The sequence below is a fragment of the Equus przewalskii genome, chromosome 12 (genome assembly GCF_037783145.1).
Source record: "Equus przewalskii isolate Varuska chromosome 12, EquPr2, whole genome shotgun sequence".
NCBI lineage: Eukaryota > Metazoa > Chordata > Mammalia > Perissodactyla > Equidae > Equus > Equus przewalskii.
Window position 1 is genome coordinate 7,483,436 of NC_091842.1, and position 72,089 is coordinate 7,555,524.

The following is a 72,089-nucleotide window of genomic DNA, read 5'->3' on the forward strand; positions in this document are numbered from 1 at the left end:
AACCAGAAAACAAGCAATAAAATGGCAGCATTAGGCCCTCACATTTCAATAATCACTCTAAATGGAAATGGATTGAACTCTCCAATCAAAAAGACATAGAGTTGCAGGATGGATTAAAGAACAAGACCCAACAATGTGCTGCCTGCAGGAAACACACCTCAGCCCCAAAGACAAACACAGACTCAGAGTGAAGGGATGGAAGATGATACTCCAAGCTAATAATGAACATAAGAAAGTACGTGCCGCCATACTTATATCAGACAAAGTAGAATTCAAAGCAAAACAGATAAAGAGGGGCAGTTTATAATGATAAAAGGGACACTCCACCAAGAAGACATAACACTTGTAAATATATACACACCCAACACAGGAGCACCAAAGTATGTAAAGCAACTATATATATATATATATATATATATATATATATATGTACACACACACACACACACACACACACACACACAATGGAATACTACTCAGCCATAAAAAAGGATAAAATTGTCCCATTCACCACAACATGGATGGTCCTTGAGAGTATTATGTTAAGTGAAATAAGCCAGATAGTGAAAGACGAACTCTGCATGACTCCACTCATAGGTGGAAGTTAAACATGTAGACAAAGAGAACTGATTGGTGGTTACCAGGGGAAAGGGGGTTGGGGGATGGGCACAAAGGGTGAAGTGGTGCACCTACAACATGACTGACAATAGTGTACAACTGAAATTTCACAAGATTGTAAACTATCATAATCTTAATAAAAAGTAAAAAAACAAAAAATAAAAATAATACAAGTAAGACAATGATGAGAGAGAGGGAGAGCCATATAAGCCAGAAGGTAACTCTGTTGCCCTTCCTGTTCTGCAAATACTCACAAACTTAAAGAAGAGTCTTCAAAGAACTACTTTCCTGAACCATCCAAGAATAAATTGCAGACCCAATATTTCATAAACCCCTGTGTTTCCTATAAATGAGGACACCCTCCTACATTACCTGGATAAGACCTCAAAATTCAGGAAGGTAACACAGCTACATTACTGCCACCTAACCCTCAGATGACACTGAGTCCCCTCAATTTTCCCAACAATGTCCTTTGGAGCAGAAGGACCCAAACCACGTGTTGTGTTTAGATGTCACCTCTCTTTAGTCTCCTTCAGTCTGGAAGACTTCCTCAGGATTGAGCTTTAATGACCTTGACGTTTTTGAAGATTGCATGCCATTTACAGACTAAGAGTTGAATATTCCTCAGTTTAGATCTGTCTGATTTTTTAGTAATTCTTTCAGGTTTACCTACTAGGCGGGACCATCACAGAGGTGACACCGAGTTCTTCTCACTGCATCCCTTCAGGGATGCTGGATCAGCTCATCCAAATCCTGGTGATATTCTTTATAATCATTTGATTAAAGGGGTGTCCAGCAGGGTTCCCCACTGTAAAGCTACTCTTCCCCTTGTAGTTAATGGTAATTTTGAACAACAAAACTTTTAAACTGTGTAGATATCCTCATCAAATTGCAATTTATCCATTGACTTATATCTATCTGTATGAATTCATGTTCTCCTATTTTATTAAATGGGTTATAATATCCTACTATTGTTCTTTATTATGATGCTCAAATTGTCCCTCATTTGGTCAGTGGAAGCCCCTCAGGATGACTTCTGTGTCCTTTGACATGTCCCCATTGATGTTTAGCATCCTCTTGCTTTCTAGCACAATAAGACGTTCCAGGTTCATCTTCTACTTTCCAAGTCCCAGCCCTGGAATCAGACATTTCTCTGAGGAGCCCTGGTTCTTGTCAGTAGAAAATGATGATTATAAGTCATGATCTGTGCACCATGTGTGCTCATTGATATTAGGGTGCTGCTGATTAAAAACCTTTTCAGTGAAGGGAAGTAAACATGTGTTTTTACATCTACACACACACACACACTTTTCTGCCTATCAAAATCTCTGTCTATCTATCTGCCTATCTAACTATATAAAATACATAAATTTATACCAATACATTTAATTCAAATCTTACCCCACAAGGTTCATTGGTTTTCTCTCTTTCTGAATCAGTGACTCCCTTCTCCAACAGTGAGAAACCTGGCTTCTGTCACCCTTAATATATTTACTTATTTGATCAATTCCCCTTTATGTGGCAAATCCCCACTCCATCCCTTTCTACTCACAGATACTCTCTTCACCCTACTTGACTTCTCCACACCCAATTTAGGCTCTAGGTGCTATTGTCATGCCACTCCTCCATGTGGATCCCCGCTCATCGCTTGGTCTCCCAAACCCATGACAGGCAGCTTCTTCATGTGGACACCCTCCCCAATCTACCACATCTCTGACTTGTAGACACTGTGACTGCCTTCTCTGCCCCCACACATCACTGTGTGAACACCCACCTTGCTTTGCCCAACATCCTGGCTTTAGGACTGAATTATCCAAGAAGGAAAAAGGAGGGAAGTGAAGAAGAGGAAAGGGAAGTGGAGAGAAGGGGCAGAAAATGAAAAGGAAGAACGTGTGCATCTTCTGACAGCAACTGAATCTGGTGAATAATTTTAGCCTTTCTCTCCAATCAATTGATCTATCAATCACTTTTTACTTGATTTCCATTGTGTTAACACAGTTGGGAGTTGAAAATAGAGTAGAAAGAATTATAAGAAAACATGTTTTGTGCCTTTCAGAAATATCAGGGAGATAAGATGAAAACATTGAATCAAAGCTAATAATATAATACTAAATGCTCAGCTGAGTGGTACAAAAATATTTGTTCCCCAAAAGGAACAAGTAAAATATGAATATACTTTTTAAGCAACACTCAAACTCACAGTGGATTAACTTTCAGCTATCTTAATATATCTACTGGGAGCTCTGAAATATTCCAACCCAACCTGTGATTGTGATGGTGAAAAACTTTTAAGTCACTGGCTCTCACTGATTCACTTCTATAGATTCCCCCTAACGTACATGAAGCCATCAAATAATACTTTTGTGAAGAGATGTTTAATGACATGCTCAGTATAATAGTTTATAGAGGATACAAAACGAACACATAAATGTCTCTACTGCAGTTAGCACAATAATTCTCATTTTCATTAAAGTTTGTTAAAATAGTTGAGAAACTTTTATTCCTGATCAGTGCTCAGGGAAAGTATGTGGTACTAACTAGGGCTGGGTGTAGATCATCCTGTGAGAACCAGATAAGGTGAGTTCACATATATGGCAATTACTCAGCCTCTTCATTTATATCACACAACAAATAACACTCTACTTAGACACCGAGGAAGCTCAATGAGTGTAAGGATACCCAGGCATCCATCAAGGGCAGTAGTAAGCCCATCTTTATACTGGGGTTTATTCACAAAGTAAATTGAGGTCTCTGGTGTTCTGGGACACAGCTTCCTTGAAGAACAAAATGGAAGTCCTTAGGAAAATCAGGGGCCACTCACGGTTCTGTCTCTGAATTCAACCTTTAGAACAATGGGTTTTTGTGGTTCCATTAGCCCTTGATTGCATAATTTCAGGGGGATCTGCAACAGTTAAACAAGCATATGAGAACCTATTATTGAAGCTCCATCAATGACAGAAGCAAAGCAGACAAGATACATTAAGGGCAATAATGATTTACATACATACAAAAAGGAGTGTAGCATTATATAACTTTGATTCTTTTTCTTTTTTTAATACCAATTCAATGTCTTTAATAAATATAGGGAGAGTCAAGTTATCTATTCTTTTCTTTGCGAGCATTTTAACCCCCTGCATCTTTCAAGGAATTACTCTCTTTTATTTTGTTCTTAATTATATAAGCATAAAGTTGTTTCCAGTATTCCCTTATTTTACTTTTTAAATAAAAAATGACAGTATGTTGTATATTTCCAGTAAATATTTGAGACAAAATTGACATATCACAGTGTGTAAGTTTAAGCTGTACAGCATAATAATTTGACTTATATATATCATAAAATTATCATAATAAGTTTAGTTAACATTCCTCCCACATATAGATTAAAAAAAATAAAGAGAAAAAATATTTCTCCATCATGATGAGAACCCTTAGGGTATACTCTCTTAACAAAATTCATATACACCATACAGCAGTGTTACTCACAGTTAGCATGCTAGATATTACATCCCCAGTAGTTATTTGTCTTACACCTGGAAGTTTGACCTTCTTGACCATCTTTATCTATTTTCCCTTCCCTCTTCTGATTCCTTGTATTTATTCTATAAGCTGTGTCAACACTGGATAGTGAAAGCATTCGTTCACCCATTAATTGAATACAATATCTATTGAGCACTTATTCTCCACCAGGAAGGAGACAAAGTCACGTTGGGTTGTCTTCCTTGTAGATTTAAATTTTTGGTAAAACATATGAGGTTTTAAAATTTAAACCAAGTTTTTAGACATTATGGCAAACTATTTCAAACAGCTATATATAGTTAATTTTGTCTGTTGAAAATTGCAAGATAATCCTGAGTGGGTATTATACATTTTAATTGTATGAATCATCCTTGACTTCTAGTGTTCAGTCACGACTCCCAGTGGAAGCCATCCAGTTTCACGAAGGGAAGAGGTTTTTGTGAAGCATTATGTTTGTTTTATACCATATCCTTGCTCCTACATGTAGTTCATATGGTGACCTTCTGAAGACATGTAGTGATTTGACTGATATTTTTAGCCCCATTCTCCCTAGCCACTCATTCTGTGTTGAGGGAGTGAGCAGCAGATTAACCTTCTAGACTCAGTTGACTGATGGACAAGCAAGTTGTGATGGAAGGTGAGAGGCGCCAGCCGGTGGATGACTGGGAGCTTTCAGGGAGAGTCTGTGGATCCCAGGAGTGCCAGAGACCTGCTTTCTCTCAGGGTTGAGTCCCCTGTTTGTACACTAACGGAACTCCCACACAACTTCCCCAAAGCCACAAATAAGATAAAAGCCATCGCTGTCCTCTTCTCCCCTGTGCAGAGCCTGCTAAAGGGGAGTAGCTGCATATTAAATGCATGAGTTCTAGAAATAAGTCTATTATGGGGCCTGGCTTAATATGAATCAATGGCTACTCTTCTTTAGGTTCTTCAGAGGAGAGAGTCCAGGTCTTCCTATAAATGCAAAATCTTATTTCATAATTTCAAGTGACATGCATATATATATGTATATATACATCCCCTGCAGACACACACACACACACATGCACACACACACGATATTAATATACACAAATGTCATTTGCTAAATTATTAAAGTTAAATTTTTTACAATTTGTATCCACAAGCTCTAAATCAAATGCAAATCACTCCATACGCACTTATTGGATGACTGAAAGACACTATTGAGAGTTTAGGAAAGGAATAAATGAGGTGCTAGCATTAAAGACAATCGTAGATACAAAGAAAATGTAGAGAACCAAACTGGATGGTATAACAAGAAAGTATTATTAGGTGGTCTGACAAATTATACCAGCCTACAGTAACCAATAAGAGAGCAGAGGAGAGAATGGTTTCTAGACTATGTGGGGAAGGCTCCATGGAGGGGCTTGGGGACAGAATGAAGGACTTGAAGGATGAGAACAGGAAGAGGATAGCGGAAAGAATATTCATAGATGAATTATTAGGATGTAAAGGGAGCTAAGCTTGACTAAGCAAGTGAAATCAAACAAGCAGGATGGCCCTAGACTGTGGAGTGCTTCACATCTGGCAGAAATGCTTGAATCAGTGATTCTCAAACTTGGCTGCACATGAGAATAAAAGCGGTGCAGTTTTAAAGCTATACTCTCGGTAAATTATTTTGGAATCTCTAAGAAGTCCCAGGCATGAGGATTTTTTAAAGCTTCTTGGTGTTTTTATTATACTGAGAATGGTTGAGAACCACTGTCCTGAAGCTCAGTAATTTCTGGTGAAGAAGAGCATCCTTCAAATGTCATGACGTGGTAGTCACTGAACTTCACAACTGTGCACACTTGACCTTCCTTCGAGGACTTAAAACCAAACTTAAAACTTTGCTCAACTTCACAGGACTGGGCATAACTACCACACACTAACTGCATTGACTCTAGATGACCCTTACACTTGGGTCTTTATAAAGCCACAGACTTAGCAGTCCAGACCAAAGGACCCTTAAAGCTCACAATTGCCTCTAAATACATTCTCTGGGCTTTAGAACAAACTATACTTTTTTTTTTTTTTTGAGGAAGATTAGCCCTGAGCTAAGTATTGTCAGTCCTCCTCTTTTTGCTGAGGAAGCCTGGCCCTGAGCTAACATCCGTGCCCATCTTCCTCTACTTTATATGTGGGATGCCTCCCACAGCATGGTGTGCCAAGCGGTGCCATGTCTGCACCTGGGATCCGAACCGGCGAACCCCGGGCCACTGAGAAGCGGAATGTGCGCACTTAACCGCTGCACCACTGGGCTGGCCCCCAAACTATTATTTTATAAAATATATTTTATTCTATATTCTATGTATATAGATGCCTCAGATTTAAAAAAAAAAAACTCCCAATAAAATATTATTTATGCAAAAAGTTAACTGTCTGACCTGTGTTTCTTCACAAGGTTTGAAGGAGAAGTTCTGCAGCAACTTGACAACAGCAAGTTTCATGTTCATGATAGCGAATCTCATGGCAATGCAGTTTCTGGGTCCAGTTCCAAAGGGCAAGTATACATAAGGATTTATTCTGTCCTTGTTCTTCTTACTGAACCTGGATCCACAGCAGTAGATGAAAACAAGTTAATGAAACATAAATCCACAAGAGTTACAGTTTTGGGGTTCTCATTGAGACTCCTCAACCGGTAGTACATAGTCATTGAAATCCTGAAATGAGTATTTAGCTGTGAGAATTGTCAGCTACAGATACTTTCCATTATCCTTATCTTCAGGAGCTTTCAGTCTTGTTGGAGACGAGATAGATCTGATTTAAAGAATATATATCTTTAAGCAGGAAAACTGTATTTAGGGTGGTGAGCTGTTCACACTCTGCAAGGCAAGTAAGAAACGAGAGTGATTGAAGGAAAAGTAGGTTCCTGATGACACTCATACTTACGTTGGTCATGTGCTCATGGAGGAAGGAAGCAGGAGAAAGACCTGCCATTATTTAAATTCTTATTTTGCTTTCTTTTCCCTTCCATTCCCTTTCCTTTGCTCCCCAATCATCTTCTCTCTCTCTCTCCTTCCCTCACACAGAATACCTTATGCAAGATAATTTACATGGGCATATGATGCTACTCCACCATAATCAGGGATTTCCTTGTCTATCTGTTCCTCTAGGCTAAACATTCCTTGAAGATTTGACGTATATTTTATTCACATTTGATTTCTCAATATTTGATTACATAAAAGAAAAAAAACGTAGATTTCAGGAAAGTGATAATATTGCGATTAAGCGTTTTGTTGGGTCCTTATATTTTGGAGAACGTTCTGGAGATTTCCAAATGATGTGCCTTAACATAGTATATGAATCAAGAGGAGAGAAGAAGTGTGTGAGATTGGGACAGATGATATGGACTGATGGTTGTTGGACAAGTGATGGACAGGTAGAGACGCATGAAAAGTATTTCATAGACATGTGTCTGTGGAATATGCTTGCGTATATGGAGATACATAGACACTTGCATATATATCAAACATTGTCCATAATATGCATTTTTTAACATTTGTATTTCTCACTACCTGGTTCACTCCCTGATACATGGTAAGAACCTACTCTCTGTTTGATGACTGAGTGAATCAAAGAGAAATTCGGTGAATGGTCTCTTGTTTTATGTTTATGAAGCTACAGGAGAGGGAACTGCTGAGCTTGGAGGAACCACAGAGGTCCTCTGGTCCACAAACAGAAGACTGGGTCAACTCTGACCTCTTCTTTCAACAAGTACTATTTGTAAATGTTATGTCAGCACTAGGAACACCATGGCTGACAAGAAAAGGCCCTACCATCAGAGAGCTTATAGTCAGGGGCTAGTAAAAGTCTAGATCCCAGCTACTGTTCGAAAAATGTTATTGCAAATTATGCTCACCAATATAATAAACGAGAAAGCATCAACTCTTTCCAGAGTTCAAGTTGGACAGAAAGCCAGACTTTTACTCTGAAATCCCAGAAAAGCCTACTCGAGACCCTCCAAAGACATGTCTCAAATATCTAGAGAGCAGATGACTTCGCTTTGGAAAGGTCATCCAATACTGAGTGTACAAGGGAGCTGGCACAGGATTGCAGCCACAGAGAGCGCTGGAGGACCTGTGTTCACTTCCAACCTCAATGAGGCTGCTTAAAACATCAGAGTGGAGGACCTTTCAGGTCATAACCTGCACTCTCACAATAATGCTAGAGGAAACAACAATTTTGAAAACAATGGAATGTGGGAACATTGGTGGTAAATTCAGAGAGGTGAAGAGAACAGCACAAGACAACGTAAAGGAAACAAAAGCCTATATCCCTAAAAAAAATAGTAGCTCAGTAAATTATGGCTAATGCAACAGTCACACACACACACACACACACACACATATAGTATCTTAGGTTGTTGTTTATAGTTTACTGTCAAAAAACTGACGCAGTTCAAAATGAAACAAAATATAATACCACTATTGTTTTTAAAAATATATGTATGCATAAAAAAATGTCCATAAAGATGTACATTACTTTGTCAATGAGGCCCATCTTAAGGTATTTGGGCTGTGGAGAAATATACTTTTCTTTTTTAGAGTATACAGTTCATAAAATTTTAGCAAGAAACAGCGATCATTCTTTTACTAAGAAAAACTTCTCAAAATAAAAAGATGTGTAAACGATTGTACAATCACACGTTTGCCATCTATAATAAGAGACATCAGAATATGCTACAACCAGTCTGATTCAGGGTGGGTTCTCTTTCCCAGGAGCCCTGTACCTTTCAGGATGGAACTCCTCAGGCTCTGGCCAGAACTCCGGGTCTCGGTGAAGGAGAAAGTTTGGCACCATCACCACTGTCCCTTTGGGAATGAACACCCCATTGATCTTCACATTTTTCTTACAGACTCTCTCAAGTCTAACAGCAATTGGGAATAATCTGAGATTTTCATTCAACACCATGTCAAGATAATCCATCTGTAACAGGGCATCATAGGTGGGAGGTGCCTGGAAAGAAACAGATTTTGAAAAATTGAGATTTGGGATCAACTTTCCACTCAGTCCCTGCAGTACTATTGAAGTGTTAGGAGTACAAAAGAATAATTTATTTTGTTAAAAGAACTTAGCATTTTTAGACGTTTTAATGCCTTCCATGACCTTTGACATGGTGAAAGGTACATTGAGATGTGTGGAGTAGTTATGACTATGGGAGACTGTTGGGACTACCCCTTAAACAGATCCTGAAACCTCTCTCATTACCATGTAGTGTTTTTTCTTTCTCATGTAGATAACTCTGACTTGTAAACTATGACCATTACTCTTAAATGAAACATGCTGAAGCCATCTGTACCAAGGAAAGAGAATGTGCAAAGGAGCAAAGCCATATCGGAAAAGAAGAAGTGAAACTGTCACTCTTTGCAGAAGACATGATTTTATGTATATAAAACCCTAAATAATCCACTAAAACACTTTTGGAAATAATAAATGAATACAGTCAAGTCGCAGGACACAAAATCAACATACAAAAATTGGTTGCGTTTCCATACACTAACAATGAAGTAGCAGCAAGAGAAATTAAGAATAGAATCCCATTTACAATTGTAACGAGAAGAATAAAATATTTAGGAATAAACTTAACCAAAGAGGTGAAAGATCTGTACACTGAAAACTCTAATACATTGTTGACAGAAATCGAAGAAGACACAAAGAAATGGAAAGATATTCCGTGCTCTTGGATTGGAAGAATTAACAGAGTTAAAATGTCTATACTTCCTAAAGCAAGCTATAGATTCAATGCAATCCCTATCAAAGTTCTAAAAATAGTTTTCACAAAAATAGAACAAAGAATCTTAAAATTTATATGGGACAACAAAAGACCTCAAATAGCCAAAGGATTCCAGAGAAAAAAGAACAAAGCTGGAGGTACCACACTCCTTGATTTCAAAATATACTACAAAGCTATAGTAACCAAAACAGCATGGTACTGGCACAAAAACAGAAACACAGATCAATGGAACAGAATTGAGAGCGCAGAAATAAACCCACACATTTATGGACAGCTAATATTGGACTAAGGGAGCCAAGAGCATGTGATGGAGAAAGGAGAGTCTCTTCAATAAATGGTGTTGGGAAAACTGGACAGCCACATGCAAAAGAATGAAAGTAGACCATTATCTTACACCATGCACAAAACTCAATTCAAAATGGGTTAAAAACTTGAATGTAAAACCCGAAACCATGAAACTTCTAGAAGAAAACATATGCAGTATGCTCTTTGACATCGGTCTGAGCAGCATATTTTCAAGTACCATGTCTGACCAGGCAAGGGAAAGAAAAGAAAAAGTGAACAAATGGCACCACATCAAACTGAAAAGCATCTTCTCAACAAAGGAAACTATCAACAAAACGAAAAGACAGCCTAACAATTGGAAGAAGATATTTGTAAACCATATATCAGATAAGGGGTTAATATCCAAAATATACAAAGAACTCATACATCTCAAAAATAAAAAAACAACAGCCCAATTAAAAAATGAGCAAAAAAGCTGAACAGAGATTTCTCCAACAGGCATATGAAAAGATGTTCAACATCATTAGCTATCAGGGAAATGCAAATCAAATCTACAATAAGGTGTCACCTCACCCTGGTCAGAATGGCTATGATTAACAAGACAGGAAACAACAAATGTTGGAGAGGATGTGGAGAGTAGGGAACCCTTGTTCACTGCTGGTGGGAGTGCAAACTGGTGCAGCCAATATGGAAAGTGGTATGGAGTATCCTCAGAAAATTAAGAATAGATCTAACATATGATCCAGCTATTCCACTGCTGGGTATTTATCCAAAGAACCTGAAAACCCAAATGCATAAAGATGCATGCACCTCTATTTTCATTGCAGCATTATTCACAATAGACAAGACTTAGAAGCAACTTAGGTGGCCCTCAAGGGACGAATGGATAAAGAAGATGTGGTATATATACATAATGGAATACTACAAAGCCATAAGAAATGCTGAAATCCAGCCATTTGAGACAACATGGATGAACATTGAGGGTATTATGCTAAGTGAAATAAGTCAGAGGGAGAAAGTCAAATACTGATGATCTCACTCATAAGTAGAAGATAAAAACAACAAACACATAGCAGAGGAGATTGGATTGGTGGTTACCATAGGGGAAAGGAGCAGGGGGAGGGCAAAAGGGGTGATTAGGCTCACATGTGTAGGGATGGACCATAATTAGTTTTTGGGTGGTGAACATGATGTAATCTACACGGAATTCAAAATATATTACGATGTACATCTGAAAGCTATATAATGTTATAATCCAATGTTACTGCAATGCAAAATAATTAATTAACTAATTAATTAATTTTTAAAAAGAGCAAACCCCCTATTTGGCATAAACTTGTTTATATGAAAAATTCTGCTTGCTAACCCTTTTGATTCCATGTATAAAATTTGCACAAAAACATTATATTATAGAACAACTATATGAATAATTTGGGGAGAAACTAGTTTCATACTAATCCAAATATGGAAAAAAAAAAAAGGTAAATTTGGATGCTACAAGGGCACACAATTTCAGTTCTAGGGAGAGTTATGAAGATGATCGGAACTCCACTCTCTTGCTGGAGCAGTCTCCTAGTTGTTACTTCAGGATTTGTCTCTAAGCTCTGAGAATCTAAAGAAGTCACTCCAGCCCCAGAGGCCAGTTCTCTACACACCAGGAAAAATTCCACCTTCGGCAGAAATTGGAAAACAGTGTGAACAATATGTATATGGCTATCACTTGGTGTTATATTGAAGAAGCAACACTGTAGGGGTTAAGAATTTGGTTCAGGAGCCAGACACCCAGCTATATGACTAGTCACATGGCTAGTGTATGTAAGTTACTACATTTTGCTGTAGCTCAGTTTTCTGTTATGTTACATGGAGATCATTAGAGTTGATACTTCACAGGGTTGTGTGGCAAATATGTTCACTGCTCACTCAACAGCCATGTACTCTCCTACATTTCCAAGCCCACTTGAATTTAGGGAAAACCAGCTTTCCCAATGGATTGTGAACGAAGGTCATGTATATCAGTTTGGGGACAAAATATTTAAAAAGCCAGTGACCAACACTCTAGTTCTTTATTCCTCAGACAACAGGAAAGCTTCGTGTTCCAGATAACTCATCTGCAAGAAGGTGGAGCCTCATAGGCTGCAACCCCAAGTAATCTTTTGGAGCAAAGACTATCAATCCCATCCTCCACTAACATCCATGTTGGAGATGTGAATGTGAGTTAGAAGTAAACCTATCCTCTTTAAGCCACTGAGATTTGAGGGCTAATCTGTTACTGAGGGATCACATAGCCAATCCTGATTTATAAAGAATTCTATGAAAAGTAAATTCATTGATAAATAGAAAGCATTTAGAACAGACCTATAAAGTAAGGCACAAATGTTAGCTACCAATGGTGGTGTTGTCATTGTAATTACTTTTTATAAAAGTGGAATAACACAATGCTTCAGGTATCTGTCTCTTAGTGATCTTTGCATTTTATTGCAATCAAAATAATCCCAGTATGGCTGTACCAGAGAAGACAGATAATCTCTGATTTAGGTAGACACTAAACTCTCTTCTTATCTTATATCTTAAGGACCTATGACTCAGAAGGTCATAGGACTTGCCCAAACTACTGTTAGAAACAAAGTCATTCATCCATTTCTTGCCATATGCTCTTCTCCTAGCCTGCAAAATTTACCCAGAGTGGTAGATTGCAGTAATGATTCTAATTTTCCACCCCTTCCTGCTTCCATGCCCTTTGCCGTTTAACTTTGTAGTGCCCTCCCATTCTGACTGTAGGGTTCACCATGTAGCTTGTTTCAACCAATGGAATTTTGGCTATGTGTGATGATAGCAGAATTTTGAAAGGCAACATATTATGGGCTTATTGCTCTAGCCTTCTGTCATAGCCCTGAGAAGAGCAAACCCAGGCTAGATTTCTGGACAATGAGAGAAGTGTGAAGCATATGTGGAGCAGAGTCAGCCCATTCAGCTCCAAGGCCAGCCTAGATCAGCCAACAGTAAGACCAAAGCAAGTCCAGCCAATATCAAGAGAGATAACTACCCAGACAGTAGAGCAATAAATTCTTATTGCTAGATGCCACTGAGGTTTTGTAAATTTCATGTGGCAATATTGTGGTAAAAAATAACAGATATGCCAGTACCAGCACTTTTCCAAAGATATTATATTTATATGAGCAGCATAAACTGCCTTTGTTTTTGTCTTTTTAGATCTATCTTAAATAGAGTAGATCAAAGAATTGAAGCTTATGCTTTTTGCAAAAATTCTCGTAGGCAGTGGTGAGGAAATATTCTTGCAAAGACTTCTTCTACCTCCCACTCCAGGTATCATCCACTCACCTTATTGGGGAAAGCCAAATCAATCTCCTCCTGCAGTTTCTCCTGGACTTCAGGGTGAGTGGCCAAGGCATACGTAAGGAAGGAAAGAGAACTGCTAGTAGTCTCATAGCCAGCAAAAATAAAGCTAATAGATTGGACCACCAGCTCCAGATCAGACAGAGCTAAAAGGAGAGGAAAGACATTTTAAGTAAAGCAGGTAAATGTAAAACAGCAAAGTTCAGAGGATGAAAAATCCAAATGAAATTCCCAAATATAGGGAAAAAAATGGAAGGGCAATTCAGTCAAACTGGGGTGGTTTGTACTCTGATTACTTTTCAGAGCCAGGTAAAGGCAAAGGTTGTCTTAATCCAGTTTTTCCAAAGGTCTATACTATTCTTGGCTAAAGTTCCTGGTTATGCCACCCTCCACATCAACATAGTTCACTAATTTCAAGAGATAGCATTTTTGTCTAATATATACAATGTTTTCAGAATGTAACTTGAAGAATACTAAAAGTACGTTAGCTGTACGTAATGGTGGGTAGCATTTTCCCCCACAAAAAGCTAAAATTATCCTAGATAAAAAGCTTAAATTTTTTGGAAGAGTTTTCAATATAAAGGTTTATGTAGGGAAATTTAAAAAGATGTTCCATGTAAAAGTGCCATCAAGAACTTCGAATACTATTGGACTGCAGATAATCCCTTGCTACTCAAAGTGTGGTCCACGGACCAGCAGCATTAGGAGCATCTGAGAGCTCATTATAAATGCAGAATCTCAAGCCCCACCATGGAACTATCTAATCACCTCAGAACATTCATGAGATATAGTGGTTTTTGTGCACAACCTAGCTTGAGACGCATGTATTGTACCTTGAGACGCATCAGGTAATGGAAGACCTGGGGCACAAGTCTTCAAATGAATGATCTCAGATATGTGCAGAAACTACAGAGACAGACAAAATGCTAGAAGAGTGGTGATTGGCCCTAGTCTACCTAACGGCATTAAAATAGGAGAATAAAGAATGTGTCAATAGAGGGCATTGGTCAGCAAGAAATAAAGGAAAATAGGATCCAGTGATTGGAACAGCAGTGCTCATTCAATCATGTCTGAATGTCATTGTTTTCAGCACATGCCTCCTCTCTTTGCTCTACTTTATGCTGAGCAACCTACTCTTGTGATTATAAGTTGGCATCTCATTTGATTTTCTCTTCAAAGAAACTGAGCATGCTCAGGCTATAATCTATAGGACTGAGACTAGATTAGGACATTTAGATTCTTAGAATACTGAAATAAATATGGCATCTGCCTCAATCATGTAATACACAACTAAAACCCACACAAAATGAGTGCAAGAAGGGTCTAGGGAGTTTTGATTTCACAATGATGATTTCTGTGATTGCTGTTGTGGGTAAATTCAACTATAAATTATTTTCCATTGTTAGCATGATTCCCAAGATACTCAAAACTTAGAGCTATGTTGTCAGATATGGTAGCCATTAGCAACATGTGACTATTTAATTAATGAAAATTAAATACAATGTAAGATTTAGTTTTTCAATGGTGCTGGCCACATGCCAAGTGTTTCATAGCTATGTGTGCCTAGTGGTTACTTTATTAAACACGACATGTGTAAAGTATTTCTTTCATCAGAAAATACTGTATCAGACCACACAGATAGAGAGATACATAGATAGATAGATGATTGACAGATAGATAGATAGATAGAAGTGTAGACATAGATATAGATATATTTAGAGTTGTATGCTGAAGTCAACTCATTCTTACTCACTAGAATCAAGTGTTAAATACTCAGGAATTACATAAGATGGTTGTTAAACCATTGATATCTTCAAATTAATCTTGGTGGGAGTATTTATGCCTTGGAAATAAACTATAAATCAGTGTCTTTTGTTGTTATTGTTAGAGAGAGAGGACATGTTCACATCACTGATTTGGGTAGATACAGAAATATTTGTGTTTATCTGTCCTGTGTAAATGTATTTTATATTTTTATATTTATTCTTTGAGAAAATCTGGAAGCAAAGGCACTCTAGTAGAAATGAGCACTCAGATCTCCGATTTTTCTTTCTAAATACCATTTATCACTAAAAGGAACCAGAGCTCCCTGGAGATATGGCTGATTCTAGGGCTGGTCAGGAGAAATAGAAGGGAAACTTGGAATGTTTCACATAAGAAAGCAAGAAAGTGTTAAGAAAATGATAAGTGAAAAGCATTCAGGACACTTTGTATACAAAATGGTGGATATGTATCATTACATACTTATCAAAACCCAAAGAATGTATCACAACAAGAGTGAACTCTAATGTACACTGTGGACTTTGGCTGATAATGTGTCAGTACAGGCTCATTAATTGTGACAAGTGTACCACTCTGGCAGGGATTTTGACAGTGGGGAAGGCTGTGTATAGGTAGGGGCATAGGAGTATATGGACATCTCTGTAATGTCTGCTCAATGTTGCAGTGAACATAAAATGGTCTAAAAAATAAAATCCATTACCATAATAAAATTTTAAAAAGGAAAGAAAAAAGGACACAGGAGCCCACTTGAACAGGCTTTCAGTGAACAAACCAGAGAGACTGTGAGCATCAAAATAAAGAATGATGTAAGAGAGTGAATTAGTAATCTGTGAGATCATATTGCTATACATACATAAACTAATAAAAGGATGGTAAAACTAGCAGGTGGAATTTGAATAAAACAAGATTGTTTACCTAATCTCAAAGGCTTCCCCCATGCAAGTTACCTAATAATCACAAGAGAAAAATAAAACACAAGTAGGTTAAGCTGGTGAACACAACTTTAACCAAGTGTCCGAGTGAAGGTCACTAACACTGGGCAATGTGTCTCCTGATGTGATGAAGCCTTGATGCAATTTTCCAGGTGGAGGTTCTGATTTGGTAGGTCTGGATGAGGTCTGAGAATCGATATTGTAAACAAGCTCCCCAGAGTTTCTGAGGTGGGCGATCCACAGACCATTGACTGACTTCCGGGCAGTAAATACTTGTTTATGGTTGTCATTCAGGCCTTGAACAATGTTGTGCATTCATGCTTCTAAAAAGTATTTCTGGATACAATTTACATCTGAACATTCAGCTTTCTTCAATTTGGCAGAAATTCTTATTTGCCTGGGAAAATTCCTGCATGTGTTCAGAACCACCCCTTCCCTCTGAGCCTCCCTATCTGTGGTCCTCTGAAGAACTACTTGGTTACCTTTATATCTGCTCATTTCTTTGGAATTCTGGGAGTTAATCATCAATTGAAGAAAATCCACTTGTTGCTGGAAATAGAAAGAGACATTTCAATGACAGAAAGTCAAGTGTGAAGTCAGAAATAAATCAGGAATGCAGTATTTAACATCTTTCCTGAGAATATGACCTCTTTAAGTCTAGGAGTCTGGCTAGTGTTGTCTGAGTCATCAGTGAAAAGAACACATTTAACTACGAATCTTGGAGAGCAGGATGATTTCCTGAGAAAAATCCAGCCATCATGTCCATCTGCTTTTTGATCCTCATTCTCTCTGATCCTTGGCTTCTCTGCTTTTGGACACAGCTCCTGGCCAAGGACTAGCCTGTTGCTTCTCTTTCATGATTGCCTACTCAGGAGGAAGTTTTTGATTTCAATCCATTTCTTTCTACAGGCTTAATTCTTAATGAATCGCCACATAGATTAATCTCCTGACATTTTTGGAGTTCTTCAGCAGCTTTTGCATAAGCATTTTCAAATGTCCCACCTTCCCCAAACGCTCCATATTCTTCAGTGACATCCTAGGGTACACAGCCCTGTCCCCCTGCCCTATAGACATTTGTGTGCTGGCTTCCAGACCTCAGAAGGTCTTCATGCAGGCAGAGCTTGGCTAGCCAGCTTGCAGCCTCAATACCCAAGAAGACTCCTGCCCACTCCAGACTATCAGAGGGCTCAAATTTAACATAGACTATGTTAAAGCTACCCAACCAGGCAGCTTGATGGGGCCTACTACTGAGGAATGTGTAAAATAAGGGGCTTGGAATTGAAATGATTCTTTACTACTCTAAGATCTGGGGAAATTATAATGCCAGTAAAATAATTTGACAGAGTAATTTTTATCCTTTGATAATTTTTTGAAGAAAATAGGTAAATTTTCGTCTCAACAGTAGTAAAGCAGTGACATACTAATTGTCATGCCTATGATTAAACTTAAACATTCCTCTTTGACTTATTTTGTTATCTCCTTGCTCTATCTCTACTTTCTTCATTCTACCCAAAATGTTAGAAGTCTCCTGCTCTAAACCCTAGACTTCTCTACCACCTGAAAAAGAAAAACACAGTGAAGCATATAAATCGTATGTATACACCACAATAAATTATCAAAAGTGAACACCTTCATGTAACCATCACCAAATTTTACCTTTTGTTTATCTTTGAGGCGACTTTCTTTTATTGTTTTTATAGATTTTGTGAAAAATTTAATAGCACTTACTGGAAACACAAGTATATTCAATACCTCCAAAACTGGGCTAAGGAATGGCAAGAGTGCTGTTAGGAAAAAGAAAAAGGAAAGAACAATGAACATACTAACTTTCCTGGAGCAAATATAATTTGCTCTACTAATCAAAAAAGTAAAAGACATGGGAGGGGTTCCCATTCAGGAGCCAATCCCTCTGTGATCTTTGCTCAGACTTCCAAGCCACTGGCTGTGCAAGGGTGAGTCCACACATAGGGGGCATCACTGTAGCAGTTAGATCTGTGGTCCTTTCCACATGTTTGAGGTGACCAAAAACAGGATTAAATTACTTGACTTTTTAGGTTTTAGTCTATTGAACTAGTGTCACTTTCAATGAACTAGACCATAGTTTGCTTTAATTATCCATGCTGCTCAAGAAATAGTAGCTGAGACAAATAATACAGTATATGCCCTTTGATCACAATGGAATAAAATTAGAAATCAAAGAGACTGAAAATTGGGAAACTCAAAAATACTTGGATACTGAAAAATACACTCTTAAATAACCAATGGGTCCAAGAAGAAATAAAAAGAGCAATTGAAAATTACATTGTGATGAAAAAAAATGAAGACACAATATACAAAAAATAATTGGATATAGCAAAAGCAGTGTTTAGAGAGAAATTTATGGCCATAAGTATCTACATATAAAATGGACAAAAATATCAAATCAAAAACCTAGGTTTCTACTTTAACACTGAACAAGAAAGCAAACTAAAGTTAAGGAAAGTAGAAGAAAGGAAAGAATAAAGATGAGGGTAGAAATTAATGAAACAGTGAATAAAAATAGAGAAAAATAAATAAAATTAAAATCTGATTATTTGAACAAGCTAAAGCTAGATTGACCAAGACAAAAAAGGGAGAAGGTTCAAATTGCAGGCTGTAGAAATGGAAGAGGAGACACTACTACTGAAATTAAAGAAAAAGATAAATAAAAAGGATTATAAATGCATACTATGAAGAATTGTATTCCAACAAATTAGAGAACTTAGATTAAATGGACAAATTCCTATAAAGACCCAAACTATAGAAACTGGTCCAAAAAGAAATAGACAATCTGAATAGACCTATAATAAATAAAAAGCCTGAATTTGTAATTTAGAAACTACCCAAACAGAAAAGCTTAAGTCCAGATTGTTTCAATGATAAATTCTACCAAATATTTAAAGAAGAATGGACTCATGTTTTTCACAAACTCTTCCAAAAAATAGAAGGTGAGGGAACACTTTCAAAGTCATTCTACAAGGCCAGTATTGTCATGATACTAAAATCAGAGAAATATGTCACAGGAAAAGAAAACTACAAGCCATCAATATCTTATGAACATGGATGCATAAGTCCTCAACAAAACACTAATGGCACCTAGGAACACATAAAGTAAGTACAATTGACCTTTGGTACGCACAGGTTATACATCTGCAGATTCAACTAACACAGATGGAACTGCTTACAATGGTTGCATCTGTACTAAACTTGTACAGACTTTTTTCTCCTGTCATTATCCCCTGAGCAATGCAGTATCACAGCTATTTACATAGCATTTATATGGTAGTAGGTATTTTAAGTAATATAGATATGATTTGAAGTATATGGGAGGATGTGTGTAGATTATGTACACATAAGATGCCTTTTTTATATGAGGGTCTTGATAATCTGCGATTTGGTAACTATGATGGTCCTGGAACAAATTCCCTATGAATATTGAGGGATGACAGCATACACCCTAAGCAAGTGGTGTTTATTCCAGGAATGCAAAACTGTACAATACACCATATCAATAGAATTAAAAACTAACCCACATGATTATCTTAATAGATGCACAAAAAGCATTTGAAAACATTCGACATTCTTTTGTGATGAAAATACATATCAAAACAGGAATAGAAGGGAATTTCCCCAACCCGATAGAAGGTGTCTGCCAAAAGCTAATAATTAACAGCGTACTTATTATTGAAAATTGGATACTTTCTCCTAAGATTGAGAACAAGACAAAGATGACTCTCATCACTTTCATTCAACATTGTATTGGAGGTTTTAGCCAAACGAGTCAGACAAGAAAAGGGAATAAAAGTTATCCATTTAGGAAATGAAGGAGTAAAACTACCTCTATTATCAGATAACATGAGCTAGTACATACAATATCCTAAGTAGCCCATTAAAGATCTGTTAGTAGTAGTACACCATTTAAGCAACATTACAGGATACAGGATCAATGTACAAAAATCAATTGTAGTTCTATACACTGCAATAAACAATCCATAAGTAGAATTAAGAAAAGAACTCCATTTACAATAACATCGAAAATAGAGAACACTTAGGAATAAGTTCAACAAAAGAAGTGCAAAATTTATACTCTGAAAACTACAAAACACTGTTGAAATTATTTAAAGATCTAAGATTTACTTTTCCATTTAAGAAAAACCTCTATGTTCATGGATCACAAAACTTAATACTGTTAAGATGGTAATAACCCCCAAATTTATTTACAGATTTCACACGTTCCCTATCATAATCCTAGCTGGCTTTTTTGTAGATATTGACAATAAAATTTAAAAATTGATATCAAACTGCAAGGGATCCAGAAAAGTTAAAAACATCTTGATAAAAAGTAGGAGCTCTCATACTTCTCAATTACAAAACTTATCACAAAGCTATAAGAATCAAGACAATGTGGTACTGGCATAAGACTAGACATACAGGTCAATGGAATCAAATTTAGAGTCTAGAAACAAACACATGTGTCTATGGTAAACTGAATTTTAAGAAAAATTTAAGGATCATTTAATGGGGAAAAATAGTCTTTTCAACAAATAGTGCTGGGGCAATTGGATAACCATATGCCAAGAAGTGAAATTGGATTCTTACATCACACCATATAAAAAAATGCACTCAAAATGGATCAGAGACCTAAACAAAAGAGCAAAAACTATATAACTCTTAGAAGAAAACCAAAGGGTAAATCTTCATGATCTTAGACTTGGCAATGGATTCTTAGATATGACACCAAAAAGCAAAAGCAATAAGAGAAAAACACATAACTTGCACATAATCAAAATTAAAAGTTTTGTGCTTCAAAAGACACTAGCATGAGAGTAAAAAGAAACTTCCAGAAGGAGAGAAAAAAATTGCAAATCAAATATCTGATAAGGGATTCTTCTGCAGAATATATTAAAAAAAAAACTCTTACAACTCAACAACAAAAAGACAAACAATCCAACTATAAATAGGCAAAAGATTGAAGACATTTATCTAAAGATATAAAAAGGGCCAACAAGTGGGCCCAGCCTGGTGGCAGAGTGGTTAAGTTTGTACGTTCCACTTCAGTGGCCCAGAGTTTGCTGGTTCAGATGCCTGGTATGGACATGACACTGCTTGTCAAGCCATGCTGTGGCAGGAACCCCACATATAAAGTAGAGGAAGATGGGCACAGATGTTACCTCAGGGCCAGTCTTCGTCAGCAAAAAGAAGAGGATTGGCGGCAGATGTTAGCTCAGGGTTAATCTTCCTCAAAAATACCAAATGGCCAAGGAGCATATAAAAAGTTGTTGAACATCATTAGCCATTAGGAAAATGCAAATCAAAACCACAACAAGGTATAACATTTGACACTCACTAGGATGACCATAATTAAGAAAATAGATAAGTGTTGACCAAGTGTTGGCAAAGATGTGGAGAAACTGGAACCTTCACCCATTGCTGGTGGGAATGTAAAATGGTGTGGCTATAGTGGAAAACAGTTTGGCAGTTCCTTAATAAGTTAAACACAGAGTTACTACATAACTCAGCAATTCCACCTCTGAGTACATACCCAAAATATTTGAAAACACATATTCAATGGATAAACAAAAGGTAGTATATCCATGCAATGAAATATTATCTGACCATAAAAAGAAATGAAGTACTGATACATGCTACTGCAATAATGAACCTTGAAAACATATGTTAAATGAAAGAAGCCAACTATAAAATACCACGTATTATATGATTCTATTTATATGAACTGTCCAGAATAGGCAAATATGTAAGCGACCAAAAGTAGATTAGTGGTTGCATAGGAGTAAGGGGAGAGGGAGGTGATTGTTAACAGCACAGGGTATTTGTGTTGAGAAAAATGTTCTACAATTGACTATCGTGGCGCTTGCACATATCTTTGAGTGCACTAAAATTTTTTCTTCAGTTTTCTTGAGATATATTTGACATATAACACTGTATAAGTTTAAGGTGTACAGAATAATAACTTGAAATACATATGTTGAAAAATGATTACAACAATAACTTTAGTTAACATCATCACCTAATATATTTACATTATTTTTCCTTTGTTATAAGAACTTTTAGGATTCTCTTTTAAAAATTTACAATTATACCATACAGAAGTGTTAGCTATAGTTATCATGTTGTATTTTATCTCACAACTGAAAATTTGTACCTTTTGACTGCTTTCTTCCAGTTACCCCATCCCTCAACTCCCACCTCTGCAAATCAGAAATTTGAACTTGTTTCTATGAGATTTTTTTATCTTAAATTCCACACATAAGTGGAATACAGTTTTGATCTTTCTCTGTCTGACATTTCACTCATAATGCCCTCCAGGTATATCTATGTTGTAGCAAATGGCAGGATTTCTCTCTTTTTTACAACTGAATGCTATTCCACTATATATTTATACCTTGTTTTCTTTATCCATTCATCTGTTGATGGACATATAATTTGTAAAAAACATTGAAGTGTACATTTTAAATGGGTGAATTATGTGGTATATGAATTAACCATTAATAAAACTGTGAAAGAAAAAAAGAAGGAATGCAAGAAAGAAATGAAGGAAGGAAGGATCAAAAGAAAGAAGGAATAAAGGCAAGAAGGAAGGAAGCAAGGAAAAAAAGGAAAGTAGCAGTCCACATACATAATAAGATAGTGAGTGGATCGAAGAAATGAAATTTTAAGATGTTCTTGCAGTTTTCCACAAAGGGATGTTGTGGGTTGTTGAGGGAATCAATGTTCACTCCAAATGATATGCCAGTAATCACATCCATGCTGTAGGCCCCAAAGAACCTGTGTGGAGAAAGAAGCATAGAAAATTAAAATCAGCACCTCTTTAATATTTAATCCAACATATGATGCGAGAAGTGGATATAAATTCATATGTCCAGGCAAGAAAGAAAAAGAGTTACACACTTCAGAACGTTTGGCTGGATGATCTGAAGAGTCTGTGCTACCACCACACTCATTCATGAGGTGTTTATCAGGTTCCAATCATTCAGCTGGCCCCCTGTGATCGGGACACTAGTGCAAGTTAGACCAACTTCTGAGCTCAGGAGTTCAGACATAGCTGGATAGGTGCCCATAAACTGACAAATTACAGTAGAGTGCTTTGAGTATGGGCAAAAGTAGGTATATACACACTCTGAGCAGGACAGAGGGTAGAATAATTAACTCTTCCTAGAGAAGTCAAGAAAGGTGACATTAATCTGGGGCTTGACTCACCAGAGTGTCTATGCTCAGACCCGATTCCTCTTTAGCACATTACAGAACAGCAGCATCCTGTTCTGAGTTGCCAGGAACATCATCCCTCCTTCTCTACACCCCTGATAAGACTCTTGAAGGATTCGCTCTACCTTAACACCAGTGATCTCAGGTTGCCCCAATTGCAGACTCATTTCTGTAAAATGTAAGAACTGAGGATGCTCCTAGTTTATAGAATATAACGTATCACTTCACAATTGATTTGGCAGATCCCATGGTTAAGTGATCATATGTCCCCAGTCTTCTCACTGCAATCTCAGATTACAACTGTTTCTGCATAATTAAAAAAAATCCCAGTATAGACAATAAATGATATGGTAACGCTACCCATACTCTGTACAGGACTTTCTCTCTTTTGAAACTGAAGGAAGAAGAAGTGGCAGTAAGATTTATTATTTAGTGCTTTCCTGGGATCCTCAGTAAACCTGTGAAGAGGTTTAACTTGTTCCAAGTCCCACATTGGAACTTTCCTGCCCATCGATATGCACCAAGTGCCTGTCCTTCCCACCATTCCTTACCCTCTACACATAAAACATTGGTGTGATTATGTTTCTTCTTTCTAAACTTTATATTTTTGTCTTCCAGAATATCCAAGGGGATAATTAAGCAGATAAAGTAATCCTGGCTCATGTACACAGGTGAGAAGACCCTTTCTATCCTGGCTGCCCTGCCTTCTTGAGTGAGCCACCTATTCTTGGGTAGCTCATTGACGTTTTAACATTACACACTTACTTCTGTTCGGTCACTAAATTACCTCAAAAGTGGGAATTTGGGCTGAATGGCAGGCTGCTGGAGGGTCTCGTGACAGAGCTCAGAATCCCAGCAGGTGCACTCCTACTTACTCTTTTAAGGTGATGGGCATGCCTTTCTCTGCTTCCTTCCTCAGGTTCCTCACCAACACATCTCCATACTGACTAATGGTGGGGAACATCTAGACAGAAAAGACAGCATCACCTGAGGTTAAATGTGGATACTCAAGTCCTAAAAAGAAGTGGCTTTCACGAGCATGGAGCAGTAAGTGACACTGTGTCATGAATCTTAGAATGTCTCTTCCGAGACATAATAATAAAAGACCATTTTTAGGAAGCTCAAATTTATCAGACTACTCGTCAAAAAGAGGCTCATAAGTAAGGTATTATTTCCTATCTGTCCTCCTATTAATTCCTTAAGATTCTAATTAAAAGTACTCTTATTTTCTTACCTCCTTGAGCTTTCCACTGGTGAAAGTTGGAGACAGCAACGTTCGCATTCTTTTCCATTGTTCATCCTCAGATAAGGTGATGCTACTTTTCAAAATTCCCACTGGACCAACAGGCTAGAGTTGAAAGTAAAAACATTCGTCCTCAAATAAGTTTTGGTTGTCTCAACAGTTGTAGAAAATCTGTTAAACGGGTGTCTATTACTCAACAATTTTAGTGACTATCTACTTAGTATCAGACCCTATACTAGATATTCAATAAATATTTATCCCAAATGCCTAAGTTCCTATGAGGATGGAGGAGACATCCAGACACTGATGTGGTTTCGAATCTCTATATTCCAGTCTCTTTTTAAATGCAAGTGACCCATGTGGTAGGGAAAATGTTTTTCCAGGGCCGTAAACAAGAATTAGAGCTACTACATCCTCCAGGACTGTGCAGGGATCAAAGGAATTGGTGACAGATAGTCTTGTCAAAATGTGTGTGGCCTCAGACCAATGCTGTCTTTACCTACCTAGTTCTGAAGAACTAATGAACAGCATGGTGACTATAGTTTTTAACTCTGTATTACATAATTGAAATTTTCCACAAGAGTTCATCTTAAGTGTTCTTACCACAAACACAAAAAAGTAACTATGAGAAGTGATGGATATATTAATTTGTTTGTAGTAATCATTTCACAATGCATACATATTTCAAAACATCACGTATTATGCCTTAAAAATATACTATTTGTTGGAAGTAAATAAATAAAAATTTTAAAATGGTGAGAGATTGAATGTTTCCTCCTAAGATTAGAAAGAGGGCAAAAATTCCGCTTTTGCCACTCTTATTTAAAATCATTGTGGAAGTCCTAGTCATTGTAGTAAGTGAAGAAAAAGAAATAAAAGGCATAGACAGCGGAAAGGGAAAAATATGTGTCCACATTTTGAGGTGGCATAATTGTCAATGTAGAATATCTCAAGGAATGTAAAAAGAAAACCTCTAGAAATAATAAATGAGCTCAACAAGGCTGTGGAATACAGGATCAACACACAAAAATGAACCACAAATCTATATGATAATTAAAATGTGAAAACACAATACCTTTTACAATCACTCCAAAGAAAATGAAATACTTCAGGTGTAAATTTAACAAAACATATACAGGATTTCTCTGCCAAGAACTACAAAATGTTGGTGAAATTAATCAAAGAAATCCTAAATATATGGAGACATACTGTGTTTATAGATTGAAAGCCTTCACCTAGTAAAAATATAGATTTTTTTTCTCCAAATCGATCCATAGGTTTAAATAAATTGTTATCAAAATCTAAACTTTTTTTTGGTAAATATAGATAAGCTTATTGTAAATTAGTATGGAATGACAGAGGACTTAGAATAGCTAAAAAAATTCTGAAGAAAAAGTGGAAGGAATCATTCTAAACATTAAGACTCACTATGTAGCTACAGTAATCAAGATTGTGTGGTACTGGTGTAAAGATAGAAACATAGATCAAGGAACAGAATAGAGAATAAGAAATAGACAAACACAAATAGGCCAAACTGATCTTTTTTCTATTTTATTTTTACTGAGGTTATGATAGTTTACAACCTTGTGAAATTTCTGTCGTACATTATTCTTTGTCAGTCCTATTATAGGTGCACCACTTCACCCTTTGTCCCCACTCCCATGACCCGTTTTGCCTGGTAACAACTAATCTGTTCTCTTTGCCCACATGTTCGTTATCTTCCACATATGAGTGGAGTCATACAGAGATTGCCTTTCTCTATCCCGCTTATTTCACTTAACATAATACCCTCAAGGTCCATCCATGTTGTTGTGAATGGGATGATTTCATATTTTTTATGGCTGAATGGTATTCCGTTGTATATGTATACCACATCTTCTTCATCCAATCATCAGTCGATGGGCACTTGGGTTGCTTCCATGTCTTGGCTACTATGAGTAATGCTGCAATGAACATCGGGGTGCATGGTTCTCTTTGAATTGCTGATTTCAAGTTCTTTGGATAGATACCCAGTAGTGGGATGGCTGGGTCATATGGTATTTCTATTTTTAATTTTATGAGAAATCTCCATACTGTTTTCCATAGTGGCTGCACCAGTTTGCATTCCCACCAGCAGTGTATGAGTGTTCCTTTTTCTCCACAACCTCTGCAACATTTGTTATTTTTTGTTTTGGTCATTTCAGCCATTATAATGGGTGTGAGGTCATATCTTAATACACTTTTGGTTTGCATTTCCTTGATGATCAGTGATGATTAGTGTCTTTTCATGTGCCTATTGGCCATCCACATATATTCTTTGGAGAAATGTCTGTTCACTTCCTCTGCCCGTTTTTTTGATTGGGTTGTTTGAATTTTTGTTGTTGAGTTGTGTGAATTCTTTATATATTATGGAGATTAACCCCTTGTCCGATATATGATTTGCAAATATGTTTTCGCAGTTGATGAGTTGTGTTTTTGTTTCAATTCTGTTTTCCTTTGCCGTGTAGAAGCTCTTTAGTCTGATGAAGTCCCATTTGTTTACTCTTTCTATTGTTTCCTTTATCTGAGAAGATACTGTGTCTGAAAAGACCCTTGTAAGACTGAAGTCAAAGAGTGTACTTAGGACAAACTGATTTTTGATAATGGTTCAAAAGCTATTCAGTGGTGGAAAGACAGTCTTTTCACAAATTGTGCTGGTGCAATTAGACATGTATAGGCGGAAAAAAAAACTGGACTTTGACCTAAACCTCACATATTATACAAAAATTAACACAAGACGGATCAAAGAATTAAATGTAAAACATAAAATAGGCGAAAGTCTTTGGGACTGAAGGCTAGGTGAAGAATGTTGAGACTTGACAACAAACGCATAGCCCATAAAAGGAAAAACTGATAAACTGCCTTCATCAAAATAAAATAAGGGTTGCTCTGTAAAGTTCCTGATAAGAAGAAAAGACAAGCTAAGTATTGTGACTTTAAAAGAATAGTAAGGGGGAGTCTTATGGTGATGGAACAATTAGGTATGTTGAGTGTGGTAGTCTTTACATATCTACATATATAATAAATTTTCATAGAGCAACATACACAGATGAGTGCACATAAAAATGATGAAATCTGATAAAAGTCTGTGGATAGTACCAATGTCAACTTCCTGCTTTCATATTATACTATAGTTATGCATGTTATTACCACTGGGGTAAACAGGATGAAGGGTAAATGTCATGGAACTGCCCTGTACTTCTTTTGGGGACAACTCCCTGTGAATCCATAATCAATTCAAAAAAAAAAACAATTAATAAATAAATTAACTTTTAAAATAAGTATAAAATGGATGCCTACCCGCCGGTTTGTGAAGAGGGAATAACATTCTTTCACTAATACTGTTTTGATCATCTCTGGATCCGTGATGGCCAACACAGGCTGTCGACCATCGTAAAACCTGTGTTGGGGAAACAGAGCTGATTAAATTTAACACGCTGGTTCCTGCAGCTGAGCTAGGCCTGGAAGTTCAGACTTTCATCCTGAAGTTACATAACCCAAATTCCTAGAGATCATGATTAGAAAAACATTAGAACACTTAAGTGTAGGTAGTGTGTGCATGGGTGTTTTCTATACCACTCTTCATAGATTTCTGTATGTTTGAAGTATTTTATCATCAAAAAGGAATTTAGGTCAGTAAAAATTGAAGGCAAATAAATTATCCAAGAATAAAAAAATAATTAATTAAAGAAAATCCATCCACACAGTCATTCAAAATTATAAGTTTGAGGATACATGAAATACATAAAAAATGCACATGTATGTTAGATGAAAATTGTAGACATACTGATCACATATATGTAAAAATGTTTCTTCAAATGAAAAAGACTTGGAATACTCAAAAAGTGATAGTAGGAGTATGAATTACTTCTTTGCTCTATTTTCTAAAATTTGCTTACCATTTTACAATTTTTTAAAGGAAATATTATTTTTACCTTCAAGGGAGGACCTTGGTAGTATCATGGTTACAAAAATTTGAAAGAAAAGGACAAAGAGAATTTAAAAAAAACCAAAAAGCATGTATAATTCATTTTAAGCATATTTTCTTTTCGTTACTTTATGTTTATCCTAATATGTGGTTTTCAAGTCAGCCTTGGGCTCCATGTAGGTGACATCCCTTAGAAGCAGGGCAAGCCCACTTTGACACATGTACCACACAAACCTGACTTTTTATATGTGATCCATCCCAATTTGGCCAGACCCCCTGACTGTCAGAATACCCATCATGGGAATGGGCCGCCAGCAAGAGGTTTACTATAAGTTTAATTACAGTGTCCTCTGGCATTTATCTTTCCACTATAAATCATTCACATTTTCTGGAACAAAATGGAAGATTGTGCACAAGTCTCGCCTATTCTTTCTTTGACTTCACAGAAGAATTTCAAATGGTTTTGTGATCACATGTAAAAATGGATGAGAAACACTGCATTTAATGCTGCCCATTTCTGAAACATAGTCTTTAACTTTCAGAAGGTTTAAGTGGACACTGAGTATATCTAGTGTTGAAGCAGGGATATAAGTTATTGACTTGAAACTTAGGTCTCCTCTTCCATCAGATTGGTCATATTTCCTGGATGATTTCTCTCTCCCCATTGTATTTTTTCATAAACACCTGGGTGAAGGGCCAGTGGTGAAGTTTTGACAATAATACTGAAAAATTGCTCCCAGCACCTCCTATACCATTTTCCTCTTTGGATTGCTGTGACCCGTCCCTTTATATTCATGATCCCATAACAGCTTTAGTATTCCTTTAACAATGAGTTAGAATTCAGATTCTTGCACCTCACCCCAGATTCTCCAGACTCCATACTGCAGGGGGATGGGCCCCCAAATCTCCATTTTTAACAAGCTCTCCCAGGTGGTTCATATCTACACCCAAGCATGACAAGCATTTCCTAAACAGAGAGAGGTCCACAAGGGAAAAACCACTCCATCCAGAGCTCACAAGTACTAAGAAGTGGAAGGGGAGTTGGAGCTGAGCCAGTGGAGATCGAGCACTGTGTGTTCTTTCCACTCAATCAAGTTGCCTTTCTGGGCCATGCAAAATCAGCAAGGCCCATGGTTTCTGAGGACTTGATGAGAGAAGATGAAGAGATATGAAGAGGCAAAGTCTTCTCCCAATTGCTTTTAGCATACAAACATGACATGTTATGTCTCGCAGAGCTCTCACCAAACCTCCAGCAGCTCTGAAAGGAAACAGTTGCTAAAATAGGCCAAGGACACTCTACAAAATCATCAAATCCATCAGCCCCCTGGGAAACATTACAGTTTAGAACCCTTGTGCATCTGTTCAAGGTGAATAGTCTGGAGTAGATACAGAAGTACTTGTATACATGTCTATTGAAAAGTAAATCTTTGCTAAATTTAAAACAAACTAATGACTCCACAGCTACAGAGAAAGTTAAAAAAGCTGATCATAAATGGGCTCCCATCTTTTTCCCTAAGTCAACCAGCCCTTCTTTCAAAAGGCCATCTTTTTTTTTTATTCTAGTTGTAAGTTCTTCTGGCTCTGTTATGTGGGATGCCACCTGAGAATGGCTTCATGAGCGGTGCTAGGTTCACGCCCAGGATGCAAACCAGCGAAACCCTGGAGTGCCAAAGCTGAGAGTGGGAACTTAACCACTCAGCCATGGGGCCGGCCCCCAAAACAACATCTTAAATTCAAATATTAATAAATAACTTTTGGCTTTTAGTTACAATTAAATCATGTTGGAAAAGAGTAATAACATGCATTTAAAAGCACATATTAGAACAATTTGAGACAATGTACTTTTATGCGATGAAAGGTGTCTTAAAGAATAAAAAATGGAGGTGAATGGGGTAGTGAGATCTTGGACAGAAAGTGATGCTAGCTATCCCTGTGCCATCAAAGTCTTGAGAAAAGCAATAACCTGCAACTTTCCAGCCTGATCCAGAATGTAGACTTTGACCCCTGGGGACATATGGGATCCCTGGGAGGACAAGGCTCCAAAAAGCTTGACAATGATGGCATCATCCCAAGAGGCTCTGGACTAAGATTTCCTTCTAAACCACAGGGCTTCATCATAAAAACAAGTCTATGCAATGGAAATTCCAAGACTACTCACCCCCATATTTTTCCATACTTTTTAAAACATGTCTTGTCAAAATCCCAAAAACCCTGCAAGGAAAAACAAAATTAGATTATTACTCAAAATGTATTGAACCCTATCTCAAATTGGGATCAACGTGACTCGAGTCCCATGAAATCAGGCTTACTATCTTTCATTGGCAGTTAAGAGAGAAGCTCTTACTCAGAGACCTCTTAGGGCAAAGAAGAGAAAATAGAGGAGCTGTTTGAAATGGGAAATTTAAAGGCACTCAAATGTTCTCCAAGTATCATAGATACTAAATGCTTACCCTTGTCTATGAACACTCAGTAACTTCTTGCCTTACTGAAGTGTGTTTGCTCCTGCATATGTCTCTAAAATCTCAGAAACCTCTCAATGATTACCTGCATGGTCACTTGAGAAAACTGAAACTGAGGGAATATGTGAGTGGCCTGCACACTCTTTGATCTCCTAGTAAGCATCCTTTTTCATTTATATCATGAGCCCTCTCTAGAGATGTAGGGGAATTAGGAAGTTAAAGACAACAGTGACCTCTTTTAGTCTAGGAGATTTGAATAAGTCTAAGGCTTGTTTGTTGAGTGAGAAAGTGAGTGAATGAATGACAAAGTGAGCCCGCCTTCTAGTTTTCTAGCTCAACACAGAAAGGACCAGGAGATGCCACCACTCTACAAAAGACTAAACAAATTAAAACAGTTGTTTTGAGTTTTCACTCCTATAACTTAGAAAATATCTCCCCATTGCTAACTTTCAGCTGTAATATTTGATGATCTAAATATGCAAACCAGGATCCTAGAAATGTTTGTCTTGGTGTGCATCTTCTAAAGAACTGATTCAGGAAAGATAGAAAGGAAGTTATTGCTTTTTCAGAGGAAACAAAGTACAGGAATTTCTTAGGTGGTAATCAGGCACTGAAGGCCTCAGTTAAAAGAATCAAGATCTGAGAAACAAGCCTCAGGCCAGTGCAAAAGGGAATACGAGGCAGAGAGGAGCATGTTTGTGAGGCTCTGACTGCTTGCAATCTGGATGTGTGCTCAAAACTCTCCCCAGGGGCAAGGCTCTGGGTAAGGCATCAAAGGTAGATTAACCACTAAGACTTAGCCAAAATTCACAGTCCAGGTGTCACCTATTACATTCCATTTAGTTAAATTAAATTTTTAATAATTTTATCAAATATTCTCCTTTCTAGTGATTAAGTGTAAGTGGGTCTGTCTTTGTTTAAAAATAAAACACAACTCATCTAGAGGTTAAACATTTGAAGTTGATAAACAACTATCCTCCTGTCTTAGTTATACACACTCCCACTTCAGACTCACTATAGATTGCTTCCTTTAGACACAGATAAGTAAATTAAAAAGCTTTTGTTCCATCTCTCAAATCTCAAAAGACATCATGAAGAGCAAAAGTTGAAGTAGAGCCATGGAAATAACTGTGAGGAGTTAGAAGTTCTTGAGAGAATTTCAGTGTGTGCAAATTACTCAGTGGTGAATACTTGGACTGCCTGATAAACTGAAGTTTCAAAGCCTTCCAAGAGGAATAAAAAAAGAAAGGCTGCCCAGAACTTACGCTATGTACAGAAAAGTCTGACTCAATTTTACACAGATGAATGAGCCACTATGGGGCGCTCATCTCATTCTTTTCTCTTAATGCTAAGTGTGATAATACCTTCCTGGCAATCTGCACCTGGCAGAAAGAGAATCTTCATAAAGCTCACAAGTTGGAACATCAAATCCTGTGCTGAATCAGCCAGCCAGAGGGCTGCTCTGTCCAACTGAGGCAAAACCTGAGGCTCATAACAGCTGAAACTAGTATCCTGGGATAAACGTTGCCATGTACTAGGTGGGGCATATAACACCATTCTGGAAAGTGTGAAGCCTCATAACTACCTCCTGAGGAGGAGCATTTTTACTATGAAACTCAGCTGAGACTGAAAGCATAAGAAGGAAAATAGGGAGGACAAATGATACTCACCTTACGATAGCTGAGGACATTTCCCAAAAAAGGCAGAGGTGTTGGCCCAGGAATTCCTAGTTTTTTAAAAAGCCCATGTGTATAGGTCCCATATCTGTAAAGTGAAAGAGGAAGCGGAATCACGGGTATTGTGGAATAGATGCTGGGGCTGGCCAGTCACTGACTCAGAACTGGAACAGTCAAGTGAGGAGGTAACATGTAGGCGATGAATAATAACGGCAGCTCCAACAGCAGTAGTCACACTCACTTATCATCTTCTTTCCTACCGCCACTGTGAGACCCACAAAAAGTAACAATGACTAGCTAAAAGCAGCTGAATTCTCCATGGTCCCAATCCTAGAATGAATATGCATTAAATGTTCCCAAATTTGAATGCTCATGAGAGGTTCAAGCTGGAATTCTTCCAGGGAATTCGCTCATGTCTATTTACTGTGCTGCCTTTTCCATGATTTGGAGATGCTAATTGTATGTAGAAAGAGGAAATTTTTTTTCTGCTCCAATAATCAGATCTGTGTAACTGCATCCACTCAATAACATAGAGTTACTGAGAAACTGCCTTGACATTGTTCCTACACTTTGCTCAGCTTCTTTCATGCTTTTCTTTCCCTCTATGCCAAGGCTCCATTTTAGGATCTGGTTCTTCTTAAATCGATCTTCACTGAGAGGCCTTGGAGTAGCCACAGTGTTCTTATTTCTATGCAGTGAAAACTCTCTTCAAGATTCAATTTGGCCTTGTAGAAATGTAAGTTTCTTTCAGCTTCACCCAAGTCTCTGTTGTCAGGCAATTTGGTTGACTTGAGCTAAAGAAAAGGGTGATTGACCCATATGCTCCCTGAATGATACTGTATAAAGGAACCAATGACGAAAGAATCCATTTCTAGACCATTATTCCCCTCGTACCATCTGGTCATTCAACCTGTGATACTTAATTGCTAAGTACAGTGCCAGGAACACTCATTTTTCAAGACAGTCAGTCACAAAGCAGCTAGTTTTCTCTCTCTGTGCATGAATTATCTCGAAAACCCCTTAAGGTTGGTGTGCTCTCTGTCAGGCCTGTCTGCAATTCATCTTTCACGTGTCATGTGTGAAATCCCTCAACTTGGGCTTCTGGATCTTGCAAGACTTCCCACTCCAGTGTTATTCAGAGGCGGCCGAATGGAGGAAGAAAGACACTTACAGAAGAGGCTGCTTGCAAAAGTTTTAAGCAAGAAGTTCCTAGGCCTACACGGCTAACTCTATAGAGGCAAATTAGGAAAGTATGGCTGAAAAGTATGCTATGTAGAAATGATTCAACATGCCCTACAAGTGCTGTCAGCTGAAAGACAGGGGACCTTATAAACTTCAGGTACCTTCCAGTTGAAAGCAAAAGATGTATAATACAACATAATTAGTAGCCATAAAATCTTCCGGAGAGTCAAATGAAGAGCTTGTCGCTTCTTCTTTGGATGTTAGCCTTTAAAAGAGTATAGGCTCCAAATATTCTGTATAAATCAAGCAAACCCTAGAATATGTGATGAAATAAACTGGAAAAATTGCATGAAACTACATGTGTTCAAAGGACCCAGCAGAGGCACCTTGGTCACTCCCAGCAGGGCACTTGGATCCTTCCTCCAGAACAGTTGACAGAAGCATGTGCACTGACTGGCAAAAATGGGGGTGGCCTTGGTTAGTCCCACCCCAGTTGCTTCCCATGCCATTGCAACCATGGCAAATCAATTAAACCAATTTTTAATTCTGAACCCTCAATGTGTTTCTTAAACTCTCAATTGAGGCCAAGGAATTGACTGAAGGTGTCAGCAACATTAGTCCACAAGGTCTTGTGTCTGAGCTCACATGGTTCCATATCAAGGCAGAGGGTGGGCTTGGCGAATTCTTCAGTTTCTTTCCAGCACCCTCTTTTTGGTAGAGTAATGCTGCTTTTGGTACAAATGAAGGGCCTACAATAAAGTCAGTTATTTTAATTGTGTGGTCACAAGGAGAGCACTGTCTACAGCTACTAACTCTTGCCTTCACCAGTGTCTTCTATGGCTACAAGGCTGTTTTCTCAGTGGTGACACTGTGTAGTGACAGTCCTGCTGTCAGACAGACTACACACAGTGACTTATATGGCATCCCTGTTTCCAGGCTTCAAGCAGATGAGATGCTATCCCTGCTGCCCTGTGAGGGACTCCTGTGGCCCTGTGGGACCAAGACTGAGGAGTGTCTCTGGGTCATCTTCTCCTAGGGATGAGGAATATTATTCCACTCCACCCTGACTCTTACCTGGATGTCTTTCATAACACCACTGACTCACAGTCTTGCTTACTCACCTGAACTGAGAGAATAAAACAAAGTGCTGGGCAGGTATATTTAAAAACACATATACTATCTATATCATGTAAGTATATATTTGTACAGTAGTCTTATACTCCTGGAATTATTCTAGAAGGGTGAGGTTATTTATACACCTTTGTAGTCAAAAATAATGAAACAATAGCACTCTTTTACCCTATAGAAAGAACATGCTGGAAAGAATCTTCTCTCAGTAAAAAGTCTGCAATTAAATAGAAGGAATTATATTGTAACAATTAATTTTAAACTGTCATTAGAAACTACAGTACCACTGTACACAAACTTCCTAATTTTTCTTTCAAAGAATTAAAACCAGATGTATATTTCCTATATTCATATCTGTGTTCAGGATTTCCTACTCTCAAAAAGCGAAATTGAGATAGACGTCAAATGTAACATGGAGGGGGTCACATCTAAAATAACTGGTCTCTCAACCTACTCCATAATGCCAGGAATCCCACCATAAAAGAAATTACTCTGCTGGATGCTTTTGATTCATCCTCCTGTACTATAACATAAAGGGCAAAAATATTTAAAATCCAAATTGGCTTTTGGGGTTCGTGCCTTGGCAGGTGGCTAACAGATATCATACCAGAGGGAAAATAGATCTGTATACTAATGCTAACCCTCCCAGAAACTGGAAGGAAAAGGTGAGAGAAAATAATGCAATTTCAAGATTTCTACCAGGTTTCCTCCACTCTAAAGATTCTTCTTTTAAGGGTAAACAGTTCTGCGTATTCCAGGATGGGCTAATGGAGTGTAAGGAGGTGATTTCCAGGGGAAGGGCACAGCAAAGAAGGAAGGCAATCTGATGAAAAAGGCAGAACAATCTCCAACCCTCAGTGAACACTGAGGTTCACTCTGGTGCCTTGTGGATAGGGCGCTGGGTGGTGCAAGGCAGAGGAGAGGGAACCACCCAAATAACACAAGGGTCAGTCCTTCTGTATGTACCTTGCAGTAGATGCAGCACCTGGAAGGTGAAGATAATGAGACAATAACCCAAGCCACTTCCTCCTGCCTCTGGGATTCCAGGATCTCGAGAAGGGGTTGAAGAACCCACTGTGCTAGGGCCAGTTGTTTTTAATCTTCATCTGTTGAACTTTGGCTCTACGTCCAAAGCGGTAGTCAATCAGATCATTACCAGGAGCAAATAATGTCACAAAATGATCCTACCTACAGAAATTGGGAGTGGTGGTGGTTTACTCCTTCAACGGTTCCAGGTTAGATCAATAATAACCTCTTGCGTGTTTGTAGCTCCCAAAGCTTAAGCAACTTCCCCTCTCTTAACTCTTTTCATCTTCAAAGCACACAAGGGAAAGGGGAGCCAGATTATCTCTCCAAGATAAATGTAACAGGGGACATGAGCCTGGACAGTTACTCACAGATAGAGGAGCCCCAGGATAGTAGCCAGCAGAACCCAGGTGTCTGTGGAGAAGCTTGGAATCAGGTTCATAGTCACTCTCCTTCTGAGATTCTCTCCTATGAATTTTCCTTTCAGCAGTCTGTGCTACTTTTTGCAGGTCTGTAGGTACAGAACTTCCCTTTTAGACCAGTGTAGATTCACTGAGGCTGGAATATTTATGTGCTGGGAGAGGGGGCGGGGCTGAAAATGCAGCCAGTAGAAGGGCCACCTGTGCTTCACCTGCAGGTGTCCTCTCCACCTTGACAGTCAGCAAAACATCACAGACACTCCAAATTTGACCTCCTTTAAGTTCATATCCAGTGGGAAATTAATAAAAAACTCAATCAGTATGACTGGAAAGCCTAAACATTAGATAAACTCACGTAAAGCCACTGGCCTTAAATCTCCTCTAACCTTCCCTTGTCTCCATGACTGCCCACACTCCAAAATACTTGAAATCCTTCAAACAATCTAGGTTACAAATCTTTACCAATGAAGTTTCCTCTGCCTAGAAATGCCCTGTGACCCCTAGAAGGCTCTTACTGATACTTCAAAATCCATCTCAGACAGAACCCCTCCCTTTGAGTCATCAACCATTAGATATAACCATATCCTCCTCTAGGCAACTTCTATCCCTCCAAATTCTATTATTTTCCTCTCTACCCTCCAGCGCTATTGCTTGTTTCCTCCACTTGTTCTCTTATCAGACAGGAAGCTTCTCAAGGTCACAGTGGGGGTATTAATCACCATTAGGTCCCTACTACCTAGAAGAGGCCATCAAGAAGTGTTGATGGAGTTGAGTTGGTAAAGGCGAGATTGCTTGGCCCCTGCCTGTGCTTTTTCTGTGGCTCTTTGGTGATCACAGTATCTTCCTGAATTGTTAATACAAGAGGGCCTGGCTGTACCTTGGCCACCATCAGTGCACATTCAGCCTTATCCACATGGGTTCTGTTGACAAGAGGGCCCCTGAAAGAAAGGCTGGTGGTAGATGAGATATTGATGGCTGCAGCAAAGTGTATCAATACACGCTTCTTCCTGCCCAGTGCCTCAGAGGGTCCTTCAATAGACAGCTAGTTAGACAGACCCTTGACTATAGAATGGTCCTCTCTCTCTGTGAAGACCAATGTCTAAGAACAATAGGTATAAAGGGAGCAGAGGAGAACAACAGCTTGGATTGCCAATGAACTCTGTCCGTCCTAATCACAAATTACATGTCAGATGTCAGTGTGGGAAGAACACAGCACCCCGGTTCCAAGAAAATGACACGAGCTTTTTCTCTGGGGCAAAGGAGATTAGATTCACCCACTTGTCCTGCTTTTTGACACGTGGGTGGATTTTTCACGTGCAATGAGAGGATGGTAAAGAAGAGACTTATAATATCAGCTGGTGTCACCTGCCACTGGAAAGTGTAATGCATGAACACAACTGTTCTTGTAAGCATTGATTCAAAGCCAAATAAGTGAATGTTATGTGTTTGTATCATGCAGTCTATGGGCTAGAAGACATACCATCCCCTTCTCAAATGCCGACTCCCAGTGGAAGGAGAGACACATAACCGTGCTCAGAACATGTTCTACCTCTGGAATCTCTGGGATAATGGAGCCCTACATACAGGCAATTAATAAAGAAATGTCTGCAAGCTTGAATACCAACAAATGCAGACAGGGGAAGCTTGAAAATGATCCCCAGAAAAAGTGAGATAGAAAGTCCCAGGAGTATCAATAAGTTTCTGTCCCCTTTGGGTGCCTTCCCTGGGCAGTGTTAAAAAAGGTCATGCTATATCCCCAGTTTACAGATGTAGAAACCGAGTCTCAGTGACGGCAAATGGCTTCCCAAAAGCTATTGATCAAAAGAACATATTATAAGTAAGCTAATAGGAGGGGAGACTGAAAAGTTGGCTGCTGCCTTGAAATGCCAATATTCAAAATTTGCCATCTTCTCGAAAGGGCCAATATGAGAACTAGTGAGACCTAAGGCTGCAACAGCAAACTGGCTAAAAATTTGGCTCCTCTCTCCACGGCCACCCCCACATAAGGTCCCCAACGTGTCTTCCAGAACAAAGGACTCAACCTCATATCAGCAGGAACGAAGACAGATGCAAGTCAAGAAGATACCAAGTGTATTGTTAGCTAGGATCTCTCTTTAATGCTCCCAACCAGAGGATACACAGAAAATATCCTAACAAGAAAAGTCAAGAATGTCATCTGGTAAGTATTGACAACTTAATTTTCTAACGAAACCCAAAGCCTTCCTTATTCTTCTTGGTAACAATCCCCACTGGAAAGTAAGGTACTGTCATCCAAAATGCATACTCAGCTACGATGACTCCTACCTAAGCCAAATATGGCCATCCCCTGCCCTAGTCACCTCAGGGTCCGTCCAGCTTGTTGGACTCTATCCCAAGGGTGATATGATAATCACTGATTGGGACTAAATTTAGCCAGTACACTGTCCTAACAAATGCAATGGCTTTGTTCTGCAGGGGGGAGTAATATAAGGCTTGATCTTTGTTCCCCTTCGTTCCATAGATGGGAACACCTAACATGAAGAGACTTTCATCCTGAAAGTTGTGCTGAACGTGTGAAGGAAGACTCTGTGCATCAGAAGAACATCTCATACATACCGTGTCTCTCATATTCTCATTTATGTACTAATGAGTTCATCACGTACTTTCAAAGGTCTGTTCTAAAGGCTTAAGGTACAAATATGATTAAGACCCAGATATTATTCAGGTTGAAGATAGAGAGAGATACTTAAAGTACAGACAAGTAAAAGTATACAGGTATGATAAATAATTTCCTTATCAACAGGGAATGACTTATCTGCTTTCTCAGGCTCCTTAGCATGTCAGTCAAAGATGAATCTCAAATAACATTCAGAGAAGCACTGGACTCAGTTTCAGTGTAAATGGACAGGTGATCAGGGACTCAGTGATGCAGGGAGTACCATCAGTTTGACATGCATGTCCTTTTGTATTGTTAGCCCAAGCAGCACCTGGCTGAGAGAATTACTCCTGGTATGGGGAGGAAGTGTTGCTCTGGAATTATTTGTGCATGAGATTCAATTCTCACAGGTCACAACCTGCAGTGTGGAACAAATGAAAGCATTATGTGTTTCTAACTCAGCTCTCAAGCTCCCACTCTTCTCAGTAGGGAAAAATTTGATCTTGCAAATTCAGGGTAACCAAGTAGTATCTGAATTTGGTGGCTGAGGAAGGGTACTAATCAACTCATCTGGGCCTCATTGTTTCACGGGTGGGGAGAGAGTGGCAGGACATTCTCTCTTGGTATTGGAGAAGGGGTCACTTCACTCCAATATCATTGTATATTGATTGGGGTCTATGACTGCTGTGTTCAGGCCACGTGCCAAGCACTAAATATAAAAAAGTCAAAATCCTTATCCTCATGCAGCGTACCCCACAGGGAGAGAGGCATTAAACAAATAACTATGCAAATCAATATTGAGTTGTAAATTGGGACACATGCTATGGAGTAAAAGAATCCCTTTCTTTAAGCTCCCATAGCATTTGATACAGTTGGCCTGTCTTTCTCTCCTTCTTTGAAAGATATGAAGATATCAGAATCAACAGGACTTGACACATTGGAAGTGTGTAATCTTGAGCATACCTGCACCTATTTCCTCATCTGTCTGTGAGAGAAATTGACTAGAACTGACCTAGGAAGATTTAACCCAACTGTATGGCACCTTCAGGACTGCCTGCCTCTCTCAACCACTGTGTCCTTTGAGGATTTTCTTTTTCTTTTGCTGAGGAAGATTAGCCCCAAGCTAACATCTGTGCCAATCTTCCCCTATTTTATACGTGGGTCACTATCCCAGCATGGTTGACAGGTAGTGTACATCCATGCCCAGGATCCAAACCTGCGAACCTGGGACGCTGAAATGGAGCACGCCAAACTTAACTAATAAACCATGGTGCCAGCTCCCTTTGAGGATTTTCTAAACCCTTCCCGTTCTTTCAATATCCTTCTTGTCATTTGGGGTCCTACAGATCCATCACTATATCAGGAACAAGGAGTTCCTGAGTATAACATGGAGAAGTGAAGATGAAATAGTATGGGTCTGGGAGAAGAAAACCACGCATTTAGGCCCTGAACTCAAAAATCTGGAGATGATTTTCAACTGGACTGCAGAAAAATGGGCACACAAAATACCACACAAACACACCACGCATGCACAACCTACCAACAGACACACATACACACACACACACACACACACACGACATTAACACACACAACAAGACCTAACATAAGTCAATGAGAGCTAATATTTATTTTTCTGAGTAGTTGGCCTGCGTAAACTGGTTCATTCCACCCCCAAATCCTAAAAGATAGGTATTGTTATGATCCCTATTTTACCAATGATCAAACTCGGGTATCTGTACACCAGGTTCTCATCACTAATTACTAGTAGAATCGAGATTCAGATTTAGATCTTTATCATTGGAGACCAACCTCTTGATTTAACCAGGCTCAACCATGCCCAAGGCTACACAGAATTAGTGGGAGGACTAGTACTAGCGCCCAGGGCTTCTGCGAGGTCAGTGATCAGTGCTGTGCCCCAACATAGAGCCAAGGTGAAGCCCTCTAGGAAGCCTGGTTATGAGGTCTGGAGTGAGTTGGGGAGATGTCCTTTACAACCCACACATTGCACAATGCAGAAAGCCCCCTTGCCCTAATGTAAAATCACTTCTGTGGCCTTTACAGCAGAGAGATAGAGAAGTACTTTCTCATGGTTGCTCACATTCTACTCCATCCAGAGTGTCACTTTCCTGATAAAATAATCGCTAACACCTCTACTGCAATTTAGAGCTTATAAAGTTATTTCACGTCTCTCCTAATTGATCCTCTCAACAAACCTGTCAGGTAAGTTGGGTTGGGAATTATTGTAATGCACTCTTTACAGGGGTGAAAATAGAAGCTCAGGGTGAGGAAGAGTCTTGCCCAAGCAATTATACATGAATCCAGGGCATGGAGCAGATCTTGCGATGCCAAATTGTGCTGGTGGCTGGCTTACTTGGATTTCAAGGGGCCTCCTGAAATAATTTGGCAGGTTGTGTCAGCCTCACTTTGGATACACATTTCCTTCCACACCTGCCAGCACACTTACACTGTGGTTGCAAAAATGCTACAAATTTGGTTGTAATTGCAAAAACGAAATAAACATCCTTCTATCCATTACGAAAATTATGTATTTGCTGAATTTGTGGTGTCAGGAGATAGGCGATGTTGAAAATATTTCTGACATGTTACAATCAGAATCAGTTGGGCTTTTAGGAAATCAGATGGTAAAAGGTGATGAAACCAGGTGATGAGTGAAAGAGGAATCAGAGAATGGCAGGCAAATTTCAGAAAACCACATGCAAGGTAACTAATGAAAAACCTGATGTAAGATGAAGGAAGAGATAAGGATTCAGGTGTATGTTGCTAAAGAGGATCGAAGAGTTGGCAGTCTCTCCTAATTGTTGCAGTAAGCTTCTAAGATGTCTGGCCTGATCTGACCTCAACTGACCACACCCAGGGCATCTCCTACTTGGTCACTAGACACAACGTGGCAAACACAAATCTTGCAACATTCCTCCATTTCTCAAATCCCTGCAACCCTTCCCATCATTGTCAGGATAAAATCTAAATGTCTCAGGTTAGCAATGCAAGTCCACTTACCTTATGTACACATTTTTTAAGCAAATAATATGATTTACCATTCTGCAAGCTTCCCAAATGAGACATGCTTATGGCTCCATGTGTCTGTACACGTTGTTCCTCTGCCTGAAATGGGCCTAAACTTTTTTCATCTGGTGACTTCCTGGACATCCTCCAGGAGTCACCCAGGACAGCACATCCCCATGGAGGTTCATCCACTGCTCAGCAGGTAGGTGGTAAGTAAATTCTCAATTCTTCACACAAACAATTTCTACGAAGGAACACATAGTGACTTTCAGTCCTGGGTACTTATTGTAATCCACGTCCATGGAGAACTTTAAAAAATATAGATGTGTTGGTGCACAGAATATCTGAAAGAAGGAGAAAAGGATAAATATTAAAAAATAAAAGAACCACAAAAAAATTGAAAACTTTCTCCTCCAACAACAGTAACATGCAACCAGAGATAAGACTCAATGATAAGGATCAGTTACACATTGGGTGGATTCTCTTCTTGAGGGTAAGAAGTCTGTCTTGCCAAGCACATTGCTTGGCATTTCAAAGGAATTTAATAAATATTTGCTCAGTAAATGAAAGACTGACTGAATAAATAAAATAGATGAAGTTTATGAGAGTCAAGAGAATAGCAAGAAATAGCCTGGAAATCCCAAACATAAGAAACCATAGCAAGACCCACATTGTGTATCTCTTAAGTTGCTAACTGGTTAGTAAACTAGTAGCCAGGGAAATGAATTTATAAAACAGTCAAGTATTGAGAACAATGACCAAGAAGGATCTGACTGATCACGTGAAGCAGCCAACCAAGTTATAGCAAAATAAATGTAAACACTGCTTAGGAAAGATTGCTTATTTAAGAAGGTTGTTTGTTCAAGAGCTAGGAAAACAAAGCAGTTTGCAATGTAAAATAAACATCATCACTGAAATCTGACAGTCTCTGGACGTGTCTGTTGGCACTGCTCCCCACTGGACCAGACTCAAAGCCTTGTAGAGAAGGTGGAGGGCATAGCTTGTTCCAATCCTGGCCACACAGGGGAAGAAAAAAAGCAGTTATCAAGCCTCATCAAAAGGCAACTGCCTCTAGAAGTCGTGAGTCTATTTCTATGAAATACTGGTATTTTTAATTCTATTGTACCAATTACGGCATATATTACTAAATAAAATGTATAACTATTATGTATGACTTTGAATATAAAATTACATCCACAAGTACATATGTCCATGAGGAAAACAGCATAATTGGCTGTTTCTCAGTGGTTCAATTAATCTTCATTTACTGCTTGTGCATTCAATTTATCAAATGTGAGCACCTACTAGCAGTAAACTAGTAGTACATACTGGTGATTTTTTTACACTTGTGGGATGAAGACGTAAATTTAAGAAAATCTTACCAATTACCTTAATTTTTGCTAAGAATTGTGAAACGCATTAGTTTAAATATTACAAGCAATAGGCTAGGTCTCAGGAAAACATAATTGACAAAAACCAACGCAAGAATAAAAAGGAAGATAAATAGTCCAAAAACTCCCCAAAATATTAAACACAAGTCAAAATCTTCCGGCAAAGGAAGCGTTATGTCCAGAGTACGTTACAGTAAACTTCAAGGAACAAATATGGCTTAGCTTGGTTTCTCAAGTAAGGCAAGCCTGAGAAACACAGTTTTGTGCTACCATCCTTTAAATACAATCCCAAGTGAGAAAGGTTGAAGGAACACAGGAATGAAGCATGAAAGGAAGGAAAACTTACATCTTTCAACCTCACCAACATTTGATATCAAATGTAACCATTGTTTGATCAATAGAGACCATCAAGGATAGCCCATCCAGGGGAAGGAAGGAGGAAGAAAATATCTACTGGTTTCCTTCTCCCACTAGTAAAATGTTCTGCCCTTGGGACATTAACTCTCCAAAATTTCTGTATTACAGATGATTTGGAGATTGGGAGGCACCATCAGGCTATCCCTACAAATTAAGTTGAAATCAATGCAAATGTGGACCCTGCGATGGTGGCTGGAACCAAACAAGTGGCCAAAGACCTGGATAGGTAAATTAGTTATTACTACTGCCTAACAAATTATCCCAAATGTTAACAGAGATAACAGCTTAAAACAACAAACAGTTATGATGTCACAGTTTCATGGGTTAAGAGTCAAGTGTGGTTTAGTTGGGTACCTCTGGCTCAAGCTCTCTCATGAGGTTACAGTCCTGCTGTCAGCCTAGGCTGCAGTCTCATCCAAAGTCATGACTGAGAGAGGATCCACTTTCAAGTCCACTTTTAGTTGATCGGTGGCAGGTTTCTCACATGGTCATGGACTAGGCTTCTCATTGGCTGTTGGTCAGAGGTACCCCTCAGTTCCTTGCCCCATAAGCCTCTCCATAAGGCAGGTCACAAGATGGCAACTAGCTTCCCTCAGGGTGATTGAGTGAGAGAGGGCATACAAATTGGAAACCACAGTCTTTTTATAACCTAATATCAGATGTGGAATCCCATCTTTTTGCCATAGTCTATTCATTCTAAGCACCTGATCCAGCCCACACCAAGGAGAAGGGATTACACAGAAGCAAAACTACTAGAAGGAAAGGAACCTTGATGGCTGTCTTAGAAGTTGTGACTACAGATATGAAGCCAAGAGAATCTGAAGTGTCACAGAAAATCAATATAGAGAATTGAAATGAACTTTACTCCTCTGTTTTCTTCTACAAGTTTAATGGTTCCAAGTCTTAAATTTAGGTATTCAATCCATTTTGAGTTAATTTTTGTGAGTGCTGCAAGATATGAGTTCTGTTTCATTCTTTTACATGTGAATATCCAAGTATTCCAGTACCATAAATAAACTTTTCGAGGAACTGCTGAACTGTTTTCCACAGTGGCTTCACCATTTTACATTTCTACCAGAAACATCCATGGGTTCCAATTTCTCCACATCCTCACTAAACACTTGTCATTTTTCTTTTTCTATAGTCATCCTAAGGGTTGTGAATTAGTAAATTTCCGGGATTAGGACTTTGTGAAACCATTTGGTTAAGAATTTGTCAGAAAATGCCAGAGGTAAAGAAGGACAAGTAAAAGGTGTGGTTGGGAAGTGGCACCTGAGCTCTGTATGGACTCCAGGGACATCTATGCTTTCTGCTGAGTGGACAGTTGGCTAGTAAAGATCCACAGAATTTGACTGATATGCAAACCCTGTGTGAGTTATATAAACAGTCTCCGGCTCAGCTGCCTAATTTATAAAATGAACATTAATAATCATTTCTTTCCTTCCAAAAGAGCCCAGAACAGACTGTTCTTATCCTATGACCTGCAGGGGCTTGGGGCCTTAATCTGCAAGTCTGGTTCCTAGTGGTTTTGACTAAAGAGAACATGTGACATTGTCCAGCAAGATGCCTGACCCTCAGCAGGCTAACTAGAAATGCTAACCCAATAAAAACTCACAAACAGTTCAACTAGTTGCTGAGAGGAAACAAGTTATAGAGTAACCACAAATCGTGCAATGTCTTTTTTTTTAGCACGAAGAGCAGATATGAGTTCGAGTTTTAGTGGAAAAATAATTAAAAGATTGAGAGTTTTCTGAGTGTGGACTGTTTACTTTTTTCCTTCTTACTAATGGTGTTTACATGGTCTTTTTTATCACCTGCTGTGTAGTAGTCACTGAGGTCACAAATGTGTAGACACTTAATTTCGTGGATCCTAATTGTGGCTATCAGTGTACCAGTGCCTGTCCAACTGTGTGAGCAGAGGGAACAGAACAGGACCGTGGTACTCCCACTTGCCCCACCCTTGTAGGATCTTAAAGCTCACCCATGGTTGTAATCCATCTCACTCTCTTGCTCTTAGACAGGGGAAGAATTTGTTTTCAATAGTTTCCAAATTTCAGTGCCTTAGAGGCAGCGAAAAGGCAAATTTCAAAGGAGCCATAGAGAGGAGTGGGGAGAGCTCATTCCCTCCTTAATGACATGATGTATTTATAAAATTCAGTCAGGACTTTCAGGTAAAGCCAAGACTAGGGTGAGGAGAGAGAGGCATTCAACTTGAGTGCCCAAAATCTCAGTAAACAGGGTGAATTATACGCTTATGCAATATTTTTAAAAGAATCAATGTTAATTAAAAAAATGAGGGACACAATGTCAATATTTTAAATGAAGACAGGATGAATATGTTACCTTTATTTACATAACAAGGTTCATCTAGTTAATGACACATACTACAGTGTTTGGGGGCAAAGTGTTCTTCTTTTGTAACTTACACTGAAATAAATGTAAAAGTGGAATAGGTCAACGGATGGATAGAGAGGTAGATAGATTGGTGATAAAGGACATAAGTTGAATCTAGGGGGTGGGTACATAGGTGTTTACTATATAAATTTTTCTACCTTCCTGTTGAAATTTTCTGTATTTGAATGGTGACATATAAAAATTTTGGAAGAGAGAACTACCTCTTGACTAACCTCCTTTCAGAGGACGACCTTTGCACATCTAACTAGAGGACTCTTGAATATGACCTCTCTCACACTTGGGCGCTGCTTGTTCTTTCTCCAGGTGACAGGTGATCATGTCTGGCTGGGTTCCCTATGTCCCTCATCAGACCTCGTGCTGCTTCAGACTGGAGTCTTTGCAGGTCCCTGCACGCCCAGTGCTACTTCACAACTCTCCACCTTTGCTCATACTAACCCACCTGTTTGATTCTCTTCCAACACAGCCTCATATTTAGTGAAACTCAAACACAGTGGGTTGAACACATGCAGTTACATCAAGCCTCCTAAAGCCCAAGTAAAATGCACTAAAGAATTTTATTAAAAGAGATAAATCCACAGGAAAAAAAACACCAGAGAGGCAACAAGAGTCAAATATTTGAACCTACCAGTAGACGCAGCTGAGAGTCATCATAAGCTCTTCATGCCAGATAACTTTCTAAACACTGTCCTTAGTCTTCAGAACAACCATATGCCATAGGTTTCCTTATTTTCACTCCATATTTCAAATGAGCAAATTGAGGCACAGAGAGGTAAAGTCACTTAAGGAAGATCACACTGTCACAGAGACAGGATGTAAACAAAGGTAGTCTGGCCCCAGAGTCTATGTCTGTGACTACTGTATGTTTGCCATGAAAAATCACTCAGTTGGAAGAGCAGAGAAGCTGAGGCTGAAGCCTGGAGTGCTGCAGAAACCAGAATCAACCAGAACCAGGCTTCTGGAGCCCCGGAAGACACAGAAATGGAATGCACCAGGGACCTATGAAATCAGGAGTAGTGAGACTTAAAACAGAGGATTGTTGAAAGATCTCTGTAATAAAGAGCTAGACTTAAGAATCCCTCCTGTACTGAGTTGAATAGTGTTCGCCCAAAGTCCCTGTCCACAGGTAAACTCAGAATGTGACTCTACTTAGAAATAGAGTTTTTGTAGGTGTAATTAGTTAAGGTGCAGTCATACTGGAGTTGCCGGCCCTATTTCAATGACTGGTGTCCTTATAAGAAGAGACACAGAAACACACACGGAAGGAAGGCAGCTATGTGACGGTGGAGGCAGAGACTGGAGTGACACAGCCACCAGCCAAAGGAACACTAAGGATTGCTGACAACCACCAGAAACTTGGAAGAGACATCTAGAAGATTCTCCCTCAGAGTGTTTATTAGGAACTCATCCTATGACACCTTGATCTCAGACTTGTGGCCTCCAGATCAGTGAGAGAATAAATTTCCGTTGTTTTAAGCAAAATCGTTTTGGCATTTCTTAGGCCACTTCTACTACTCTATAAAAGGGGTCTCTTCTCTGCACACATTTAACTGGACATACTGTAGACTTGGGCACCCTTGGCAGAGAGGAGGGTGGGGATACTGCAGTGAAAGATGGAGGAAACATGAGATTTCCATCACCCTCTGCCTCCTGGGCAGAAGTCCAGAGACTTTCTCCATGGTAGGGTGAGCAGCCCAAAGGATTTAAGGGTCCTGATATTTAAGGGTCCTCCAACCTGATGTCTCTACACTGAAGCCCAACATTAACAAATCCAACATATTCTCAAAAGTAAGAAAACAGGTAAGGACTAGCCAACATTCAAGGGAAAGACCAAAACAATCAGAGAAATGAGCTCAAGGGAGCAGAGACAATGTGGGAGGAGGAAGGGAGCTTTGAAAAGAGTCACAGCATGCTGACAGCTGTTCCATGTGAAATTGGAAACATATATATATATATATATATATATATATATATATATATAACATTCTGTAGAAAGTTAGGAAGGTGAAGTTACTTACTCCAAAAGGAAAAATAAAAGATAGAAAAATAAAATATGGAAAAAATAAAGATGGAAAATGGTAGAGATAAACTAAGAAAATTAGTGAATCCTCCCAATAGTTCCATCATCTGTCCAATGGGGGTTTCAAAACAGAACAGAAAAAACTTTAAAAGTAATTTATGAAAATTTCCCGGAACAGGAGGACAATACACTGTGTTGTTCAATACAGAAACTGCTAGACATATGTGGCTATATAAATGTAAATATGAATTTATTGAAATTAAGTAAAATCAGAAAAGCAATTTCTTGGTCACAGCAGCCACCTCCCAAGTGCTCCATAGCTTCATGTGGCTGGAGGTCACCATACTGAACAAGACAGATATAAAGCATTTGCATCATAACAGAAAAGTCTATTGGATACCTCTGGCCTAGAATAATGGATGAAAGCAGATCCACAAAGGCACATCGCCATGAAATTTCAGAACACCAGGGACAACAAGAAGATCCCAAAAGCTTCCAGAAAGGGTGAAGGGAACAAGAAATAGGTCACATACAAAGGATCAGAAACCAGAAGGGAATTAATGTTCTCAACAAAAGTACTAAAAGCAAGTCACTGTGTCTTCAAATTCAGAAAGAAAATACTGGCCTGCCTAGAATTCTGTGCCCAAACTACCAATCAAGCATGAAGGAAAAACAGAAATATATTAACATATGAAAATTCTTAAAAAGAAGAAAAAATGAAAAATACTCCAATGCATCATCTCTCAGAAGGGTATTAAAAGATGACCCTTACCAAAAAGAGGGAGAAAGCCAAGAAAGAGAGAACTCTGGGATCCGGGAACAGGTAATTCAGTCAGCAGAAAAGACAGGGCAATACTTGAACCTGTGACCCAGCAGAAGGCAGCAGGAATAAGCAGCCTGGATTAGAGCAAAGAGAAAGCCTCTGAAGGCTTGAATGTGCTAAGTAGGGAATTAAGCTTCTGGCATAAAATGGATGATAGTGACAGAGAAACTCATAAAATTGAAAAAAAAAAAGGTACTATGATTTTCACAAAACAAAGTTGTCAAGAACAGAAGTGGAATATAGATGTGCACGTGGCTAAAATGTAAATAATATCTACGTAAGTCATACTGATGCAAACACTGAATGGGAATCCAATTGCTATCTCTGTTTTGGGAAGGCAGGAAGTAGGTGTAAGGCAAGGAGGATATCAGAAACATAAACTCTCATCTTCCAGAGTAATCACGAAACAGTTGTTTGAGAGAGTGTCATTTAATGACATGTCAGTAAACACCAGAAGAAACTACTAAACAGGTTGAAAGTGGATTCTGAAGGGACAAAACGGGGTGGAGATCAGGTAGAGTAAGGCCACCCTAGTTTTGTTTTATTTTTTATTTTATTTTATTTTTTAAAAGATTGGCACCTGGGCTAACAACTGTTGCCAATCTTTTTTTTTTCTGCTTTATCTCCCCCTGTATATGGTTGTATATCTTAGTTGCATGTCCTTCTACTTGTGGGATGTGGGACACCACCTCAACATGGCCTGACAAGCAGTGCCATGTCCACACGCAGTATCCAAACCCTGGGCCACCGCAGCTGAGCGCAAGAACTTAACCACTCGGCCACGGAGCCAGCCCCTCCTAGTTTTGTTTTAATTCTTGTAGGACAGTTTGACTTTCTCAAGTATTTATATCGACAAATTTTATTTTTAAAAATCCCTCAGATCAAGTGTCAGTTCCTCCCAACCCTCCTTGGGGACAAGTGCTCCTTCTCTGTGTTCCCAGTACACTGAGGATGACCTCCTGCCATATTGAATGGGTCTTTTCATGGGTCTGACTTTTCTCCACCAAATTGGCTGTGTCTCATTATTGACCCAGAATGGTTCCCAGGAAATGTTAGTCAATCTATATAGAAGCCCAAGCAAGAATATTCCTCCTGAACTCTCAGATATGTTTGCAGTTCACATGAACTTCCTGGTAGCAGGTGTTGGGAAATCCCCAAATGCCATAGGATGAGTGGTGCCACTGAGAGTCCATGTGGTGTTTCCAATAAAAATCCCATAAACAGCCATGAGATGTTTTTACTGAAGGCCTACTATGTACTTGGCAGCATGCTAGGCCCTGAGAGGACACCAGTGGGGCAAACACTAGCCTCAAGTCATCTCTGGCCTTTGGGCCCTCCTGAGCTGCATCCCAGCAGTGGGACCAGTGACACTTTTTGGAAACAGCACAACATAATGTTTAAAGCTACAAGTTCGGAAGGCTCAGCCTTTTCAGGCTATCTCATCTTGGACATGTCATTACCTTCTCTGTGCCTCAAATTCCTCAGGTGGCTATTAGGTGGATTAAATGAGAAATCTGTAAAACTAAAGCCTAGGACTTGAACACTGAGGCTCCTTCCACCTCTCTTATTCTTTTATTTCGTCTTTGTTCATCATTCAATCATGGTTTAGTACCAGTTTCAGAAATGAGAGATATAGCACTTTGAAAACATACAAAAATGCTCAAAGAAAATGTAGCTTTCAAAATTTTCTGCTGGACTCGAGATTCATTCTCTTTGTGTTTTGAGCTTTTCAGGCTACATTTTGGACTTTTAAAAGTTTTGTTTTATTTTTATCAAAGTTCTGCCTAAAGGTTTTTGTCCTTTTAGAGAGTACTCATTAGCTCATTCTTGACTCTTTTGCAATCAGGCCATTGCTGTTGGAACTGTGCCATTTAGTCTTTGGCCTGATTCTTTTCATATCAGATTGCTGAAAATGTACTGGCATTTGGGGTGACGTGTTTGGAGTCAAGCTGTTCCCATTGGAAGGGAGTTACATTAGCCTTTGTCCTGACTCTTTTGGAATTGAGCTGTTCTGTTAGATCTGTGTTGCTGTTTGGGCTGCAAGCTGTTTAGGAATTTTTCTTTTACTGTAGAGAAAATCTCTAAAATGGGATCCCAGTCATCTAAATGCTCTGAGGTCACCACTCCTTCAAGGAGCCCCAATTGGCTTTATGTTCAAAAACTGTCATTCTTCATGTGCACTCTTAACTATATAGACCAACTTAGCCAAAGATAAGATAGCACCTCCAAGACCATTATAGGGAACTTTCAGTCTGCCCAAACTTGTTTTTCTCAGAACCAGATTGTAAAACCATAGCTCAAAAATTAAACAAACAATTTGGAGAAAAAAGAGAAAAGTTAAAATGGCTTCTGAGGCCTTTTTTTCTCTTCCTGTATTTTCCTTGTCTTGTACTCAAGGCCCACCTCTGGTGCCATCTTCCGCCTTCCTTTCTGCACTACCTCCATCTCCTCTATGTCCTCAGTTTACCCATTCTAATTGTCTTGTTGAACTTACAGGTCTCCAAGAGAGAAACAACTCTCCAGAGTGGGAATGAAACCCCACTGCTATAATACTGCCCTGCCTTGGTGTACTAAAATGGATCAAATCACGCAAATCTCTAATAAACCTAAAATGGCTTGTGCCTTTGAAACTGTCCAGTTTTGTTTATGCCTTTTGAGAGATACCCATTCTTTTCTCCTGAATTCCTTTACTCTATTCATTTATTAGACTGAAATTTTTAGAAAAGAGTCATCTTGGAATTTCTTTCTCCCAAAAAGGGGGAAATACTTTTAGAATTTGACACTAGTTATAAAAATAGTCAACCAGGTGAATTAAATGACTGCTTGATGTATTGTTTTTTTTTATTTATTTATTTGCTCCATCTCTTACAGTGCAATACTGATTCTGGGAACACTGATCATTTGTCCCTATTACTACTCTCCTTATGGGCAAAGTCGTCAACTGATATTGCCAGAATCCACAGTGCAGCTCCTATTTAGATTCAAATAGGTGCCTCAAAACCTCTCCACAGAATTAATCAATACCCTATAAATAAGGAAGCCTTTCAAGGTGAATCTTTTACCTCTTGTGTAAAGAGTTTCCTGGGAGATACTGTAGGCATTTGGTAGGGCACACGACTTGGTCAATGTAGCTCAATCTTGTTCCAAATCAACAAATTCTAAGGGTTATATTAAATTCTGAGAAAATATTTTGCTTTTCTGTGAACATATTGAATTTTCATTAGAAACCTCATTTTCAGAACATTTACATTTGTTGCTTATGACATCAGTACTTGAATTCTGATTACTGCTTGACACATTATTCCCAATTGCTACTATTTTCAGTGTTTCAACATTCTTTGATACAATCAATACATAGATAATAGTCTTCTCTACTCCTTTTTGCAAACTTCTTCACAGGACAAAAGGACTCCAAAAACAGCTCTAAAAGAATCCTTACAGAATGAAAAAAAAATTAAAATTCTGACGCTCTAAGCAGGTAAACGTAGTCTATCTGCTAAAAATACAATTTGGTTGCAATAATTCCTTTGAGTCTTGTAACAGAAACATCACTGAATTTTACTAAATTCATCAGGTGTCTCTGTATGTCTATAAGTTATTTATGTCTAGGCACGCATTTGGTATTTTCCTACCTCCTGTGGGTATTGCCAAATTAGCTTGTAAAAGAACTCTAATTGGCTTAAGAAAAGTTAAGTGCTTGTACAAATCATTTTCTTAAAATGTCCTAGAAATAAAGTTAACTAAAATTATTTTTAATTTCATATGATCCAGAAAAGTATTCAAAATTAAAGCTAATTTAAGTTTGTTGATTCAATGAAACAGGTATGTCTTTAGAGTTATCAACAATAAATATAGTACTTTTATTATACATGGATCTATTGGTCAAATAAATTCATATTGTCTCTGCTGCAGAATTTGCCAGTAAGAAAGTTTGCGTGAGATGATGGAGGACTTTGTCTAACGTCTCATGAAGTTTTATGTGGCTGATTTGATCATAATTGATGGGAACAAAGGATTTAGAAGGATGAAAATGAGATAAAAGTTTTTAGATGAAATAGTTATGTTTTATGGAATGTGCCATTAAGAATATCTTCTGCAAATCTTTTTGAATAACTAAAAACTTTAAGTTTCGTTAAGTTAAATTAAATGATGGAATTTCATTGAATAATTCTTTGAAAATTTCCCAGAATTGAAGGACAATGCACTGCATTGTTCAAAATAGTAGCCCCTAGACATTTGTGGCTAGTTAAATTTAAAATATGAATTTATTAAAAATAGATAAAATCTGAAATGCAGTTCCTCGGTCACACCAGTCACTTTTCAGTGCTCAATAGCCTCATGTGGCTGCTGGTCACCACACTGAGCAATATGGATATAAAGCATTTGTATCATTACAGACAGCTCTATCAGATAGCTCTGGCATAGAATAACGGATGAAAGCAGATCCACAAGGACACATCATCATGAAACTTCAGAACAACAGGGGCAGTGAGAAGCTCCCAAGAGATTCCAGAAAGGGTGAGGGTGACAAGAAAGAGATCACACGCAAAGGATTGGAAATCAGAAGGGCATCAGTCTTCTCAACAACAATACTAAAAGCCACACTCTTTGTCTTCAAATCCAGACAGTAAATTCTGCCTCGAATTCTCTGCCCATATTTTCAATCATGTATTAGGGTCAGACACAGGTATATTTACACATGCAGTCTCTTAAAAAAAAAAAAAAAGATACTTCTATGTATCATACCTCAGAATGTTATAAGAAGATGCCTCTGACCAAAAGGAAAGAGAAAACCAAGAAAGAGAGAACCATGGGTTTTTGGCACAAGTAATTCATCCAGCAGAGAGATGAGAGAAATGCCCAGAACTAAGGCCCTGCACAAGCTGCCAGGAGCAAGCAGCCTGGACTGAAACAAGGAGAACCAGAGGAGGACTTGAACATGTTGAGAAGGGAGTTATGCTTCTGGCAGAAAATGGAAGATAATGACACAGAAAACTTTAAAAAATTGCAAAAAGAAACTATTGATTCAAAGAAAAATTGTCAAGAACAGAAATGGATGCATAGACATGTATATGGCAACTATTAATAACATCTACTAAGTCATATTAATGCAAACATTAAATGGGAATCCAATTTGCATCCCTGTTTTGGGAAAGTAGGATGTGGGTGTGAGGCAAGGAAGATATCAGAAACCTAAATTCTCATCTTCCAGAAAGAAGAGAGTGTATTCTGAACGGAAAGACTGGAGTGGAGATTAGGTAGAGAAAGGCACCCATAGTTTTGTTATAAACATTGTAGGACAGTTTGGCTTTTTAAATCATGTACATGTGTAAATTATATTTTTGAAAACACCTTTTTAAAGGCCTCAAATCAGATGTCACTTTCCCCCAACCCACCTCTGGGACAAATGCTCCTCCTCTGTGCTCCCAAAACACCAAGGCTGATATCCTGCCATATTGAATTGGTCTGTTCACAAGTCTGACATTTTCCCATCAAACTGGTTGCGTCTCATGCCTGACCCAGAGTGGCACTCAAGAAATGTTTGTGAATCTAAATAGAAGCCCAAACAAGATTTTCCTGATGACCTCTCAGATGTGTTTGCAGTTCAGATGAACCTCCTCATAGCAGCTGTTGGGAAATGCCCAAATGACATAAAGATGACTTGTGTCAGTGGGAGTCCCGTGTTGTTTCCAATAAACATCCCACAAACAGCCATGGGATGTTTCAGTGAGGGCCTACTGTGTACTTGACAGCATTCTAGGACATCAGAATTTGCCAACGGGGCCAATCTTAGCCTCAAAGCTATCTCTTTCCTTTGTGGGCCCTCCTGAGCTGCATCCCAGCACTGAGACTAATGAGGTTTCTGGAAACAGCACAGGAGAGAAGTTAAAGACATAGGTCTGGAGTGGTTAGCCTATTCAAGCTCTCTCATCTTGGTCAAGGCGTCCCTGTGCCTCAGTTTCCTCAGATGTCTGATGAGAGGATTAAATGGAAAATCCACAAAATTAAAGTCTTGGACTCAGACACTGACTCTCCTTCCTCTCCTTCTTCCAATTCATCTTTTTTCATCAATCTACTGTGTTATGGTACCAATTGCAGAAATGAGAGATATAGCACTTTGAAAATATACACAGAGGCTAAAGGAAATGAGGGTTTTACACTTTCATGAATGAGATTGACACTATGACACCTGTGAAAATCAGTAAAGGGAAACTACATTTAAAATGGAATTGAGGAATGACATCAGCATCACCGTGGAGTGAGTTGTTCCCTTTGTCTCTCCCCTCTATGTTACAAACAGATGGAAATCCATTGATCAACAAAGAACTCCCTGCACTGTGTGCCAGAACACTGGAGAGATCCATGCATCTATACATTTGAAAGTGGGTGAATTGGACCTCTGGGAGACAGTCAAACTGGGGAGCAGCTTCGTCCCCTGGAAACCACAATCTAAAACACGAATCCTCACACTGGCATTGTGTGCCAAAGAACAGAGGCTGCAAGGAAAGAGACAGCACTCACAGCTTAGCTCTTGTCCCCCCCCCCCCCCACAGTGGTGGCATCTGGTGTACAGGTCCTGATTAGTCAGGACACAGAGCTGAGCTTGTGACTCAGCCTACTACCCTGCCACTGGCAGTGGTACCAGTCTTTCTAGCAATGGGAATAGTATCCAAAATATGAATTTTCCCACCTGGGGAGGGGTGCCCTCACCTGAAGTTTCAAAGCAAACTGGCATGTGCCAATGATTAGAGGGTACATGAACAGAAACTCTCATCCCAGCAGTGGTGGGTGGCATCTGTGACTTGAGGTTTCAGAGACCACAGGACAACCTGTGACCCAGCTCCCAGTGGCAGTACCTCCAACACTGGATCTACAAGCAGTGGGTTCTGCATACAAGACCACAGGACTCTATTAGTGCCAGCAAAATGTGCTGTAAACACAGAGCCCCAGGCATCAGCGCTTACCAGCACCACAGACAAACCAGGAGCAGGAGTATAGGTAGTGTACGGAGTAACAGCACCCAAGTCTGTGGAGAGCCTGGGATGAGCCAGTGGGGGAACATGAGACCCAGCCAAACCTGGATGCAGTAGAAGTGGATGCAGTAGAAATGCATGCAGCCTCGTGTCCTCAATGGTGACAGCAGCAACATCATAAGTCGCAAAGCATCAGCACTCTGGAGGCACGAACAGCACAAGGAGGGCACTGACAATACTTCTGGCAGAGGCAATGGAGGGTAAAAAATGCAGGCTCTGAAATACAGCCAAAAGAAGCTCAGAATCAAACTAACTGAAGTATTTCTCAAATAAAAAAGGTGTTTACTACCACAAATAAAAGGCAAAAGATCAACTTATCAAGCTCCATGAAGAACTACAGTAATATGGTAGAAAAGGACAATTCTCCAGAAACAAAACTTGAAGTCACAGAAGATTGCAAACTAACTGATAGAGAATTAAAAATAGCTGTCATGAAAAAATTCAACAAATTACAAGAAAACTAATAAAGACGCTTCAGTGAAACATTGAACACATTGAAACACAACCAAGAGGAAAAAAATTAATGAGTAGCAGGAGTAAATCACCAAAGAGATTGAAGCTCTAAAAAGAAAATAAGAAAAGAAACAGAAATTCTGCAGATGAACACAATTAATAGCATGAAAAATAAACTAGAAAACTGAACATAGACCTGACCCTATGGAGGAAAGAATTAGTGAAATCTAAAAATGATTCATGTGGAAGAGGAGAGAGAACTAAAATTTCAAAAAAAGGGGCTGGCCCCATGGCCGAGTGGTTAAGTTTGCGCATTCTGCTGCAGGCAGCCCAGTGTTTCATTGGTTCGAATCCTGGGCGCGGACATGGCACTGCTCATCAGGCCACGCTGAGGCAGCATCCCCCATGCCACAACTAGAAGGACCCACAACGAAGAATATACAACTATGCACCAGGGGGCTTTGGGGAGAAAAAGGAAAAAATAAAATCTTTAAAAGTAAATAAATAAAATTTCAAAAAGAAGTGAAGAAATTCTGTGAGAAATATCAAACTCTAATTAGGAAATGGAACATGAGGATAATATGTATCCAAGAAGGAGAAAAGAAGAAGAAAGGAGCAGAAAGCTTACTCAAAGAAATAATTGCTGAGCCATCCCTGAAGGCTTAGTGGTTAAAGTTCAGTGTGCTGTGCTTCAGTGGCCCAGGTTCAGTTCTCAGGTGCAGAACCATACCACTTCTCTATCAGAAGCCCTACTGTGGCAGTGGCTCAGGTAGAAGAGCTAGACAGACTTACCACCAGAATATACAACTATGCACTGGGGCTTGCAGAGGAACAACAACAAAAAAGGAAGATTGGCAACAGATGTTAGCTCAGGGAAAATATTCCTCAGCAAAAATTAAAAAAAAAATCACAGTGATGCTGTTATAATTGGACAGTTTTTCAAGAGCCACACACAAGCCTCATGATATTCAAAAAAAGGCAAAAACAAAAAAATAAATAATAGCTGAGAACTTCCCAAACCTGCGAAAGGACCTGGATATACAAACACACAAAGCTAATAAAACTATTAACTATCTCAATGAAAAAGTCTTTCTCTAAGGCATACTGTGTTAAAACTGTCAAAAGTCAATGACAAATAAAAAATATTACAGGTGGTCAGAGAGAAGAAAACAACTTACAAAAGAACTCTCATCAGGTGTCAGCAGATTTCTCAGCAGAATCTCTACAGGCCTGGAGAAAGTAGAATGATATATTCAAAATATTGAAAGAGAAAAACTATCAGCCAAGAATGGTCTATCCAGCAAAGTTATCCTTCAGATATGAAGGAGAAATAAAAGTTGAAGGAGTTCACCTTCACTAGGCATGCCTTACAAGAGATGTTTAAAGAAAACATGAAACATAAAGACAAAAGTTTACAAACATTTGTGCAGGGTGATAAATAGTCAAACATAATAAGAAAATTGCAACTCTATATCAGACTAGATTAGTAAAATATTAATTATAACCAGCAATATGCTGCTTCAAGAAGACTCAGCTCTAAAGACAAAGATAGGCTTAGAGTGAAAAGATGGAAGATTATACCCCAAGCTAATGGCAACCAAAAGAAAGAGAATATAGCTCTGCTTTTACTCTTCAAAATAGACTTCAAGCCATAAAAAATAACAAGAGACAAAGATGGACATTATATAATGATAAAAAGAAGATTCCAACAAGAAGACATAACATTTTGGCCAGCCCTGTGACCTTGTGATTAAGTTCAGCATGCTCCTCTTCAGCAGCCTGTGTTCAGTTCCTGAGCATGAGCCTACACCACTTGTCTGTCAGTGGCCGTGCTTTGGCAGTAGCTCAGCTCACATACAAAAAAAAGGATGATTGGAAACACATGTTAGCTCGGGGGAATCTTCCTCAGTGAAAAAAGAAAGAAAACATAATATTTAATATATACACACAACATGGGAGCACAAAAGTATATAAAGTGACAATTAACAGATCTAAAGGGAGAAATTGACAGCAACACAATAGTAGTAGGAGATTTAACACCACACATACATCAATGGATAGACCACAGAAACAGAAAGTAAACAAGGAAACATTGGCCTTAAATGAAACACTAGTCCAGATGCACTTCACATATATAGATAGAAGATTCCATCCCAAAGCAGCAGAATACACATTCTTCTCAAGTGCACATGGAACATTCTTAAATATAGACCATAAGTATGGAAACAAAATAAGCCTCAATACACTTAAATAGACTAAAATCATATCAAACAGCTTTTCTGACCACAAACGTCTGACCTAGAAATCAATTACAAGAATAAAGCTGGAAAAGTCACAAATATGTGTAGTCTAAACAATATGCTACTAACTATGAGTCAATGAAAAAATCAAAGGTGATATAAAAAAGATAACTGGATGCAAGTGAAAATGAGAACACAGCAGACCAAAACTTATGGGATAAAGCAACAGCACTACTTAGAGAGATGATTGCAGTAATAAAGGTCTAGAGAAGGAACAAGAAAAATCTCAAATAGACAATCTAGCACTAGACCTAAAAGAATTAGCAAAATAAGAACAAACAAAACAAAGCCCAAAGTTAGTAGAAGACAGGAAAAAATAAAAACCAGAACACAAATAAGTGAAATGGAGACCAAAAACACAATATAAAGGATCAAAGAAACTAAGAGCTAGTTCTTTGAGAAAATAAGCAAAATGTAAATGTGGCTACATAGACAAACACTTAGAAAGGCACACTAAAAAAAGTAGAGAGAAGCCTCAGATAAGTAAAATCAGAAATGAAAGAGAAGAGATTACAATGGACATCACAGAAATACAACTGGTTGTAAGAGAATAGCATGAAAATCTATATTACAACAAATTTTATAACCTAAAAGAAATGAATGAATTCAACATTCTCCCAGAACTGAATCAAAATAAATAGAGGATCTGAATAGACCAATCACAAGTAAAGTGATTGAAATAGTAATCAAAAACTCCCCAAAAACAGAGTGATGTCAGCATCACAGCAGAGTGAGTCCTCTGGTTATCTCTCTCCTCTACCATAAAATGAAAAAGACATTCATACTCCAGCAGAGGACTTCTACACAATACAAAAGATGTCTGAGAGACCCACACAGCCATACGATGGAAGGCGGAGAGCCTGGAGCCCCCCTTGGAGGTGAAACATGGTAAGAGAAAACTTTGCTCTCTCCGCAAAAGACTGTGAGCCAGTACTGGGCCTGGCCTCCAAGAGGGAAGGAAGAGGGGAAGTGACACCTGTTCATGGGAACATCAAGGATCACTGAGGTGCCTGCAGCCTCCTCCTGAAAGCTAACTGAGGTGAAAGCTAACCTTGGGGTGACCTCATCAAGACAACACACCAGGAGAGCAGATAGTCAAGACAGAGTGAGAAAACCCCAAGAGCATGAAGAAGAAAGAGCCCCTTCCCCCATCAACCCCCCGCCCCCCCCCCCACCACCTTCCCAGCACCAGCTGCAGTGCCTGGGATCCTTGCAGAACTCAGAGAGCTCAGAATATGTGGCTCTTGACAGCCACCCAGTGGTGGCAGGTGGTAACTGAGACCCAATAATACCAGGATGAAAAAGAACAAAGCCATGCCCTATAGCAGTATCAAAAAATATATTAAATATCCAGAAGAGAGAGAAAATGACAAGTACCCAGAAATCAGCCCTGAAGAAACAGAAATACGTAATCTAAATGACAGAAAATCCAAAATAGCTATGATCAAAAAACTCAATGAGTTAAAAGAGAATGTAGAGAAACAATTCAACAAGTTCAGGAGCTACTTCACAAAAGAAAATGAAACTATCAAGAAAAGTCCATCAGAAATACTGTGGATGAAAGACACAATTGATTAGATAAAACAAAATATGGATTCCTTGAAAGCTCAAACAGACACCATAGAGGAGCAAATCAGCATATTCAAAATGCTCCAGATAGAGGAGGAGAGAGAAGTAAGATTAAAAAGAAATGAAAAAAGTCTCCAAGAAATATCCAACTCAAATAGGAAATGCAACACAACAATTATATGTATTCCAGAGGAAGAAGACAAGGATAATGGAGGATAAATCTTGTCCAATGAAATAATGACAAAGAACTTACCAACCATGGGAAGGAGATGGAAATCCGTGTGGAAGAGGCTATCAGATATCCTAAATATGTCAATGTAAAAAGACCTATTACAAGGTATATAGTAGTGAAACTGGCAAATGTTAATGACAAAGAAAAAGTACTAAGGGCAGCAAGGCAGAAGAAAGTAACTTACAAAGGAACCCCTATCAGGCTTTCAGGGGATTTCTCTGCAGAAACCTTATAGTCTAGGAGAGACTGGAATGACATATTTGAATCTCTGAATGACAAAAACTTTCAGGGAAAAATACATTATCCAGCAAAAATATCCTTCAGATACGACAGGGAAATAAAAATTTTCCCAGATAAACAAAAGCTAAGGGAGTTCATAACCACAAGACTCCTCCTACAAGACATCCTCAGGAAGGCCCTGATGCCATTAAAAAAAAAAAAAAAAAAAAAAAACAGAGGAGAAAGGGATTACAAAGAATGGAGTAAGGAGACAAATAGGTAGACAAAATCAGAAAATTGTACCTATACATCAGAACAGGTTAGCAAATACTCAAGTATAAGATTAAAGATAAAGCAAAGGAAAGCAATAAAAACAAAGATAATCCTGTCATTTTAACCAAAAACTCACAACACAAGACGGAATAAGATGTGAGAGAAACAATTTAGGAGGAGAAGAGGAAAGGTACTGAATTGGTTTAGTCTAAGGAAAGAAGAGGCCAACAGAAAATGGACTATCTCTGGGTTTTGAAAACAAACCTCATGGTAACAACTGAACAAAAATGCAGATCAGAGACACAAATAATAAATAAGGAGGAAATGAAGAAACACAACATTAAAAAAAACTACAGGGGCTGGCCCCGTGGCCGAGTGGTTAAGTTCGCGCGCTCCACTGCAGGCGGCCCAGTGTTCGTTGGTTCGAATCCTGGGCGCGGACATGGGACTGCTCATCAGACCACACTGAGGCAGCGTCTCACATGCCACAACTAGAAGGACCCACAACGAAGAATATACAACTATGTACCGGGGGGCTTTGGGGAGAAAAAGGAACAAATAAAATCTTTAAAAAAAAAAAAAAACTACATAATTCAATTGGCAGACTGAAACACACAGGACAGGAAACAAAGGAAATGGAGAACTGGAAAACGAGTGATAAAATGGCAGCACTACGTCTTCATATATTGATAATCACCCTAAATGTATATGGATTGATTTCTCCAATAAAAAGACACAGAATGCCGAGATGGATTAAAGAATAAGACCCCAAAATTTGCTTCCTCCAGGAAACACAACTCAGCTCCTACGATAGACACAGGCTCAGAGTGAAGGGATGGAAGATGATGCTCCAAGCTAAGGGCAAACAAAAGAAACCACGTGTCTCAATACTTATATCAAAGTAGACTTCAAGATAAGACAGGAAAAGAGAGAAAAGAAGGGGCAGTATATAATGATCAAAGAGACACACCAACAAGAAGACATAACACTTGTAAACATCTATGCACCCAACACAGGAGCACCAAAGGACATAAAACAACTATTAACAAACCTAAAAGGTGATATTAATAACACAATAATAGTAGGGGACCTCAACACTCCATGCATATCAATGGATAGATCATCCAGAGAGAAAATCAACAAGGAAACAGTGGAATTAAGTGAAAGGCTGGATGTGTTGGATTTAATAGACATATACAGAACACCCATCCAAAAACAGCCGAATACACATTCTTCTCAAGTGGGCACGGAACATTCTCCAGGATAGTCCATATGTTCTGAAAGAAGACAAGCCTCAATAAATTTAAGAAGAATGGAATAACAGCAAGCATCTTTTCCAATCACAATGCTATAAAGCTGGAAATTAATTATAAGAAAACAGCTGAGAAAGGGACAAACGTGGAGAATAAACAACATGCCACTGAACAACCAATGGATCACTGAATAAATTAAAGAAGAAACAAAAAAATACCTGGAGACAAATGAAAATGAAAACATACTGTACCAACTCATATGGGATGCAGTAAAAGTGGTACTAAGAGGGAAATTCAAGGCAATTCAGGCTCAACTTAACAAACAAGAAAAATCCCAAATAAGCAATCTCAAACTACACCTAACTGAATTAGAAAAAGAAGAACAAACAAAGCCCAAAGTCAGCAGAAGGAGAGGAATAATAAAAACCAGAGCAGAAATATATACAATTGAAAGAAAAAAGGCAGTAGAACGAATCAATGAAAGAGACCTGTTTCTTTGAGAAGATTAAAAAAAAAAAAAACTGACAAACCCCTCGCCAGACTTACAAAGAAAAAAAGAGAGAAGGCTCAGATAAATACAATTTAAAATGAAAGAGGAGAAATAACAACAGATACCACAGAAATACAAAGGATTTATGAGAATGCTACGGAAAGCTATATGCCAACAAAATGGACAATCTAGAAGAAATGGATAAATTCTTAGACTCTTACAACCTCCCAAATCTGAATCAAGAAGAAATAGATAATCTGAGCAGATCAATCACAAGTAAAGAGATTGAAACAGTAATCAAAAGCATCCCAAAAAATAAAAGGGCCAGACAGCTTCCCTGGAGAATTCTACCAAACTTTTAGAGAGGTTTTAACACCTATCCTTCTCAAGCTATTACAAAAAATCAGGGAAGATGTACCACTTCCTAACACATTCTACAAGGCCAACATCACTCTGATACTAAAGTCTGACAAGGACAATACAAAAAAGGAATGTTACAGGCCAACATTGCTCATGAACATAGAAAAGTTCTCAACAAAATATTGGCAACCCAAATACAGCAATACATCAAAAAGATCATACATCATGATCAGGTGGAATTTATACCAGGGAAACGGGGATGGTCTGACATCTGCAAATCAATCAATGTGATACATCATATTAACAAAAGGAGGAATAAAAACCACATGATCCTCACAATAGACAAAGAAAAAGCATTTGACAAGATCCAACATCCATTCATGATAAAAACTCTCAATAAAATGGGTTTAGAAGGAAAGTACCTCAACATGATAAAGGCCATATATGACAAACCCACAGCCAGCATCATACTCAGTGGGGAAAAATTGAATGCCATCCCTCTGAGAACAAGAACAAGACAAGGATGCCCACTATTACTACTCTTATTCAACATAGTACCAGAAGTTTTGGCCAGAGCAATTAGGCAAGAGAAAGGAATAAAAGGAATCCAAATATGGAGCAAAGGAGTGAAACTCTCGCTGTTTGCAGAAGACATGATCTTATACATATAATATCCTAAAGAATCCATTGGAAAGCTATTAGAAATAATTAATTACTACAGTAAAGTTGCAGAAAAATTACATAAATCAGTTGCATTTCTATACTCTAATAACTAATTTACAGACATAGAACTCAAGAATACAATTCGACTTACAATCCCAACAAAAAGAATAAAATAGCTAGGAATAAATTTATCCAAGGAGGTAAAGGACTTATGCAATGAAAACTCTAAGACATAATTGAAAGAAATAGATGATGACATAAAGAGATGAAAAGAGATTCCATGCACATGTATCAGAAGAATAAACGTAGTTAAAATGTTCATACTACCCAGAGCAGTCTACAGATTCAATGTAATCCCAATCAGAATCCCAATGATATTCTTCATGGAAATAGAACAAAGAATCATAAAATTCATATGGGGCAACCAAAGACAGTGAATTATTAAGGCAATCCTGAGACAAAAGAAGAAAGCTGAGGCATCACAATCCCTGACTTCAAAATGTACTACAAATCCATAGTAATCAAAATGACACAGTACTGGTACAAAAACTGGCACATAGATCAATAGAACAGAACTGAAAAACCAGAAATAAAACCACACATCTGTGGACAGCTAATCTTTGACAAAGGTTCCAAGAACATACAATGGAGAAAAGATAGTCTCTTCAATAAATTGTGTTGGGAAAACTGGACAGCCACATGCATAAGAATGAAAGTAGCTCATCATCTCACACCATACACAAAAAATAAATTCAAAATGGATCAAATACTTGAAGATATGTCCTGAAACCATAAACTTCCAGGAGGTAATATAGGCAGTACACTCTTTGACATCTACTTTAAAAGGAGCTTTTCGAATATCATGTCTTCTCAGAAAAGGGAAACAAAAGAAAAAATAAACAAATGGGGCTTAATCAGACTAAAGAGCATCTGCAAGCCAAAATAAACTAGGATCAAAACAAAAAGACAATCCACCAATTGGCAGAAAACATTTGCAAATCATATTTCTAACAAGGTGTTAATCTCCAAAATATATAAAGACTCAATTAAAAAACAAAACAAACAGCCAGATCAAAAAATGGGCAGAGGATACGAACAGACATTTTTCCATAGAAGATTTACAGATAGCCAATAAAGACATGAAAATATGCTCAAAATCACTATTCATCAGAGAAATGCAAATCAAAACTTTACTAAGATACCACCTTACACCTGTTAAAATGGCTATAATCACTAAGACTTAAAATAACAAATGTTGGAGAGGGTGTGGAGAAAAGGGAATCCTCATACACTGCTGGTGGGAATGCAAACTGGTGCAGCCACCATGGAAAACATTAGGGAGATTCCTCAAAAAACTAAAAATCGAAATACCATAAGACTCAGGTATCCCACTACTGGGTATCCACCCAAACAACTTGTAATCAAAAATTCAAAGTAACATATGTACCCCATGTTCATTGCAGTGCTATTCATAATAGCCACGACATGGAAATAATCCAAGTGCTCATTAACTGAAGATTGGATAAAGAAGATGTGAGACACACACACACACACACACACGCACACACACACACACAATGGAATACTACTCAGCCATAAAAAAGACAAAATCATCCCTTTTGCAACAACACGGATGGATGTGGAGGGTATTATCCTAAGCAAAATAAGCCAGACTGAGAAAGACAAACACCACATGATTTCACTCATATGTGGAACATAAACAAACACATGGACCAAGAAAAGAGTTGAGTGGATATCACGGTAAGGGGGGTGGGAATGTTGGCACAGTGGGTGAAGGGGAGCACTTATGTGGTGACAGACAAGAAATAATATGCAATTGAAATTTGACAATGATGGAAACTATTATGAACTCAATTTAAAAAAGGCATAAAAAATCTCCCAGAAAACAAAAGTTAGGAACCAGATGGCTTCTCTGATGAATTCTACCAAAACATAAAAGAAAATTTCATACTTATCCTTCTCAAACACTTCCAAAAAATTAAAGAGGATGAGACACTTCTTAACTAATTTTTCTAGGCCAATATACCCCAGATACCCAAAACAGGCAAGGACAACATAAAAAATGAACACTACAAGCCAATATTGCTGGTGAACATAGATGCAAAAATCCTCAATGAAGTATTTGCAAATCTAATAAAACCATACAATAAAAGGTTCACACTGCACAGTCAGGTGGGGATTTACTTCAAGGACTCAGGCTTAGTTTACCATCCACAGATAAATCAAGGTGAAGCATCACATTAATAAAACAAAGAATAAAATACGTGATCATCTCAATAGAGGCAGAAAAGGCCTCTGACAAGATTCAACTTCCATTATTGCTAAAAATTCTCAATAAAATGGGTATAGAAGGATAGAAGGACAACACAATAAAGGCCTTATATGAAAAACCCAAGCTAACATAATACTCAACAGTGAAAAGGTGGAAACTATTCTTCTGAGAACAGGAAAAAGACAAGGATGGACACTTACTGCTCTTATTCAACCTAGTATTGGAAAGATCTAGCCAAAGCAATTAGGCAAGAAAAAGAAGCAGAAGGAATACAAATTGGAAGGGATGAAATAAAACTATCACTATTTGCAGATGATATGATTATATATATACAAAACCCTAAAGAATCCACCAAAAAACTATTAGAAATAACAAATACAGTAAAGTTTCAGGGTACAAAATCAACATACAAAAATAAATTGCATATCTATACACTAACAATGCACTAGCAGAAGGAGCAATCAAGAATACAATCCCATTTACAACTACAACAAAAAGAGTAAAATACCTAGGAATAAATTTAACCAAGGAGGTGAAAGACTTGTATACTGGAAACTAAGAAATTATTGAAAGAAATCAAAGAAGATGTCAAGAAATGGGAAGATATTCTGTGTTCAATGATTGGAAGAATAAACATAGTTAAAATGGCCATATCATCTAAAGCAATCTACAGATTCAGTGCAATCCCAATCAGAATCCCAAAGACATTTTTCATAGAAACAGAACACATAATCCTAAAATTTATATGGAAAAACAAAAGACTCTCAAAAGCCAAAGCAATCCTGAAAAAAAAGAGCAAATCTGGAGACATCTCATTCCCTGAGTTCAAAAACACTACAGGACCATCTATGGTAGCCAAGTGGTTAAGTTTCGCATGCTCTGCTTTAGTCACCCATGTTTGGTTTCTCAGCAGGGGCCTACACCATGTCTGTCAGTCACCATGCTGTGGTAGCTTTTCACTACAAAAAAAGGGAAGATTGGCAACAGATGTTAGCTCAGGGTGAATCTTCCTCAGTAAAAAAAAAGATATTACAAAGCTATAGTAATCCAAACAGGGAGGTATTGGCAGAAAAACAGATACACGGATGAATGGAAAAGAAGTGAAATTCCAGCAAAAACACCCAGACATCTATGGACAGCTAATCTTTCACAAAGGAGTCAGGAACCCACGATGGAGAAAGGAAAGTCTCTCCAATAAATGGTGTTGCAAAAACTGGACAGCCACATGCAGAAGAATAAACGTAGACAACTACCTTTCTCCCCAAAACAAAAATTAATTCAAAATGGACTAAAGACTTGACTGTAAGATCTGAAGCCACTAAACTTCCAGAAGAAAACATAGGCAGTACACTCTTTGACATTGGTCTTAGCTGCATTTTCTCAAATACTATTATCTGACTGGGCAAGGGAAATAATAGAAAAAAAATGAACAAATGAGGCAAGATCAAACTAAAAAGCTTCTGCACAGCAAAGGAAACCATCAACAAAATGAAAAGACAACCTAACGATTGGGAGAAGATATTTGCAAACTATATATCAGATAAGGAGTTAATATCCAAAATATACACAGAATGCATACTTGTCAATAGCAAAAACACTAAAAACCCAATTAAAAAATGAGCAAAAGATATTAACAGAGATTTCTCCAAAGAAGATATTCAAATGGCCAACAGGCAAGTGAAAAGATGTTCAAAGTCATTGACTATCATGGAAATGCAAATCAAAACTACGATGAAATATCACCTTAGGTATATTATTTTAATATCAGGAGGCAGCAGCACACAGTGTTCGACAGATGGGGCTCTGAATTTGGACGTCCAGGGTCATGGATGCTAACTCAGTCCAGGGCTGAGTCTACACAAACCAGTGGCTTTGGCAAATGTTAAAGTCCCAGATGAAGTGGCTTTGCTTTGGTCAATGGTGATTCTCCAGAGAATGCAGCAGCTGTTAGCTAGTAATAGCCAATACTCCCAGCAACTGAGGATGGGTATCCAGCCCAGTGAAAGGAATCTAGTACCTTCCTCTGCAACAGACACTTATAAGTGCAGCCTTGAAGAAGTTACTAAGCACCTCCATACCTTAGTGCCTCAGAGTTGCCATCTGCAAAATAGGGGGATAATGCCAGCTCCTTTCTCAAGTGAGGATGAAGTAAGATGATGTGTGTGAAGTGTTTAGGACAGAGACCATGACCACAAAGTGCGCAGTGAGCACTTGATAAGTATTGCTATTATTTTCAGAGATCTATTATCCTCAGTCCTCAGAAGGTCAATATTGCTTTTGAAGATTTGGCTCCAGCATTAACAACTCCAGCTTCATCTACCAGTTTAGAAACTAATTGCATACATCTCTCACAAAGGTTTAAGTATGAAATCATTGGTAGCACAGGTGATGCTGTTCAGTAATTTCCCTAGGAACAATAGAAACTTTCCCATTCTAAAAGTGCCTTTTCATCATATCAAAGTGTGGACAACATTGAGGGGGATGACCTGCACTAACTCTAGGGAAACACTCCCACTGCATTCATGTGGGTCCTCTCCTGCTCTCCCTTAGAATTGCTTTTCTGGTCCCAAAGTTCTGAGAAATCTCTGGTCATGTGCAGGCTGTGCAGTGTCCAAGATACGTGAAAAGATAAGATGAGATAGACCTACTCCTTCGGGACTTAAAGATAGGCAGGATCAGGTAATTATTACATCAGGGCCAGTTAATTCAGGGAGTCACTTCCTTTCCTGTGACAGGTTGGCTGAGAGCTTCCTCAGTGTGGGTGATTATCCATGGTGCTGGAAGGCCATAAGTTGGGCCTCGGAACTTCATATTCACTTCTTTAGGCCAAGAATTGTCCTCTCCATTGAATCTTGCCTGAAGATGGAAAAGTTCCCTCTACTTGTCATAGTTTGTCTGTCTGTATGTATCTATCATTATATCTATCATCTATATATCCATTTATATGTCTATATCTCTCAATCAACTATCTATATTTACCTATTTACGTATCAGTTATCTATATCTATCTATATATCATCCATTTATATCATCTATCAATCTTCATCTGTATGAATCTATATATATCTATCAATTTATCTATCTATCTATATCTGTCTAAATATCTGTAACTATCATCTATCACCATCTATCTATCATCTCTTCTATCTATCTATCTATCTATCTATCATCTGTGTATCCATGTAGAAAGACAGAAATGTCTGAGCTGACCCAGGCATCCCAGCTTCTAGCTGTTTGAGTCTTTCCAGCTCAGATATATGAGGAGAGCTTTCAGGATGATACCAGCTGCAGCCTGTCTATGACCACATGATAGACCAGATTCAAGGGATGACCACTTGAGCCCAGTCAACCTCAGATTAATGAACAAAATAAAAGATCATTGCTGTTTGCTCTTTTGGGATGGTCTGTTATGCCACAGTAGATAACTGGGACATATTTCCTTCATTTCAGGTAGACTAAGATGTATATGACCCAGAATAGAGATGAGAAGTGAGGGAAACTGGAGAAAGCAATAAATCTTTAAGTTATTGTGAATTACTGGAAGCAGCAGTGGGGTAGTGGGTCAGGACAAGGGAAAGAATGTTAAGGTCTAATTCGAGCTGACTCTTGGAGTCATATGGCTCAGGAGAAAAGGGAAAGAAAGAGAACTGACTTTATGGACCAACTATCATATGCTGGGTCGAATTGACACCAAGCCTTTGTGTTCCCACAATATACTTCTCAGTAGGCCACATTGTGGTTGTAAGATGTAGTAGCTAGCTTCCAAGAGCACTCTCAAGGATTCACTCTTCCTAGAGCACTCATAGCCTTATGGAGTCACCTTCCACAAGAATAGAGTTGACCTGTGAAGCCACTAGGATATTGTGGACAGGACGGTATGTAGTTCTGGGCCTGAGTCATAAGAGACATGGAGGCTTCCACCTTGTTCTCTTTCGGATCACTCACTCTAGGAAAAGCCATCTGCCATGTTGTAAGGACACTCAACTTCCCACATGGCAAGCAACTGAGTCCTCCTGCCAGATGTAGTCCTTACTTCCCAGGCCCATGTGTGAGCTACCTTTGAAATAGATTATCTAGCCCATTCCAACTTTCAGAGACAGGGGTCCCAGACAACAGCTTCGCTGCAACCTCATGGGAAACTGAACTGGAACCACTCAACTAAGCCACTTCCAAATTCCTCACCCACAGAATGTGAGATTTAAAAAAATTGTTGTTTTATGCCACTAAGTTGTAGCATACTTTGTTACAGAGCAAATAATAACTGACACAGAGACAGAGGAGCTGAGGCATCATCTTCCATTGCTGTAGCAGAGAACTCTGAAGACTGCCCAGGGGCATGACTGTCAGCTGCACTTGCTGGGCAAGGGAGGGAGTTGGTGTTAGTGGTGGTCTATGTGTGCATACAGATGTGTTAGTGTATACAAGGGTGTGTGTAAACACATGTGAAGGGGTAGGCTCCCAGCAGTTGTCCTGATGGGAGGGTAAACATTACTGATGCCAATAGGTTGTAGTGGTTGAAAAGGCAGGCTCTCCCTGATTCTTTAACCAGCTCTGCCACTTAAAAGTTGGGGGATCTAGTTATCCAACCTTGGTGAGCCTCAGTTTCCTCCTCTCTGAAGCAACAATGATAAGAGCACCTATTTCATTTGGTTATTTTGAGTATTAATAACATTAATATGGGGGCCAGCCCAGTGGCATAATGGTTAAGTTCACATTGTCCCCTTTGGTGGCCCAGGGTTCACACGTGCAGATGTTGTGTGCAGACCTATACACCATTCATCAAGCTATGCTGTGGCAGGATCCCCTATACAAAAAGAAAATTAAAAAAAAAAAAAACAGAGGAAGATTGGTACAGACGTTAGCTCAGCAACAACCTTCTTCAAGCAAAAAGAGGAAGATTGGCAAGAGATGTTAGCTCAGGGCAATCTTCCTCACACATTCCCCAAAATTTAAAAAAAGAAAATTAATGCAATTGAGACTTTGAGAATGATTCCTGGCATGTGCTTAACCACAAATAGTGTTGGTCATTGTTATTAAGATTCATATTCTGAGCTGCAGAAGTGATGGAAGCAGCTCAATTTGCCACAGATTAATTTGCTGGAGAGTCAGTTTAGTGAGCGACTCAGTCACCAGATTCCTGACAATACTTTCTAAGGTTTCAGTTCTTCCTCTTTCCCCAATCTGTGATGCTGTGCTGTGAGGTGAAGAAGTGGGATTTCCTGTGAACAAGCTTTACTATTTTTATTGGGGACTTATGTCCTTCCCTGGCATCTTCCCCATCCCCTGCATTCTCCATTTCTTGGGCCCACACTCCTGCCCTTATTCTATGGGCACATTGGGAGAAGTGCCAGAAGCAAGCACTGGGCTTATAGCCCACTGCTCCAGTTGTCAATGGTCCCATGGTCCTAACCACATTTGCCCAAAGCTCAACCCTCCCTACACCAGTGACTTTCACATGGCTTACATCATTGCACCCATGACCATCATGTTATGCCATGAGAACTGGTACAAATGGTTAATTAACTGGTCTGCTTACAGAGTGTTTTGACCGCTGCCCTCTCCATCTTACTAAAATTTGAAGGTAGTTGTCCAAAATGGAAATGATTCCTTCATTCACAGATTCATTCTAAATCACCATCCAGCTAGAGCACTGTTAGGCCCGAGGAATATAGAAATGAAT

General features: G+C 38.7%; 1 protein-coding gene across 7 annotated transcripts; it reads right to left on the reverse strand.

The window, feature by feature from the left end:
- Nucleotides 1-2,974: 2,974 nt before the first annotated feature.
- Nucleotides 2,975-36,680, reverse strand: LOC103561892 (cytochrome P450 3A12-like). 7 transcript variants are annotated; one of them, XR_011524689.1, is made up of 13 exons: nucleotides 36,498-36,680; nucleotides 32,785-32,878; nucleotides 30,814-30,866; nucleotides 28,028-28,127; nucleotides 24,701-24,814; nucleotides 24,342-24,430; nucleotides 22,880-23,028; nucleotides 17,881-18,008; nucleotides 16,707-16,773; nucleotides 13,496-13,656; nucleotides 8,867-9,093; nucleotides 6,522-6,959; nucleotides 2,975-3,520 (listed from the first exon to the last, which is right to left on the reverse strand). XR_011524689.1 is itself a non-coding variant. In XM_008536733.2 (13 exons), the coding sequence occupies exons 1-13, from the start codon at nucleotides 36,566-36,568 to the stop codon at nucleotides 3,425-3,427; spliced, it is 1,512 nt and encodes a 503-aa protein (XP_008534955.1). In that variant the 5' UTR covers nucleotides 36,569-36,680; the 3' UTR covers nucleotides 2,975-3,424. The 7 variants fall into 7 exon arrangements, 6 of the variants coding, with proteins under 6 accessions (XP_008534955.1, XP_008534956.1, XP_070423716.1 ...); XM_008536733.2 differs by having other exon boundaries at nucleotides 6,522-6,684; XM_008536734.2 differs by having other exon boundaries at nucleotides 6,522-6,684; nucleotides 17,953-18,008; nucleotides 36,498-36,671.
- Nucleotides 36,681-72,089: the final 35,409 nt, after the last annotated feature.

What these genes read in the sequence shown, in the direction of transcription:
- LOC103561892 (XM_008536733.2), bottom strand. Translation starts at nt 36,568, where the DNA reads ATGAACCTGATTCCAAGCTTCTCCACAGACACCTGGGTTCTGCTGGCT. An exon ending in ATCCTGGGGCTCCTCTATCT is followed by an intron (nt 32,879 to 36,497) that starts GTGAGTAACTGT and finishes TTCACTTTACAG; the next exon opens with ATATGGGACCTATACACATG. An exon ending in CCAGTGGAAAGCTCAAGGAG is followed by an intron (nt 24,431 to 24,700) that starts GTAAGAAAATAA and finishes TTTTCTGTCTAG; the next exon opens with ATGTTCCCCACCATTAGTCA.